Source organism: Perognathus longimembris, chromosome 7 (assembly GCF_023159225.1).
Source record: "Perognathus longimembris pacificus isolate PPM17 chromosome 7, ASM2315922v1, whole genome shotgun sequence".
In the NCBI taxonomy this organism is placed as follows: Eukaryota; Metazoa; Chordata; class Mammalia; order Rodentia; family Heteromyidae; genus Perognathus; species Perognathus longimembris.
In genome coordinates, this window is record NC_063167.1 from 68,522,475 (window position 1) to 68,594,092 (window position 71,618).

Genomic DNA, 71,618 nt, shown 5'->3' on the forward strand with positions numbered 1-71,618 from the left:
TTTTGGTGTCAGTTCTTGGGCTTGAACTCAGGGCCTAAGCACTGAGCTTTTGTGTTTAATACTAGCACTCTACTACTTGAGCTACAACTAGCTCCACTTTCAGCTTTTTGGTGGTTAGTTGGAGATGAGTCTCATAGACTTTCCTGGATCAAACCTTGATCCTCAGATCTCAACCTCCAGAGTAGCTAGGCTTACAGGTGTGAGACACCGGTGCCCAGCTCTTCTGTTAAATCTGCCCAAAGCTATACCAGCAGATTGTCAGTAATTCCATGGAAGACCTGCTCACCAGCTACTTTAATTAAGGGAGGATATTTTTCCTCTGAGATGAATGTGTGCTAAAAATATCAAATATTAATCACTGGCAACATTAATTTATAATAACGTGCTTGTCTCTTTCTCAACTTCCAAGCCGATATTTGCTGTGACTGCTTTGAAACTAACACTCGCTCCATGGCATGAATTATAAATAGACAAGTTAAAAATCCTCACCTTGAACTCACCAGATGATTCTCTAGGGTGGTTTATGGAATTGAGAGAACTTCAGTGTATGCTAGTAAAGGCCAGAGGGGAGAGGATCTATTTAGGGGTAGAGGTTAAAACTTCTTTTTCATGTTTTTTTAACTTCATGTAGTAGTACAAGGGGTTTCAATTCAATATATCAACTTATGAGTACAACACATCTTAATCAGTGTCACCTCTGCCATTGGTCTCCCCATCTTTCCCCCCACCCCCGCCCCATCATCTGGTTCTATTTTCACATATGTACATGGAACAGAATGGCTATATATGCACCCACCCTTCCTTCTCCATTCATCTGCTCCCCACTCAGCACTCCCCCACTCCTGATAAAATAAGTTCCAGCTTCCTGGTATTCATTTTGTTCAATTGAAAGTTAGTTGTTCAAAGAAATTACACCACTGCAATCTTCCCTGGGTGTATCATACTTTAGCTAATATGTTTAATAAGATTTATGTGTGTGTGTATATATATATATTATTATATGTGTTTATAATTTTGACCTAACCTCCACATGTGGGAGGAAACTTGCATCTTTTGTCTCTCTGAGCCTAAAGTACTTCCCCTAAGATAATTTTTTTCAGGTTTATCCATTTGTCTGTAAATGATATACTATTCTTCCTGATGAATGGGTCAATAAAATGTGATATATATATAAAACATATATTATTATATATACTATATCATCATATATAATATACATCAGACGTGTTATATATCATATATAAAACAATACACAATAAATAGTATATATACACATATATGTAATATATAATGTTATATATGTCATATTTTCTTGGAAAAGAATTTTTTTTGTAAGTCATAGGGCTTGAACTCATGGCTTGGGGACTGTCCCTGAGCTTTTTCACTCAAGGCTAGTGCTCTAACACTTTGAGCCACAGTGCAACTTCTGGTTTTCTGATGATTAATTGGAGATGAATCTCACAGACTTTCCTATTTAGGCTGACTTTGAACTATGATCCTCAGGTCTCAGTCTCCTAAGTAGCTAGGATTACAGGCGTGAGCCACTGGTGCCTGGCTATATCATTTTCTTGACTCTTTCATTGACTGAAGGGTATCTGGGCTGCTTCCATAACTTGGCTCTAGTGAATAATATAGTGAATAATGACTTGTAATGTTCTGGATAATACTCTACAGTGGTATTGCTGGATCATATAATAGTTCAATGTAAAACTAATGTTTTTTTTAAGGAAAGAAAAAAAAACAGGCTACAATCCTGGAGCAGGGAAAAGGCTGAGGCAAGAGGGCTGTGACCACTTCCCTGCTCCCATCCAGCCATTCCACAATGGGTCAGTGGTGAAGGGAACACAGGCTGCTCGGCGCACTGAAGCTCTGGTACTACACTTGCCCTTTGGGGATTGGTTTATGCAGAAACTGATGTTCATCACGGGGAGGGCAAAATCTACTTCCTGTGAACCCAAGGAGATGTCGATTGACCCACAACCCATTCCTCTCCATGTACTCATCTCACATGTGGAGTTCACACTTCCTGTCATTCACAATGGCTTACCCACCTCCCACTACCCTCACAACAGCCTTTGTAGTAGTTCTAGTAGGAGCCCATGTTTCAGATGAGGAAACCTAGGTTAGTGAAGAAGGAAATTGAGGGTTGTAGGTTTAGCACAGGTGGGCCCAGGCAGGATTCACACAGTCATGATCATTGATCTCATCCCCCTGTTCTAAGACAACTGAGACTCCAATTCCCAGACCACAAACTGACAGCAGTGGCCCTGAACTGAGACAACCAGCCCTCCCAGGCAACGCTAACCTGCAGGGCAGGCTGCAGGCACCTCTTCGAATGCCGAGCAGCAAGCAGGGATTATGATTCCTGTCTTCCATATATGGATGTTTTCTGTTTGTTTGTCTGTCTGTTTGGGGTTTTTGTTTGTTTCTTTCTTTTCTGCTGGTTTTTGTGCAGATATTAGAGCTTGAACTAAGAGCCTGGGCACTGTCCCCTAGCTTTATTTACTCAAGGCTCTAACCACATGAGCCACCGCTCTACATCTGGCTTATTTTTGTGGCTAGTGGGAGATAAGAATCACTCAAAAGTGGCACTGTGGCTCAAAGTGGTAGGATGCTAACCTTGGGCAAAAGAGCTCAAGAACAGAGCCCAGATCCTGTGTTCAAGCCCCACAACCAACAAAAAAAAATCATACATTTGGGCTGGTGGCATGGCTCAAGGGGTAGAGTACCTTGTCTTTCAAGAGGAAGGTCCTGAGTTCAATCCCTAGCACCAAATAAATCAAAGAATTAAAAAAAAAAAAAAAGAAGCGCTCAGACTTTCATGCACCAGCAGGCTTCAAACCACGATCCTCAAATTTCTGCCTCCTGAGTAACTGAGTTGACTCACTGGCACCCAGCTTCAGATGTAGAAACTCTTAGAGCTGCTACTGCCTCAGGGAGCTGAGCTCAGAACTTTTGGTCACAGGACACCCAGACCACAGCCTTGGAGGACAGATGGGAAGAGAGATCAAGAAGAGAAGGCATGGGGCTGGGAATATGGCCTAGTGGCAAGAGTGCTTGCCTCCTACACATGAAGCTCTCAGTTCGATTCCCCAGCACCACATATATGGAAAACGGCCAGAATGAGCGGGAAGAAGCCAGGGACGTTGCTCAGGCCCTGAGTCCAAGGCCCAGGACTGGCCAAAAAAAAAAGAAGGCACATCATGGAAATGAAGGCAGGTGGGGAGGCAGAATAAGTGTGAGAAAGAGTGTGGAAGAGGCTGGGAGCCACACACTGCCTCATCTCAGAAGGTTCCCAGCTCCCCCAGGGCTCCAGGCATCCCTGAGACAACCCAATGTACCCTCTCCCCGCCATATGCTTTGCAGACCACCTCTCTCAGAGGTCCCAGGGATCTGGTCTCCTGGGAGGTGTAGGCTGCCCACTGATGGGCCCATGGGGAATATTTCTGTGAACAGAGGATCACAGGTCCCAAGGAGAGAAAGGAAAAAAACAAATTTCCTCACCTCACAGCTGCCCCCTGGCCATTAGAGCCCCAGAGCCTATACTGTCCAAACAAGATTACAGCAGGGTGCCCTGAAGGTGGGGGAAACCTTCTGTCCACATTCCTCCCCAAAGGCTTCCAAGTGCTTCTTCTTCCCCTGAGACTCCTCAGGGGCTCCCTCCTCTGCCCTTGCCCCCCTGGGCCTGCCCCACGCCTCTTCTCCAGGCCCCTTCCCAGGATAATGTGAGCAGGTTGGCCAACAACACAGCAGATCTCTCCCTTAACACTTGCCTTCTCCTGGGAGCATGTGGAGGAAGGCCTTTGACTGGGGGCGGGGATGAGGGTGTGGGTGCTCAGCAGGCCCCAAGGGAAAGGTTGCCTTTGAGAGAGTGGTGTGGTCCCAGCCTCTACTCCTCTGACTTCCTGACACCTCTCTGCATTAGGTCACTAAGGTACACAGCAGAGCCTCAGATGGGTAGAGGGGGCAGGTTGTGGGTGTAGAAAGCATTTGAGGCAAATGCCTTGAGGACAACCAGCACAGCCTCTACCTCTGTCCAGCCTCCAGCCTTCCAGTGGGCAGAAATCCCTGGTCCTTTCAGGGGCAGCCTCTCTCTCCTTCAGAGCCACACTCTGAGTCTCTTCCCAGTGCCATCGTGATCAAAGACTTCCCAGGGGCAGCAGCACCCCCCTTTGAAGCCAACTTTGAATGGACATAGTCCTGGCACACACTCCACTCTTCTGGCCTTCTCTGCTGGTCCCTTTTTTTAACTTGAAAACCAAACTGTAATTGGGCTGGAGCTTTCCTAAAGGTAACAAGCTTCTCTGTCCTTTGGAAAGCAAATAATTGGTTTTCTCCAAGGCTCAGGGAGGATGACCTGTGGGGACCGAGTTTCGATGAGATAGAAGAATCTTAACTGGAGAGATACATGAAAAACCTCTATGAGTCTGAGTCCTGATGGCAACCCAAGGATCTGCCCTCCAAAATCTCTCTCTCTCTCTTTCTCTCTCTCTCTGTCTCTTGGTCTGTCTCTCTCTGTCTCTGTCTTTCTCTGTCTCTGTCTTTCTCTGTCTCTCTGTCTCTCTCTGTCTGTCTCTCTCTGTCTCTCTCTGTCTCTGTCTCTCTCTGTCTCTGTCTCTCTCTCTCTCTCTCTCTCTCTTACCAGGGAACACCAGAAAGTTGGGAACTGCAGTCTAGGGGCTGAGTGACATTTCCTAAAGGCCTACCCAAAACAAGGCCTTTCAGGGAACAGATGTCCTCGGGTAGGTTTGAGTTGAACCTAATCTTAGAAGAGCCAGGAGAGAATTCCAAACCCACTTCCTTATGAATAACATGCCATTAAGATCAAACCCCATATTGAGCAAACACACCAGCTGGAAACAATAACCCACATATTTAACAAGGTATTAAGAAGTAGTTAGAGGCCAGGTGCTGGTAGCTCAAGGCTGTAATCCTAGCTACTCAGAAGACCGAGATCTGAGGATTCCAGTTGGAAGCCAGCCCAGGGCAGAAAACTCCAAGGGACTCTTATCTCCAATTAACCACCAAAAAGCTAAAGTGGAGGTGGAGCTCAACTGATAGAGAGCTGGCCAAGCTAGAGAGAAGGAAAGCTAGAACTCAAGGTCCTGAGCTCAAATCCCAGTACTAGGGGTGGGGGGTGGGGGACCAACAAAGCACTTAGATCTCTGTTCCCAATCAGATTTATTATTGGGTTCTGCTAAGATAAACCTGGGTTTCTGAACTTCATCATAATGACAGAAGACGATCAGAATGCATTGTGATTTCTTCCCACTGTGTTCAGAGTCTAGGGCATCAAAGCACAACTAGAGCATCACAGTTCTTTTCTGTTTGATTAGTTTACCCCACTAAGGAGAAGTCTCCAGGTATCTCTGACTTAGGGAACTGGTCACAAGAGCCCCATCCACTGTGCCCAGGAGCTTGGAACTGATACCCAAGGTGTCTAAAGGCTAGTGGCCATCCCCATAGGGCATTTTCATATCAGGCCTTGCTCTTGATATGTCATCCCCACAGCATTCCCAAAGACATGCTTGTTATTACAGTTAACCTCTGGGAAAACTGAGGCACACAGAATTTAGCAACCTAACCAAAGTCCCGAGCTAGTAACTGAAGCAGTAGTGGCTCTAAGTTGGGGAGGCAGAGCCATCAACCACTGTGTTACCTGGCCTTTCAGGAAAAGTGAACTGTTGATAATTCAATGAGCAAGGCCCAGGAGCACAATGCAGAATGACAAGGAAATGTCAAGCTGCCATTATGATATACTTGTTTACTTAATTTTAGGGGTTGAGATCTGTGAATTTCCCAGATGTTTGTCTTACTTGTCTCTATCTGAAACATGTCTCTTTCTATCCGTGGATGATTCTCTGCCCACTCATCAACATTGGTCTTCCCAAAGGCCCAGCAGATGCTCACTGACCTTCTGCCCCCAAGAAAAGGCCCCTCTGTCTTTGAAGGGCCCAGAGTAGCCCCACCACCACTACCCTTTCCCTGAACAAGGTGAGGCCCTGCAGAACTCTTTTTTTTTTTCTTATCACTGATGAGGCTTAAATTTGGGGCCTTGTGCTCTCGACTGGGCTTTTTGTGGCTCAAGGCTGGTGTTCTTCCACTTGAGCCACATCTCCAATTCTGGCTTTTTGGTGGTAAATTAGAGATAACAGTTTCATGAACTTTTGTGCCCAGGCTAGTGTGGAACCATGATCCTCAAATTTCATCCTCTTAAGTAGCTAGGTTTACAGGCATAAGACACCAAGTGTCTGGCCTAGAGTTCTTTAAAGAACCATGTTGGTGGTTCTGCCACCTGTAGCCAGCTGAGACTTTAAGTAGTTGAGAGACTGAGCCAGAGAAAAAAGTCCCCTGGGGATACAGGCCACAAATCCTATCTCTCCTTGACTGGGCTAAGATGGGACAATAAAGGCCCAGAGCTATGGGAGGTGCTGAGGGTTTGGCCAAAAACCCAGGGGTGAGTTGTTGAATGAAAAGGAGCAGACTCATAGTCACAGAGTTCCCACCTCACTGATTCCGTGTCTTCAGGCTTGTGAGGCTAGAAACAGCCTCAACCAGGACGAGAACAGGAGGTGAGGTCACGTATTACAGCCCCGTTCCTGCCCATAATTGGTAGGGCCCAGTTCTGAAGAGGACACAAACATTCCTAGAACACACAGAAGACTCATTGCCCAGTGCCCCCTGACCCATTAACTTTACCCAGCACAAAAGCTTTTCTAGGCCTGCCAAGGTAGGCAGGACACCCTGTGGGAAAGCAAAGCAAAAAACATTCCTCATACTTCAAAATACAATCATACCCACACAAGGATATAATTACAATACTGAATCTGAAATTGAAGAGTATATGATACAGTGCTTTCATGCTGTTCATGAGGGATTTTTTTGTCCTGTCAGTCATGGGGCTTGAACTCTGGGCCTGGGTGCTGTCCCTGAGCTCTTCAGCTCAAGACTAGTGCTCTACCACTTTGAGCCACAGCACCACTTCCAGTTTTCTGGTGGTTAATTGGGGATAAGAGTCTCATGGACTTTCCTGCCTGGGCTTGCTTTGAACCATGATTCTCAGATCACAACCTTCTGAGCAGCTAGGATTACAAGCATGAGCCACCAGCACCCAGCCAGGGATTTCTTTTATCAGCTAAAGTGTCAACAGCTCAGTATGCCATTCCATATATTGTCCAGCAGGGCTAGGCACAATGGATCATGTCTATAATGCTAGCTACTCCAGTGGTAGAGACTGGAAGAATCACAGTTCAAGACTAACTGGGCAAAAAGTTCTTGAGATTCACTCTCAGCCAATAAGGCAGGCATCTTGACAGTTCCAGCTATACCAGAGGCAGGCATAGTAGGAGGATTGCAATCTGAGGCAGGCCTTGAACGCAGTCCTCCTTTTTGTGCTTCCACACATTGCTAGGATGACAAGTGCAGCTGCCAGTCCTAGATATAAAGATGCAGTCAAGATAGAGTCTTGACAGTTTTTTTTCTTTTTCTTTTTTTTTTTAGCCAGGGCTATTCCCACATTGCAATTCATTGATCTACATCTCCCAAGAAGCTAGTTTTAAAGGTTTGCATTATTATATCTTGCCTGATTCCCCATGTTTTGGTTGCTATTCTGTCCTACAATCTTCATCAGCTACTATTATAATTTCTATCTCTACCAATTTACTATCATGGGCATTTCGTATAAATACAATCATATAAGATATGGTTATTTGTGACTAGCTTCCTTAAATTAACTCAGCATGATATTCATAGTCATCTATATTACAGCATCTATCAGTACTTCTTCCCTTTATAGGACTGAATCGTACTTCAGGCTTGGGCTAGAGAGATGTGGCTCAAGCAATAGAGCGACTGCTTAGCAAGCACAAGGTTCTAAGTTCAAATCCCAATACTGCCAAAAAATATTCCAAGCTTAAGTGCCACATTTTACTGTTGTACTCATAAGGAGTGGGGGCACTGTTGTTTGTTTGAAGACAGCTCTTTGCTTGTCTTCCCAATTTCTGATTAGATAAGGTGTCCCGGAACACAAATAGACAAAGAGCAAGTCCCAAGCCACTGTGGGCTTTCCTCCCTACCTGGAGGTATGGCTTTTTTTCTAATATGCTCCAAACAAATTTTCCACATTGACTCTTGGGGCTAGTCTGAATAGTAGTTTCTGGAACTCTGGTTTCTTCTGCCCTCCTTTGTCCTACCTTTGGTCCATCTCAGCTCTTCTTGCTATCCCCACTTTAGCCATCAGAGGGAGCCAGATACCAGCAGTTGAGGATGAAAGACTGGGGCCAATTAGGCCAGTACTGAAGTGGGGGGAATCTCTAATGTGGTTTTCACCTGATCTTATTTCCTAGCATATATCTGTCTTGGGGATATATTGTTCTAATAAGCAGATTCTTTTTATAGCTAGATTTATAAACAGCATATTTCTAAATATAAAGAACATTCACAAATATTTTTTTTAGCCTCCTACTCCCTTTTGTATGCCCTTCAGTCTTCGGCAACAGCAGCAGGAATCTAGGGCAGAGACCAATTATGCAGTCCTCACATTTAAAATATGAAAAAAAAAGATTCATTTGGTGGTTCCGCATGTCAATGAGTCTGCAGTTGACTGCTCCTGGATTGGGGGCGGGGGCAGCTTGGCAGTATGCCAGGAGGCTCAAACATCCTGATACCTCCTCCCAAGGCATGAACTCAGTTACCCACTCAGGTGGCTTTGTTCTCATGGAAGGGCATACTTTAGAAATAACCCCCGCCCCTCCCCCCCAAAAAAAATCAAGACCCAATGGCACACAGCAGTATCTTGAGATCCAAAGGGCAAGGGGAGTCACATTAGAACCCTGAACTCAAGGTCCCACTGGAGCCACACCTCCAGTTCCGGCTTTGGCTGGTTAACCAAAAATAAGCGTTTCACTGAACTTAAGTTCAGGGTTCTAATTTAGAAAGTTACAATACCCAGGGTCTGAGCCTGAGGCCAGGAGGGAAAGAGATATATGTGCTGCAGGAAGAAGAGCTGCCCCAGTCAGCACAGCCATGACCATGTCATAATCTCCTGAGAAGTAAGATGGGGTGGGATATAACATCATTTTCTAGAATAAAATTTGAGGTGGGAAAGAGGCAGCAGGACCAACATCTTACATGCAGGGGATGCTCTGTGGCCTGCTGGGCTCAACCAATTTGCCATAAAGTCTCCAGAAGTGAATTTTAGAAGTGATCGTTGTAACCAGACCCCCAAAACACCCTCCTCACTCTCTGAGTCACCTCTGGCTCCTCATTCAAAGACTCACTGAAGTCCACTTGTCCTACACACTTCCCTGGCTAGCAGGGGAGCCACTCATCACTTCTCTCCCGTGCCTGGTCTCACACAGTCTGGTCTTACACAGGCAGGGACTCCCTGCTACAAGCAGAAGTGGACACAGCATAGCCACACACCTGGGTTTGGTTGCTCATTTTATTCTGAAGCCGAGGGAGAAAGCATAGATGTGTGTGTGTGTGTGTGTGTGTGTGTGTGTGTGTGTGTGTGTGTGTGTGTGTGTTACAGTGTCTTCCTAGCCTGGCATCAAGCTCTGCCCCACTTTTTCTTCAGTCTTCAGCCTGGCAGAGGAGGGCCCACGTCCAGTGGCAGACCTGCTCCCCGGGGTTGGTCCTTACAAACTTTCTAATTATCCTCTAAAATATCAGTGCAGTAGGGTGGGAACTGAAGACACCACTGGCAAAGGAGTCAGGGTGTTGAATGAGCTTTAGAGACATTGGAATGCCAGCCTAGTGGGCAGGCTGAAGGTCACAGGTCATAGGTCATAGGTCGCAGGCTAGCTAGGACCTGAACACAGGAGACTGGCTGAGCTCTCCAGCTCCCCACACCTGACTTCTGTCCCCTGTGGAGAGCTGACTGGACCCTGTTCTTTTCAAGTCAATCAATCAAAGAAAGTGAACCACCCTGATGTTGATCCTTCCAACTGTCTGAGCACAGCACCCCAAAGCTGGTGCTCCAGAATGTCTAGTTCAGGAAGAAGGGCACGTGCAGGACAGGGGCAGGTCACCTGGGGGTGGGAGGAGCCATGCCCTTCCCTCCTTCACAAGGTCTCAGTCCTCCTGAGCAAGGAAAAGCCAGGCTGGCCACCTCTCATAGTCACAGCTTCAAGCTGAACCCCCTCCCTCAGGCGTGGTGGGCCATGCCACAGAGGTTTGTCCACCTGGATGTCCATGTAAGCACTGGACAGGACAACATCAGGGGAGCAGTGTAAGATTTGGGCAAGTTGGGAGGACTGAACTGCATGGTAGAAATAAAAATCTAGCAGAGACCACTCCAGACTACTCAGGAAGAGACCCGATGAGCTGTCTGGAGCCCAGAAGGTTCCTAAAAGTTGATGTTCTTCAAATCCACGGAGCAGCGATACTTGCCATCCAGGAACCTCAGACAAAGCAGGCTGGGCAGGCAGGGGCAGGTGTGATGCTGGCGTTTCCTGAAGAAAGGGATCTGAGGAGAGAAGAGAAGCACCATCCCTGCTCACCAAAAGAAGAGAACTTCCCACAGGAGCCTCGGTCCCCCCACCCTCCTCACCCAACACAGCAACGATGACAATGACAGACAGGTAAAGCCAGGGAGCGTGGTGACAGCCACATGCCAAGAGCACACAGCACATCGAGAGGAGCTGGGATTTGGACTCGGGCAGCCTGGTTCTCCAGAGCCTGCACACCTGCATCCACAAACTCACACATGCCAGTTTCCTTTCTTTCAGGGACTCACACTTTTGCTACTTAGGGACTGGCACTTCTGCTTGGCTTTTTCACTCAAAGTCCCTTCAGGAGCCATACCTCTACCTCCGGCTTTGGCTGGTTAATTAAAGATAATAGTTTCACAGATTTTTTTTTCTTCCTGGGCTGGCTTTGAACTTTGATCCTCAGATCGCAACCTCCTGAGTAGCTAAGATGACAAGCATGAGCCACCAGTGCCCAGCTCATACACATTTCTCTTGGGTGAACATCAACTGCTCTCCCCTTTGTGCTCAGCTCTGTGGTGGGTGCCCCTGGTATAACTGTAAAGTGACAGGCACCATGCCTGTCCTCCAACCCACATGGCAGAGGAACGCCAAGCTTCTGGGGCTTGAACAGAAGCAGGAACATAGGTCTAGCACCACACTGCCTGGCCTGATGCTTCTGACAGTTCCTAGCTGGATGACAATTGATTATTTGTCAATTGACTAGTTGCTGTGTCTCAACTTTACTGTCTGCAAAATGGATTAATTGTAGCTACCATGCTACCATACATGACTGCTAAAAAGTCTATATATGTACAAAAAGCCTAGGGCTAGGTGTTGGTAGCTCACACCTATATCCTACCTAGCTACTCTGGAGGATGAGATCTGAGGATTGTAATTTGAAGCCAGCCCAGGTGGGAAAGTCTGTGAGAGTCTTATCTCCAATAAACTGCCAAAAAGCTGGTGGTAGAGTGCTAGCCTTGAGTGGTAGAAAGCTAGCCTTGAGCTAGCCTTGACATTGGTAGTTCAGGGATAGCAGTTAGGCTCTGAGTTCAAGCTCTGAGTTCAAGGACTGGCACCCAAAAAATGCTTAGTATGAAAAGTAGAGAAGAAAACACTATGAATTTAAATTTATTTTTTATCACTACTGAGGTCCTCGTGGTGACACAAAGGCTGACCAGGAGGCTTCCTCGGCCTCCTCAGCTCCAGAGGGAAGTGAGAAGGAGGCCATGATTAGAAGGGAGACTGATAGAGGATCCTCTGAACATAAATGAGCACAGGAGCCTGTCAAGGAAAATCACCAACAGCAAATAAGACACCTGAGCCTAGGCTGAAAGCATCTGGTAAGCCTGAGTGAAGGCAGGCCCTGTCCCCTGCAGGCTCTACCCTCTGCTGCTATCCCCTACTTAAGCATTTGAAGTGGGGGGGGCGGGTGCTGGGGGGTGACTAGCAGGGCCTTGAATTTGCTAGGCAGGTACTCTACTACTGGAGCCACATTCCCACCCCTGGGCCTTCCCTGACTGTTTAATAGTAAAGACCCCTTAATTTTACTGAGCTCTGTAAGCTGTGAACTGACAGGGTCCAGAAACAGAACTGGAGTTAGAATGTTTACAATTCATAGGAATAGGGCCTTCTCTTTTTTCTTCTTTTCTTAAAAACTGTTGTTATAAAGGTGATATATACAGGGGTTACAGTTATGTAAGTCAGGTAATGAGTATATTTCTTTTTGGACAGTGTCACCCCTCCCCTTGCTCTCTTCCAATTGTTCCCTCCCTTCTCTGCCCACAAATCATATAGTTCATTTTCAACATGGTGTCTACTGAATACCACTGCTGCATTTGTCCACCCTTTGTGTAAGTGGATTTTTAAAGCATCCATTTGTCTCACTCTGTCCCAGCCTTATATAGAAAAGCCATTTTGTGGGCACCAAAGAACAAAGGGGCTGGGCGCCAGTGGCTTACACTTGTCATCCTAGCTACTCAGGAGGCTAAGATCTAAGGATCATGGTTTGAAGCTAGTCTGGGCAAGAAAGCCTGTGAGACTCTTATCTCCAATTAACCACCAGAAAATCAGAAGTGGTGCTATGGCCCAAAGTGGTAGAATGCTAGCCTTGAGCAAAAGAGTTCAGGGGCAGCTTAGGCCCTGAGTTCAAGCCCCATGACTGCAAAAAAAATAAAAAAAGGAAGGAAGGAAGGAAGGAAGGAAGGAAGGAAGGAAGGAAGGAAGGAAGGAAGGAAGGAAGGAAGGAAAGAAGGAAAAGAAGGACAGGAAGGAGGGAAGGGGATCCTTTCAAAATATAAATTTGAGCTGGGTGCCCCTGGATTACTCCTGTAATCCTAGCTGAAATGTGAGAATGGAGGTTCGAAGCCAGACAAATACAAGATACTTTTATCTCCAATTAACCAGCAAGGTGTCAGAAATAGAGGTGGTAGAAGTGGTAGAGTACAAATCTTGAGCAAAAACCTAAGCAATAGTGTGAGGTCCTGAGTTCAAGCCCCAGTACTGACATGCAAGCGCGCGCGCACGCGCGCGCACACACACACACACACACACACACACACACATCTCAATTTGTCTGATAGATAAGACACTTTAGACTAAGAGATCTGCTCCCTTCAATGTATACATGAGGCTCAGAGCTAAGATAATTGTCCAAGACTACACAGCAAATAAAAGCTTCAGGATATCCAGTCACCTGGTATAAGAGTTTGTGTGACTGGTACTACAAGAAGAGTGTGTCCAACATCAATGAGCTACAATTAGAGTTGACATCAGATATCTGTAGATCCAGAAAGCTAGTTGTGGTAGCATACACTGGTAATCTAGGACTTGGGAGGCTGAGGCAGCAGAGTCTCAAGTTCCAGGCCAGCCTGGGCTACCTAGCAAGACCCTGTCTCAAGCAAAACAAAACACAATTTTAAAAAAGAAATCTGCAGTTCCAATCCCACTGTCTCACTGGCTATACCTCGGTTTTCCCACCACGACTCAGGACATCTGAAGGGATCAAGATAAGTGCATGATTCTCCAGCCTGTCTAGAAGGCTAAGTAAGGAGAGGCCTACTGGGGGCAGACAGCAGCACTCATGGCTACCTGCTCCCCCTCTGACAGTCAGGGGTTGGATCTGAGCTGCCCTCTCTCACACTGGCCTCGGGACCCTCTGTAGTCTTGGCTGAAGCCAGGCTCCAGGACCCCCTGGCTGGCCCACACGTGCTACACAATACCTTGTGGCTGCCTGGGTGGCACTCCTCTCCTTCTCGTCCCAATGGGGTGCACATCCTCAGCCCCCGAAGCCACAGGCTGATGGCGCAGCACGTGCCAGTGCCACACTGTACATCCCGCTCACAGGCCTGCAGGAGTCAGAGAGAGAAAGGACGGTCCATTAGTGCCACCCTGATGGACTCTAAAAGGCCTTGTCAGGATCAAAAAGAAGTGGCTGAGTGACTCAGCCTAACCCGGACACCTTGGGCTATGCTTCACTGCCTCCTGGGCAGAGTACTGAGGACTCAGTGCAGCATCTGTCACCATCTGTGCCCCAACACCAGAGTGGGTACCTCTTCCATTTAGCACCCAACCCCCAGAAGCCCAGTGACCAGGTATCTTTTCCCAGCACTTCTCTGTTAGCATCCAGAGACAGACTCCCCTAGACTGGCATTCCATAATAAGCCATGTGGCTTTGCCTGGTTTCAGGAAAGTATCATTTGTTGAGAAGGCCACACAAGGCCACTGTACACAAAAGCCAAGGTTAGGAACACAGACAGAGACCCTTCCAAGTTGTCTCTGCCCGAAAGCAGCCATGTGTCCCGACTGAGGTAAAATCCAAAGCTGGGTTCTGATTTGCTCTTCTCCAAGAAGTCTAAAGCATGGAATAGTTTCAGGCTGCCTCTGGTTCCTGCCATGACAGGAACTAGGAGCTTTCTAGGTTCTCAGTCCATGGGGGGAAGAGGATGCCAAGTCTTTTCATCATGACAAGGAGACATAAGTGATAAGCACAGCTCCCCATCTCCAGTCCAGTGAGGGCCCAGCTCCCACCCCAGCTGCAGCTAAGAGCCAAAAGCTGGGGGGAAGCAGGCGCTGTTTGACTCTTCCTCTCTGGCAGGTGTGAGATGGAGTGACACCCCCACACACACACCCCAGACAGAAGGGACATAAGCCTGGAAACCACCATCCAGGAGTCAGGAGTGTGGAAGGTGTGGAATCTGGTCTCTTTCTGAGACAGATGTGAGACAGCTGCAGAGAGGGGCAGAGGGCCGTGGCTGGGCTCTCTTGCTCCCATCCCACCCAGCCAGGTATCCATGACTTCGCACTTGTTGTTTTTCTTTTTTTATTTTCAGGCCATACAACCAGAGGCCATCCGCCGAGGTTCGTGCTCATTATATGTAATTCTGCCTTCACCCTGTTACTCTAGGGACCCCAAACTTAATACTTGTTCTTTTGAACTCCAGCTCTTTCCTTTGAAAAGGAGAATGAAGTTGTCTTTTCTATGAGCATTAAAACTAATCTGATTTCAGGAATTGTCATTACTTACTCCACATTTTCCTTCATGATGCCATAAAGCAGAAGGAAGTTGAAATAAAAGCTAATTCTCTCTCTGTCTCTCTGTCTCTCTGTCTCTGTCTCTCTCTCTCTCTCTCTTCTCTTTTTTTCTGGACTCTTATCTAGGAAACTCTCAGGTGAAGCATTGCTGTTGGTTTAATAAAGGTATCCCTGTCGCCATAACACAACCTATGCCCATCCACGCAAGAGGGGTGCAAAGCACAGCCAGAAATCTGAGAAGACACCATCACACCAAGTGTTGGGACACTGAAATATGCTGTGAGGACTGCCTTTTTGCCCCTGTATTGTTAGGATGTACTCAGCTAGTTTTGGCCTCCCCCATGCTCCTGCAGAACTCACTGAACAGGAAATGAAGGAGGTGTTTTGAGCATCTCTGGGAAGCAGCAGAGACAAAATGATGTAAAAGCAGCCAGTGAGCCCACGGCCTTTGGCCAACCCAAGAGCCATGTGGACCAGGCAGCAGAAGATGCACACAAAAGATAAATTAGAAACTGGATGCTGGTGGCTCATGCAGGATAATTCTAACTTCACAGGAGGCAGAGATGTGAGGCTTCTGGATGGAAGCCAGCCTGAATAGCAAATATCCCAATTAACCAGCAAAAATCTGGAGTAGCTCTGTAGTTCAAGTGGTTGAGCACAAGCCTTGAGCAAAACCTTGGGGTGAGAATTCTAGGCCCCAGCACTGGCACAAAGAGAAAGTCGGGGATACTAATCCACTTTGTAAAGGAATTCCCTGTTAGAAAACAGGAATCTTGCTGGGGGCTGGGGGCTGGGGGCTCATGCCTGTAATCCTGGCTACTCTGGAGGCTGAGATCTGAGGATCACGGTTTGAAGCCAGCTTGGGCAGGAAAGCCAGTGAGACTTTTATCTCCAATAAACTACAAAGAGTTGAAAATGGAACTGTAGCTCAAGTATTAAGCACCAAAACTCAGGGACAGCTCTCAGGCCCCAGAGTTCAAACCCCAGGACCAACAGGGAAAGAGAAAGAGAGAGAATGAAAAAGAAAGAAAAAGGAAGGAAGGAAGGAAGGAAGGAAGGAAGGAAGGAAGGAAGGAAGGAAGGAAGGAAGGAAGGAAGGAAGGAAGGAAAGAAGGAAGGAGGAAAAGAAAATGAATCTTCATTTTACCAAAAGACTGAACTTCAGAGTTCTCAGTACTCTCCTAATGCATTTTGAATGATTTTTTAAAATTCACAGCTTCTCCCAAACCATCCCTATTCACCAATGGGATCCAGGTGGTCTGAAGATCATGCACAGCCCCACTCTAAGAGAGAAAGTATCTGACGGCTACCCCTGTCCCCCACATACATACATACACCTTCCTCTGCCCTTCTCTCCACTCTCCTCCTTTTGCTCTGTCGGTTCCCGGGCTCATGTCCCATGCAGACCCTGACATTGTCCTGAAACCCAAGCATAGAGAATGCTAGAGACTTACCCCTGTGATCACAGCACAATCAGACCCAGTGACTAAGAGGAGAATGACCACAACTTGCATGACACCCTTCATGGCCAGTGGAGGTAAGTGAAAGCCAATACTGCCCGATTTGATGCCTTTGTGCCTGGCAAGCTGGAAGGCCAGGTTCTTGTGCCTTTCTTCCTCCCGGATTTATATGGCTAGCTTCAGGACTGTCTGGCGATACCTCATCTCTGTTCTTCCCTCCCTTTACCCACGTTATTCAGATGATCTCAGAGTGAAGATGAGACCAGAATCACTAACGATATCACATCACCATCAGAACTAATAAAAATGGACACACTGCGGACTTTGACAGTTGCTCTAACTCCTCCAGGAACGCTGCGCTTCACACAGAGGTGTACATTTTGCCTCTCACTCTTGTCTGCCTCAACATCTTTCCTAGGCTGCTCAGGACAGAAAGAGGACTTTGGTAATGAATTAAGGGATTTGCAATATCACCATTTATCCTTCCCTGCATGAGACCGTGAAACATGTGGGATTGCTGATTGGATCACCCTCAAGCCAGGAAGCATGCACCAGGTGTTTACATGGACTCAGCACAGAGACAGAGAGCAGAGGAGACAAAGGGTTAGATGGTGTCTCTGGTCCTCTGAAGGTGACAGTTCCCATGAAGAAATGTTGGACAGTGGGAAAACAAGTCCTGCTTGCAGTGGTGACACTCCTGGGAGCTCAGGAGCATCTTCTCTCTCACAGGCTTGATATAAACACCAGCAAGTATCACTTAATACAGGAGCCACCGCAGATGATCAGCAAGCTTGAACTGGGCTACAGCTAAGGGTCCCAGAAGCCACACAATTCTGGCCTTCCTGTCACATGCAGTGAATGTGAGACTGGCCTTACCTCAAAGCAAATAAACACTGGAGCTTCCAACTGCCATCTGGTAGGAAGGTGGCTCTGCCTTTCTCTTCTTGCTGGGGGCAGTTATGGGGAGTCCTAGTTCCAGCCCTGTGCACTCCAGACAACCCAGAGAGAAGGCCTGTGTTCCTTATCAGGCAATCCAACTTCTCTTTACAATAAGAAAAGCTAATATTTTTCCATGGCATCTTTTTGCACACTGTTAACACAAACTGAGCTCTCCTAATCCAAAACTCCAAAGTGTAAAACTCTGTGTGTGTGTGTGTGTGTGTGTGTGTGTGTGTGTGTGTGTGTGTGTGCATGCCAGTCCTGGAGCTTGATCAGGACCTGGATGTTACCTTTGAGCTTTTTTGTTTTGCACAAGATAGGTGCTCTACCACTTGAGCCACACCTCTTCTTCCAGCTTTTTGGTGGTTAATTGAAGATAAGAGTCTCACAGGGGCTGGGAATGTGTCTTCGCAATAGAGTGCTTGCCTAGCATGCATGAAGCCCTAAGTTTGATTCCTCAGCACCACCTACACAGAAAAAGTCAGAAGTGGCACTGTGGCTCAAGTGGTAGAGTGTTAGTCTTGAGCAAAAGGAAGCCAGGAACAGTGCTCAGGCCCTGAGTTCAAACTCCAAGACTGACAAAACAAAACCAGGAGTCTCACATCCTTTCCTGCCTGGGCTGGCTTCAGACCACAATCCTCAGATCTCGGCCTCCTAAATAGCTAAGATTACAGGCCTGAGCCACCAACACCCAGCTATGCAAAAGTTTTTTTGACATAATGTCACACATGGAAAATTCCATAGCATGAAACTTTGTTGAATTTACAAAACTATTTAAAATATTGTACAAAACTACCTATGTGTACAAGATGTATACGAAACAAAAGAAATTGTGTTTAGACTGAGGTCTCATCCTCCAAGGTATCTCACATATACAAATATTCCAGAATTTAAGAACCCTTGAAATCTTAAATTCTTCAGATCCAAAGGATTGAGGATCCTTATCCTCTTAATTTGTAGATGTTTTGTGCACACACACACACACACACACACACACACACACACACTAAAAGATTTTTATACTCAAGGATTTGGAGAATATTGACTTACACATATTTAACGAGCTGCTTTCTGCAGGACTTTTCAGGGTCTTTTATCTGTATTAACATACAAAATGTCAAATGGAAAATGTAACTGTTAATAGGGGCCTAACAGATTATTCACAAAGCTCTTTTTTCCTTGAAGTATCTGGGAAAAGGGGGGGAGTCCCCACAAAGAAACCGTTATGGACATTTATAAGTAGGGAAAGGTCCCAATGGATCTGGACACAGCTGGAAACTCAAGCCCCCACATGCAAACACATTGACTTCTGACTCAGATATATTCATGGACTTCACCACTTGGAAATATTGCTAATGCTCCAATGCCCAGTTTTCTAAAAAGCCTCTCATTCTCACCCCTTCCCTCCTCAGTTCCTCCCAGGACATGCAAAATCTAATTGTCTCACACAATTACAATGAAGAAATTGTGGTGAGAAAAGACAGTTGCAAAACAAAAGCTGGAACCTTTTCTTTCTTTTTGAATGTTAAGTGCTTGAGGAAAAGCCTGCTTAATTAGAGAGAGGGAGGGAGGGCTAGGGACTCCTAGGGGAGGCCCTGGGAGCTGTAGGAAAAAGCAGCTCTCTGTCTTTACACATAACTGAATTATACAAGCCTCCTCTGAAAGCTTTCCATGCATGGATGTTATGGCAGTCCTGTGCTGGAATTTCTCTCTATATAACCTGGGCATGGATTTCTGTATACAAGGGGATGTCAACTTGTGTCTCTGGACACAAGTAGGGTTAAAGGTGTGTGAGTGAGTGTGTGTGTGTGTGTGTGTGTGTGTGTGTGTGTGTGTGTTTATTATAGTTGCTAGGACTTAAACTCAGGGCCTGGGCACTGTCCCTTAGTTTTTCACTCAAAGTTGGCACTCTGTCACTTGAGCCACAGCTTTACTTCTGGCTTTTTGCTTCTTAATTGGAAATGAGAATCCCACGCATTTTCATACCCAAGCTGGGTTTGAACTGGGATTCTTAGACTCAGCCTTCTGAATAGCTGCAGTGAAGAAAAGAGAGGACTAAGCAGGCAGGAACTCTAGGAGGTAAAGGCAAGAAATCAGAGGTAAAGTGAACTGAGAAGTGAGTAGTGGAAAGTGCAGGAAAGAATGGGGCAAAAAGTGCTGGAAAGGGCTAGGAATGTGGCTTAGCGGTAGAGTGCTTGCCTAGCATGCATGAAGCCCTGGGTTTGTTTCCTCAGCACCCCATAAACGGAAAAGCCGGAAGTGGTGCTGTGGCTCAAATGGTAGAGTGCTAGCCTTGAGTAAAACAAAGCAAGGGACAGTGCTCAGGCCCTGAGTTCAAGCCCCAGGACTGGCAAATAAATAAATAAATAAATAAATAAATAAATAAATAAATAAATAAATAAATAAAAGTGCTGGAAAAATGTTCTCAGTTCACTTGAGAGAAGAAAGCTAGTGGAACAAGTATCATGGGCAAACCTTTTCCAGGCTTCTGAATACCTAAGAAAAAACAAGGGTAGGTAGGCAGGCAGGTGGCAGGCAGCATGCAGTTGAGCATTTGTTACAGTTACTAGGCCACTCTCACTACTAAATTGTATCACTTCAGGCATTCATAAAGAAGCATATACAACTCTCCATCCTGAGACAAAGATGAACCTTTCTCTCATTTCACTTTAGGAGGGATGTATCCACCCAGACAAGATGCTAAGCTCTGTTTTTCATAAGATCATTTTACCTTTGAAAACAAGGGAAACAGACTAGAATAGAGTCAAAATGACGGTTTCAAATGTCTGTACACACCAACAGGGAGCCATTCCTTTACAGAGATTCATATCTTTGACAGGGGCAAACATGAAGTAAAGAAGGTGGGAATATTACACAGAGATGGGTGGCATGTGGCTGTAAGCAGGGCTGGGGTTAAAGCAGACCATGTCTATGTAGTTTCTACTAACTTTCATTTTCTTCTTGTCAGGATCATGTACCACAGCATGCCAGATGAGACTTTACTACAATGAAGGAAAAAGAAAAACACAATTTAAAAAACCTCAACATGTGGTATTTGTTAACATGAAAATGCAATAAATTGTCAGCCTTCAAAAAAGTAAAAATAAACAAAGAAGCATATAACCTGGCACTGGTGGCTCACACCTGTAATCTTAATACTCAGGAGGCTAAGATCTGATGATCACAGTTCAAAGCCAGCTATGAGACTCATATCTCCAACTAACCAGCAAAAAGCCAGAAGAAAAAGCAATCTCAAGAGGCTGAGATCTGAGGACCATAGTTCAAAGCAGCTCAGGCAGGAAGGCCATTGAGATTCTTATCTCCAATTAACCACCAAATATCTGAAAGTGGAGCTGTGGCTCAAGTAGTAGAGCACTAGGCCTTGAACAACAACAACAACAACAACAAATAGGGATAGCACTCAGGCCCTGATTTTAAGCCCCAGAACCAGCAACAAACAAACAAGTCAGGCACCAGTGGCTCATGTCTGTAATCCTATCTATTCAGAAGTCTGAGATCTGAGGATCATGATTCAAAGTCAGCCTGGGCAAGAAAATCTGTGAGACTGTTATCGCCAATCAGCTACAAAAAGAGCCAGAAGTGGAGCTGTGGCTCAAATGGAAGAGTGCTAGCCTTGAGTAAAAAAGCTCAAGGACAGTTGTTCAGGCCCAGAGTTCAAGCTGGGGCAGATAAAAAAAAGGCTAGAAGTAGAACTGGTGCCTCAAGTTGTAGAGCACTGGCCTTGAGCAAAACAGGCAAGTATGAGCATGAAGTCTGAGTTCAAGCCCCAGTACTGTCAATAAATAAATTAATACATACATAAATGTATATATTGCCATGTCACAAATATTCCTTAACATATGTTTTTGACAATTGCATTTTATATAATTGATTTCCTTCAAAATCTTATTGATTTTCTTTTATTTGTTTAAAAACATCATTCTGAGAAGGAACTGTGTTCTTCAAAGGGTTTATTTACAAGAATAGTCAAGAACTCCTGAGGTAGGCTGTGAAAGCTGAGAAAGAAGAAACACTTGATTTAGTATAGTGCAAGAACATAAATTCTGCCAAGCCAAAATGCTGAAACTAGACAAATCTGAGAAGCAATTGGCAAGAAGAGATAAAGAGGAGGAGGGAAAATAAAGAGAAAAGAAGAGGAAATTAGACCAAGAAGTTGAGTCTAGACCAGGTGTTGGTCATCCCCTTAATCAACCCTAGATACTCAGGAGGCTGAGATCTTGAGAATCCAAGTTTGAAGCCATCCTGGCAGACAAATATATGATACTCTTATCTCCAATTAACCGGAAAAAAGATGGAAGTAGAGATGTAGCTAAGGTGAAAGAGGTCAGCTTTGAGAGAAAAAGCCAAGCAAAAGTACATGAGCTCAAGCACCCCAGTACAGTGTGGGGGGTGTGTGTGGAGTTTGTTCTAATCTCTAGTAATCAGACAGATTAATAGGGGCTCAGAATAGAGGAGTATCAGAGTCTATCTAGTCCAGCTACTGTAACCTTAGGCTGAGTATTTATAAACAATAAAATTTTATTTCCCCACTCATGGAGGCTGTGAAGTTCAAGAACAGGGTGCCAGCGCATCTGGTATGTGGTGAGGATCCTCTCTATTTCACAGATGGTGTCTTCTTGAATCTTCAAATGGCACAGGAGGCAAATGAATTCCCTCGGCCATCTTTATAAGGTACCAAGCCCAAGTCTGAGGGTTCCACCCTCCTGACAAGATCACCTCCCCGAAGTCCTCGCTTAATGCCATCATATGAATTTTGAGGGAACACAAGCATGCAGACCAAAGCAATGGGGTGGGGGGAGACTGTGCCTACATGGAGGGAGTCTACGTCCACATGGAAGGGTCATGGAAAAATTGGCTCCTAACTTGGGTCCAATGTTATGCCAGATTTCCGGTCCCCAAAGACCACCAAGGAGCCGATACTGATGCAAACGTACAAGAATCTTTATTGCAAGCTCTAGCCTGGACTCTCAACCGTCACCAACACAGCAGATCTGGATTGAGAGCCCCGATGTTGTGCCAAGTTGCAAGACCACCCCCAAGAAGACCACCGAGATTCAGACACTCCGAAATGCAAAAGCAAGGCAAGGGTTTATTTAACGAGCTGCCAACTCGGGCCTCGTCCTACCCACCGACACAGCGGAGGTTAGGAGGAAGCCCCGAGCTGTGATTACACAGGGCTTATAAAGGCAAAGAACAAGGTTACAACAATCAGCTGTGCAAGCAAGATTAGAACACAGGTACAAATCTGATTGGCTCAGGGTTCGATTCTAAAATGGGGTTCACATGGTGGGGCCTGACTTCAAAGTCCGGCACCTCATTTCCCCCTTTTTCTTTTTGGTACCTTGGGAGCCAATCATGGCTCCATTCTGTCCATTTCAATGGCTTGCATGTCTAGGGGATGATATAGAGGTAAGGCATGGGCCAGTAGGGCCCAATGTAGTAACCAAAGGGCCTGTCACCATTTCTTAAAAGAATAGTCTCTGTACCTCTGTTTTGCATGCCTCTAGTTTATCCTGCCTCATCTTCCCAAAAACAACTCTGGTCCCTTGATTTTAAAGGGGGGCTGATGGGTGAAGATCATCTTCTGTAACTTCTTCAGGCTGACTCAGGGGCGTAGACCTTACCTAGCCAGGAACCTATAACCTTAGTCTCAGTCTAACTTTCTTTTCTTGAGGCGAAGGCAAAGCGGCTGAGTTGGGTGCTTGGAGACCTCCCATGTTCCATCACGGTAGTTGTCATCCAGGGCAAAGGGGTCAGCTGGCCTGGCGTGGAAGCAATGAACCCAAGTGGCGATGCCGTCTAGGGTTCCTTCCACCGTGGTTCTTAGGATTTCAGTCCCCTGGTCTGAATAAATGGGGGGTAGGGACAGAAGCAGAATCATATCTTTTAGAGTCCAATTCATTTTCTCTACCTGTCCTGCACTCTGGGGTCTATAAGCACAATGCAATTTCCAATCCGTCCCCAGTGCTGCAGCTATTCCCTGACTTACTTTTGAGACGAAAGCCTGCCTGTTGTCTGACCCAGTGGTGGATGGGAAGCCATACCTGGGTAGGATTTCTTCCAGGATCTTCTGAGCCACTACATTCGCAGTCTCATGCTTTGTTGGATAGGCTTCAACCCATCCTGAAAAGGTGTCTACAAAAACTAGCAAATATTTGTAATTTCTGTGAAATCTACTTCCCAATACACACCTGGCCTATTCCCACAGAGGCGAGCTCCTTTAGTAATCTGTTGACTGGGGGCATTGGCAAGCTGACAGGTCTTGCAATTTTTAACAATATACCTTTGCAGGCCTTTAACAGATCTCAATAAGGACACAATCTCAGGTCTACAAGCTTTCTTTACTAAACAGATGTATGAGCTTAAAATTCTCACTGCCAGTCAGGGCTTTGAGTAAATGCGGGGGGTGAGATTTTAATCTATCCTCTCATTTGACAAACTTACCCTTACTAACCACTATCACAGATGACTGGCAAATTCCTGCCCAGTAGACAGACATGGGCATTGGAAAGGCATGCTTATGAACTATTCTTCTAGGACTTCCCGGCTTTAACTTTTGAAAGGCCAACAGTAGTGACTCTAGGATCTGACACCATCTCTGCCATCCAAGCAGTGGCTTACTGCCTCTGGATGCTCCATCACTTTTGTCCCAGGAGGAGTGACTTTCGACTTGGACTCAGGGCCTGAGTGCTGTCCCTCAGCTCTCCAGCTCAAGACTAGCACCGTACCACTTTTGAGCTCCACACCACTCCGTTCCCAGCACTCTGCTGGCTGATTAGAGACAAGTCTCTCACAGGGACCTTTCTTTTCCCGGGCTGGCTTCGAACCGCAGATTCAGATCAATGAGTCTTATAAGGGGCCACTTTACTCCAATTATAAGCAACAAGGTGGTCCACACAGAAGTAGTTTTTAAGCATGCTCTCTTACCTGGAACTTATTAAGGGTCAGTATTAGATCTTGAAAACTTGTAGGAATCACCTGTGCTTCTCTGTGGGCCTGCTGGAAACTGTTACAAAAAAAACCTACAAAGAAGCTGGAATGGCAATTAAACATTTTGGTAGCCATAATTCTCCTTTTCTCACTTTGCAATAATTATTTAGGACAATTTTACTTCCAAATTTCTTCCAAAAGGCTACAAAAACAAAACAATTAATACAAAAGGAGGAAAACACACAGGCCTAAGAAAAGTTACAAGTTGGAGATCTCCCAAGCTGGCCCACAGAAGGAATGGACCCGAGTTGGCCCACAACCTCCTGTAAGAAGGAGTGGACCCGAGTTGGCCCACAACCTCCTGCAAGGGTGCAGAAGGAGTGGACCCGAGTTACGAGTTGGAGATCTCCCAAGTTGGCCCACAACCTCCTGCCAGGGTACATGAGGAGTGGACCCAAGTTGGCCCACAACCTCCTGCCAGATAAGCAGAAGGAGCAGACCCAAGTACAAGGTGGGCGGGTTGAGTCTCGTTTAGGAGGCCCTCCTGGTCAGTTCCGGCCAAAAACCAAACTGACTCGCGCCCTACAAGTAAGCAAAAGCAAAACAGACAGACAAATTACAGGACAAGACAAATGCTACAAGAAACAAACAATACAAAAGGAGGAAAACACACAGGCCTAAGAAAAGCTACGAGTTGGAGATCTCCCAAGCTAGCCCACAACCTCCTACAAGGGTGCAGAAGGAATGGACCCGAGTTGGCCCACAACCTCCTGCAAGAAGGAGTGGACCCGAGTTGGCCCACAACCTCCTGCAAGAAGGAGTGGACCCGAGTTGGCCCACAACCTCCTGCAAGGGTGCAGAAGGAGTGGACCCGAGTTACGAGTTGGAGATCTCCCAAGTTGGCCCACAACCTCCTGCCAGGGTACAGGAGGAGTAGACCCAAGTTGGCCCACAACCTCCTGCCAGGGTACAGGAGGAGTAGACCCAAGCAAAAGCAAAACAAACAGACAAATTACAGGACAAGACAAATGAACAGCGCTGTTTTCTTACCTTCGGAGTCTGGGATCTCGGGGTCTCTGGGGCTATCCCGGACGAAACCCCAAATGTTGTGCCAAGTTGCAAGACCACCCCCAAGAAGACCACCGAGATTCAGACACTCCGAAATGCAAAAGCAAGGCAAGGGTTTATTTAACGAGCTGCCAACTCGGGCCTCGTCCTACCCACCGACACAGCGGAGGTTAGGAGGAAGCCCCGAGCTGTGATTACACAGGGCTTATAAAGGCAAAGAACAAGGTTACAACAATCAGCTGTGCAAGCAAGATTAGAACACAGGTACAAATCTGATTGGCTCAGGGTTCGATTCTAAAATGGGGTTCACATGGTGGGGCCTGACTTCAAAGTCCGGCACCTCACCGACCCTCAGATAGATAGGGTTTTTATTGTTGATTACAACAGGGGCAGGGTATTTCCAACTTGGCAGATGCTTGATTGGATGATTTAGCAAGCAAGTTTTATCCTATTACTATTGGCTCTCTACCCTTTCAGTTATCTATTTTGGCCTTGATATCGGGAACTGGCCTCGATATCAGGAATTGACAACAGGTGGTCATGTAGCACTGATGCAGGGGGTTAGTGCAGGGGGTAAAGCAAGTCACAAATGGGTTAAGCAAGCCATTTACAGAAGCAGAATATTGCGGTCAGGCTGACCTAGTACCAACTTTATTTTAACAATTGCGACCATGTTTCCCCATTACCACTAAGCAAGCTTGAGCGGGCTAAAACAATCCAGTACTCAATCATAAGTAAACCAACCTAACAGTCACCATGGCATTTCTACTACTATTATGGTTATTTCTATAGTCTATGACTATTATCATTTTTTACTGTCTGTTACCATGGTTGCTACCCAGGTACAGAGGTGAACAAGTGCTCCCCACATTTTTAAATGTCAAACTATAAGAAACTAGTCCCACGGGTGGGGATGCAGCCCTCTATCATGGAGTCATCACCAGAGTTTAGAAGCTGTTATAATTTTAACACTAAAACTTATATTTAGTTACTCCAGTTTTCAGGTCAGCCCTATCACCAGGTCCCTGAGTTTCCCAAGCCTATAATACAACTTACAACCCCAGACTCACTCCGCTTCAGAACTTTTTGGGTTTGTTTGAAGAATCTCAAGGACTTTTCTAGGGTGCCTTTGAACCCTGATCCTCAGATTACAAGCGTGAGCCACTGGCACTGGGCAGAATGACTCTTTGGATTTTAAAAGAACAAAAAACCAAGTTCCTTTTAGCTCTTCAAACAAGTCTCTACCCAAGTAGCTTAATCTCACCATTCTAACTGAGTTTCAAATGGTTGAAAGACGTGTTTACTCTAAAACCATAAGACAGAATATAATAGATCAGAGACTGTCAAGTACCTAGAAATAAACAACTTAACAGCCTAGACTGTCACTTAACTATCTTGGGGGAGTCGACAGCAGAGTCTCAGCCTCACATAGCCCTTCCTGTGAGCATGGCCAGGCTTCTGTCCTCTAGCTTCCATCTCTAGAGGTCTCTACTTTCTCTTCTTTGTCTCTCTTCCACCCAGGCCAACCAGTTCTCATGGCTTAGTAAAGTGCCTCTGTCACCTCTGGCCCTCTAAATGCTGAGAGCAAAGTATCATCTTTAGTCTTCCTCTTCCAAGCCCGGAGGTGAGGCACAGATAACTCCTCAAATGTCTCTTCCTTTCATGACATCATTTCCTCTAGCCCCTCCTGTTCCCATAGTGCCCTCCAAAGTCTACCTGCATCTTGTTTTCTCTCATTCTTTCATTTTCTTTCTTCCTTTACGATAAGGTCTTCTTATGTACCCAGTTGGACCTTGATGTTTCATTCCTCCTGCCTCAGCCTCCCTAATGCTAGGATCACAGGATTGCAAAGTTGCATTTCCTTTGTCCTGAACAAATTTCACAGCCATCTAAATGTTAAGATCCAAGTCTGTGCTCAGCCCACATGACCCATGGATGTCACGGCACTGGTAGCCCACTGGCACCTCACAACAATGCACCCTTATTCCCTGGTGCCCTTTTCTACCCTCATCATTAAGCCCATTTTTTATAGATCAGGCTTCTTAGTTGTAAATAACAGAGTACAGCCTGGCTGGCTTAAATGGAAAGGGAATTAAATGAAGAGAATTAAGTAGTTCATTGAATTGTTGGGTGTCTTGAGAAATAGGATGGGGCTCAGTGTCCAAGAACAATGCCCAGAAGCACAGCACAGAATTGCCTAATGAAGAAAGCACCTCACAAAGCCCACTCTGCCCACATGCAGCTCCCTCCACCCCACCCCAAAGTGCCTGAGTAGCTCAGGATTGCATAGCCAGGCTTGCTCTCTCTCCTGCCTTCTGCAAGGGTAGACTCATCATGGTCTACAGGGAAAGTGCTCAAAGCTGCAAATCACATTCTCCTACTTGTCCTCCCAGAACCCATAAGCCACTTGATCCCACCTAGACCTCCCGCGAACTCCAGGTGGCCCTCCCCTTCCATCTTCACCATTGCTCTCTGTTCCAGCTTCATGGCTGGCCTCCCTCTCCCAGCTAACTCTTGCTAATTCTTGCTTCAGGTAGCTCAGAAATCTTCTCTTCACCTTTTGGAAATCAAAAGGCTCCAAGGTCTCCTCATTGCTCTTAGGATTAAACCCAAATTCATAAGCTCAGTCCAAGATCTTGAAGAATCTGGCTCTCCTTTCAACTTCCTCTCCCATCCACCTTCCAACAAGACAAAACTTCCCCCAGTTCCTCTATGGGACAGTATTGCATCCTTCTTACCTTTCCACATGCTGGTACTCTCCCCTCTTGTCTGGGTGTCCAACCATCTACTGATGTTGTAAATGTGACAAGTGATCTCACGTCTCTGAGGCTTAGATGTATCTTCCGAAAAAATGGAGTCCTTAACATAGAAGTAGAGGATGCCACTCTGCAGAGTGTTTAGCCACTAGTGGCTGGCTCTTGGCTCCCAAGAAGATATGTATCTGTCTCATTCCAATCTGAATATGCCCTTATGTGGGAAAAAGAGTTCTTTGTATGTGGATACCATTAAGTTACGGATGCAGATTACCGGAATGTATCCTAAATCCAATGGCAAATATGGCTGGGGATATGGCCTAGTGGCAAGAGTGCTTGCCTCCTATACCTGAGGCCCTGGGTTCAATTCCCCAGCACTACATATACAGAAAACGGCCAGAGGAGGCACTGTGGCTCAAGTGGCAGAGTGCTAGCCTTGAGCAAAAAGAAGCCAGGGACAGTGCTCAGGCCCTGAGTCCAAGCCCCAGGACTGGCCAAAAAAAAAAAAAAAAAAAAAAAAATCCAATGGCAAATATGGGAGAAGAAAAGTCTATGGTGAAGACAGAGCAGAGATTAGTGATGCTGCCACAAGCCAAGGAGAGCTAGAAGCTAGGTAGAATAGAAGCCCAAACAGGCAAGAGACTCCAGAAGGCTTGTGGCTCACGTACCCAACTTCAGACTTCCAGATCTGTAAGAGTAAATTTCTGTTATTTAAGCCATCAAATGTGTAGCAATATGGCAGCCACTGGAAATTAGCACAGAGAATAAATTGATTTATGTCCTTCCCTCTTCCTCATCTCTTCCATCAGATTGCTGCTAACCCGAGGACCCAGAAAAACAGCAACAACATAGTTAAAACTGTTTCAGGTTTTGGGTTTTAGGTTTCTGTTTTGTTTTTTGTTTTGCACTACTCCTGGGACTTGAACTCAGGGCCTCCTGCTCTCACTTTTTCACTCAAGACTGACATACTACCACTTGAGCCACCCCTTCACTTCTGGTTTTTGGTGGTTAATTGGAAATGAGTATCTGGGCTTTTTCTGCCAAGACTGGCTTCAAACCAGAATCCTCAGATCTCAGGTTCCTGAATAGCTAGGCTTACAGGCTTGAAACACTAGTGCCCTGGGCAAACCCTGTTTCCTTTACAAGCAGTCTCTAAGATGAAGGCCTCTCTGAAGAATGGAGTTTGCATACAGACATTTCCTGCCTTCCCCAGAGAGTTTGTCTTCCAGATGTTATAGACCAAGTAAACCCAGGTTTCAGGTTCTCTAATTACACTGCTCAAGGGAAGATCCAGGTAATTACTAATTGGCTTGCATTTATCTTAGCTTCTTGAAGACACACTGGGAATTTAACTGCTTGTGTGTGTTTGCTGTTTGTTTGGGGTTTTTTTGTTTGTCAATCTGTTGTAAGAAATACTATGACTGATTTCCCTGTGACACTTGGTTATTTTAGCTGAGCCTCTGTCCTTATGTTAATTCCTAAGGCGTCCACATAGGGAGTTAAAAATCTTGCAGGCCTGGTCTGGCTGAGATAGGCTGGGAAGAAGCTGGCCTTTCTTCCCACAGCCTCCAATGCTCACTGCCTGGGTACACTCAGTGTTTCTACCCCAAGATTTAGTCCCAAGACACCCTGATCTGTGTGTACTCCTTCATGGCACAGTGAAAAGCCAGTGCCCAGAAAGACCCAAAACTAGAACTATGGCAGAGTACAAACTCTACCCAGCTAGGGCAGGAAAATGAAGCATGCAGAGAAGCAGTCTAGTTTTAAATCCCAGCTCTGCCACATAAGTCAGCCAGGATTCCTTTATTCCCTTTGGTCTGGGGCTGGTGTCTGTTTTTACCTCAGTGTTTTTTAAGGGAACAAAGGAGAGAAAGAGCAGGCTGACATGTTTGGTAAACCATGACTCCTCTGCCTGCTTCTGTGGCTAGACTGCTGAGACAGATTGGAGTAAACTTGCACACACACACACTATTTCACAGGGTAAAAGTACAATTAAAAGGTAGAAGTTACAGGGGAGAAGACTTTGTTCCCGTATAAGGAAGAATATTCCAGAAAATTGTAGATTTGCTGCCATACTTGGTGTGTTTGAAAGAGGTCATCTCTGAGTGCTGGTGGCTCATACCAGTAAGCCTAGCTACTCAGGAAAATGAGATTTGAGAGTTAAGATTTGAAGCCAGCCAGGGCAGGTAAGTCCACGAAACTCTCATCTTCAATTAACCAGCAAAAAATTCAGAAGTGGAGGTGAGTAGCTCAAGAGGTAGAGCATTAGCCTTGAGCCAAAAAGCTAAGGGAAGGAGCCCTGAATCCACACCCCAGTATACACACACACATACACATACACACACACACACACACACACACATACACACACACACACACACACAGAGAGGCAGTAAGGATACCATCACCAGCAAGGTTGTACCCAGAGCAGGTTTCAAGATCCTTAAAGACTGAAGGACAATGGCCAGTCATATTTAAAAATAGACTCTTGATATATACTTTGCAGCAACTGGCCAGCAAACCAATCTACAATAAAAACACAGGAAGCCAGCCTGCTGCACTACACTTCAGGAAAACAGACTGCTTCCATTCACAACAATCCAGGAAGCAAAATAACCCATGTAAACAATCAACCCAAATGACTGGGACTTGTTACTGTATGTGTGTGTGTGTGAGAGAGAGAGAGAGAGAGTATATGTACTGGGACTTGAACTCAAGGCCTTGCATGATCAAGGTTTTTTTTTGCTCAAGGCTGTTGCTCTACCACTGGAAGCACCTCCACTTCTGGTTTTTGAAGTCTCAGAGATTTAACTGCCTGGGCTGACTTGGAACCCTGATCTTTAGATCTCAGCCCCATGAGTAGCTAAATTACAAGCATCTAGCTAGGTTCCCTAATTTTTGTCCCCACTTCATGTTTAAGATGAATCAAACTATGCACCCCAACCAATCAAGTTCATGACTTCCCTAGGTAACATCCTCCCCTTTTCTCTCTACAAAGCCTCTCTGCCTGCCCAGGAGATTCTGCCAAGACACAAGTGACAACACAAAGTGATGATGGCTGGCTAGCTATAGGCTTTGCTTTTCTCTCTTCATCTATTTCTACAGTCTTTCCAATGCTAATATTGAAAGGAATGTGTGTGTATGTGTGTGATATACATATGTATATGTCCACATATACAAGTATACACCACGTTATACCTACCTGTGGAGGCATGGGCTCCTCTCATTGACTTCCTGGCTGTGTGTAAGTCTCACAAAGGCTCCGCTGCTGGCAATCCTAGCTATATAGAAGGCTGAAGTTAGGAAGATCAAGGTCCAAGGTCATCCCTGGGCAAAACAAAAAGTTCCCAAGATTCCATGTCTAACAAAAACTGGGTGCAGTGGTTCAGTCCTAGCATTCCAGCTGTGTGGAAGGCTGAGATCAAGATGGTTCCAAGTCAGCTCAGGCAAAAAAAAAAAAAAAAGTTTGTGAGATCCTTGTCTCAATTCAGAAAATTGGGTACAGTGGTGTGTGCCTATTATACTAGCAATCAGGAAGTATAACAGGCCTAATCTAAGCCAGCCACACAAAAAGTGTCTCGAAAATAACTAGAGCAAAATTTGCTGGAGACATAAACCCACAGTAAAGCTACTGTCTAGCAAGTGTGAAGCCTTGGATTCAAATTTCAGTACCATTCCCACCACCACCACCACCACCCCCACACACAAAAAGTTCCATGTGAGTTCAGATTCACTTTACACTGACAGAATCTTCTACCGAGGGGAATCGATTCTTACCACTTGATTACCCAAAGCACAGCATCCAAGCACAGGATGAGTTCCCGCCAATGACCAGGGACCAATGGGGGACCAGCCACCAGGGGGACAGGAGCCAGAGGGGAAATGCTTCAACCTAGAAGTCCTTAGACTTCTCCTAAGACCCAAAAACAACCAAGCCTCCAACTACAGAACACAGTCTGTCTTGGCATTTCTTGCTTCCTTGCCTCCCTCTGCTTATTCCTTCCATGTTCTGGACTCACCTTCCAGAAAAACAAACACACACCAGAAGCTGTGCTGTTGCCTCCAGCTCTGCTTCCTGAAGAGCCCAATGTCATAGGATTTAATTCTTCATCTTCACAAAATAAGGGACTTTCTGCCTTGTGACTCAGGGGCCATCCTGAGCCCTAGTGAAGTCCAGGTTTCTCTGCCGACTTGGACTGTAGATTCAGAAGGAAGATTTGAGTCTCCCTGCTATTCCTACTCAGGTGCAGCCTCTTGTCTCAGGCTGGGGCCACTTCCCCAGGAATACATTCAAAACCTGTCTGGTCATAATTTCTCATCAGAATGAAGCATGACACTAATACATGCCCATGGCTGGATATTTCCAATAAATCCTGGACATTACTATCTGGGATGGATTGCTTCTTCTCATAAGAGGATTCTCCAGGCACCAAAACCCTCTTGGATTCATTACCTCTCTGGTTTCCCTATAAATGTCAAGGCCATCTCCTCTATGGAGCCCTGCAATGTCTTTGAAGTGACACTGGCCATAAACATCTCAGTTACTACCTCTCAACTGGCCAGGAAGTCTCTGAGACCAACAGAAAGCTTTGGCCTCCTGTACTCTGATGACTTCCAGCCTAGTGGGAAGATGCCCAGCCCTGAAGGGCAACTGCTAAAAGTCAAAGAGGCCCAGAAATAAGGAAAACTGTGCTGAGCGTGACTCCCTTCCCAGAAATAGTCAGCAGAGACTTCTCTCTCCTTGTCATAGTGGGCCAAGGAGAAGCCAGCAGTCCATACTTCTGGACAGTTCCCAGATAACTCAACTTCTTTCTAGCACAGCTGGAATTGAGCCAGAGAAAGCAAGAGAGCAGGAAGATGATGGGTAGCAAGATCCTGTGATAATCCTGTCTCTGGGCTCTGTGAGTGTGTGGTCCTGGTTTTTCCATCCATAGCAAGAATAAACACAGAATGTTGCCCTCAACAGAGGCTTAGAGGTCTGCTAAGTTTCTCAGCTTGATCAAGGTGAGAAACTCAACCATTTGTATTGTAATCATCTGTACCACAGCCCAGGACTCTGACTCTCACCAGTTGACCTCTGCCATCCTAGCAGTGAGCCTCTTGAGTCTAACTGTAGCTGGCCCTGCTTTCTCCTGCCAGGTTCCTGCTCATCCTTCACCTATCATCCACCCAACATGCCTAGGTCGTAACCCCAAAAATTTTTTTCATGGCCCATCTCTAGCATTCAGGTCATGTTCAACCCAAAGTCCAGAACTATCACAATTAGGCCTGTATAAGAGGCCATTCCTATGGCAAATGTGCTTGTTGTTTTCTCATTGTTGTTGAACAACTGTTTTTATAACCAGGAATTCAGGCCAGAGGTCTAACTCTAGGGATTCACACTTCTTGTGTTTCCACTGGCCCAAAAACACCAAGTAAAGAGAAAAGTAGTGACTTGAAAGCAGTGGTTCATGGGGCTGGGAATATGGCCTAGTGGCAAAGAGTGCTTGCCTCATACACATGAAGCCCTGGGTTCAATTCCCCAGCACCACATATACAGAAAATGGCCAGAAGTGGCTCTGTGGCTCAAGTGGCAGAGTGCTAGCCTTGAGCAAAAAGAAGCCAGGGACAGTGCTCAGGCCCTGAGTCCAAGGCCCAGGACTGGCAAAAAAAAAAAAACAAAACAGCAGTGGTTCACCATTATAATCCTAGCTACTCAGGAGGCTGAGGTCTAAGGACTGAGGTTCAAAGCCAACCCAGGCAAAAAGCCAGAAGTGGAAGCATTGCTCAAATGGTAGAGCTCCAGCTTTAAGTGAAAAACTGAACAAGAATACAAGGCAATGAGTTCAAGTTCCAGTACTGGTATACACACAAGACAGAGTGAGAGAGAGACAGAGAGACAGAGACAGAGAGAGATAAAGAGAAAGGAACAGGCACGCCATGGGAAAAGACAAAGTCAGCACTTCAGCCCCTCCTTCCTATTCAGACAGACATGTGCTTTGGTGTTTATAAGCAAAGACTGGAGTAGAGGATAGGAGTCTGTACAATTATCTAACAGTCACAGGCAGACTTTGTCCTGGTTGATCATTATTGAGGGATTCTGGAGAAGTTGCTATTTCTGTCATTTGAGGGAGACAATCTGGTCTCTGTAAGAAATTCACTGTTAGCTGAGCACAGTGGCTCATACCTGTAATCCTAGTTACTCAGGGGGCTGAGATCTGAGGATCATCATTATAAAGCCAGACCTGGCCACATTCCAAAAAGCCAGAAATGAAGTTGTGACTCAAGTGGTAGAGATCAAATCTTGAGCGAAAAAGCTAAGGGATAGGACCCTGAATAAAAGACCCAGTACTAACTGAACAACTGGGGGGGGGGAGGGAAAGGGGGGGAGGGAGGGGGGCATGAGGGACAAGGCAACAAACAGTACAAGAAATGTATCCAATGCCCAACGTATGATACTGTAACCTCTCTGTACGTCAGTTTGATAATAAAAATTTGAGAAAAAAAAAAAGAAAAAAATAAAAATAAAATAAAAGACCCAGTACTGGCACATGTGCACGTTTGTGGCCTACACACACACACACACACACACACACACACACACACACACTATCATTATTGTCTGTCAGGTGGTCTGTCCTACCCAAGATCTACTGCTCCTTTCTTTGGGGGAAGTTTCTTGTGTCTCACCTGATAAAGATGTTACTAGTCAATCCTGTCCTTCCTGGATTCTGTAGCCACTGCAGGGAAGAAACTCAGAGTAAAGGAGACAGATGTAAAATGGAGGCAGGAATGCCAAACTTTTCTCTTGCCTGTAGTTCCCCTTTGACCATTTTCAGACCCCAGTGGGGAGTCAGTGCTTTTCAACAAAAGCTGTTTCTAATTTCCTGTTATACTTTGTGACCAGGACCTATTGCAGTAAATTATAACAATCACCTACAAGCATGAACATGAGTTTACAGAAAATTGCTAGAAAGCATTCATGAAATAATATTCAACACTGCATGCAATGTGCTCGGATATTTCCAATCCTACTTCAACTTTTAATGCTGGTAGCAACCAACATCCCAGGAAATGGCAAGCTTTTTCTGTAAAGGGCCAGACAATAACCATTTTAGGCTTTGAGAGACATAGGATCTCTGCTATGCCTAACCAACTCTGCCATTGTAGTGGGAAACTGCCATAGGTAGCAGGAAACTCATGGATGTGGCTAGGTTCCAATAAAACTTTATGTACAAAGAACAAGGCTGAATTTGGCCTGAGAATCACAATCTAAACTAATTTCAGAGCCCACTTTCAGATCTCAAGCCATAACTTGAAAAACACTACTATGTGAGGCCTGTTCTCTACATCTTTCCTCCAAACAAAAATCAATTTTTTTCTAGTTAGACCTCTTTACAAGGTTATGTTCATTATATTGTAAATGGAAAGGCTGTGAATTTTGGAGTTAAGTGGATAGATAAGACAAATGGGTTATAATGTCAAAAATAGTAAAGTATGTTACTCTACAGAGTATAATATGAACTCTGTAAATATATATCCTGGTATAGAAAAATTTACAAAAATATATCTCAAGAAGCTGAACACTATGTATAGTACTCATCCAAGCATGTATTGTTTAAATATATAATTGTTAAACGCAGCATAATTAGAAAGAATACATCACACGAAACAAAGAACCTCAGAGAAGTTGCCTCAGAGTGTGAACCAGAAAGAGAGAGAGGAAGAAATGAATTAGGAAGGAAGGTAAGGGAGAAAAAATAGGGAATGAGTACAGTTTGAGGCAGGAGAACTGTGTACACGTTGGTGCCATTTGCCATGTTAAAGAAAAATGCATCCCTTGTGGTCCTATGAAAACAGGCCCTCATGGGAACAGAATCAAATTAGGGTAATGTATGGAGAATTTATTCACAAGGATGTGGGACTGTATCGAAAAAATGAAAGTGAAATTTCCCTTTTTTCTACTCCTCCCTCTTGGGAGGGCTACCACTAGCCAAACCCAACCAGAGGGTATCCAGCATGGATCCCTTGCTACCAAGTTCCAAGGAAGGTGGAGAGCATCAGAGAAGTAGATGGACACTGGAGACAAAGAGTAGATTTGGAGATATGCAGCATGATGCCAGAGAAAGCCCATCTCTGTTGATCCTGTTACAAATGGCCGAGGGTCTTTTTGTTCTATTTGGATGGAAACTGTGAATAGGCAAGGAGCAACTTCTCTTAGTGTTTGTTAGCAGCCTTTTGAATTCCAGAGGCTTGTCACTGGCCTCCCAAACCCAGAGGATCATAGCTCCAAATCTAGAATCAGAGACATTCAAAGCCAAAGACTTATGGCTCTGGGCCTTGAGAACTAGGGACTGTGGCTCTCAGCTTTTAAGGTCAGAGACTTATGGCACTAGATGTTCCACTCAGAAGCTGGTTGATTGGTGTTAGTAGCCAGCACCCAGAAGCTAATACTGCAGCTCTTAACCCTAATTGAGTAGCTCTCTGTAACTTCCAGAGACAATCACAAAGTCTCCTGCCTTATCTACACTCACCTTCTCAGCACTTTGACTGTCTGTATTCTCTGCAGAGACTGATTGGGGCTGCTGAGTGAGCAAAGGACTTACACAGCCCATCCCAGGCATTCTGGAGTCTTAAAGCCTCAGGAGTTATTCTTCAGTTGCCTTCCAGCTGTCTGGGCCTGGAATTTTGCCTGTTCTTCCTAAAACCAATTCAGCTACTCTACCCATAATGAGGACTACAAGTAGATAGTAAAAGACTATTCAGAGCCAACTACAAGTGGCTGAGGACCAAGGTTCAAAACCAGCTCAGGAAGGAAAGTTCATGAGACTTTTGTCTCAAATTAAGCATTAAAAAAAACCTGGCAGTGGAGATGGCTCAAGTGGTAGAGTCCAGCCTTGAGTGAAAGGTTCAGGGACAATGCAAAATCCCTGAATTCAAGTCCCAGGATTGGGCGGGGGGTGGGGGGGACTATTCAGTCCAGACTTTTGGAGCTCCATGGTGCAACACAAAGGGAGATGGTACACAAGAAGAAAGCCTTGTGACTGACCAAAGGAGATTGGGAAGGGGGCTACTTACATAGCCAGAAAAGGCATAGGATATGTTTGTAAACAGATTCTAGTTCCACCAACCACAAGCTTCACCTATACACAGCCTCCAGTCCACCAATCACAGTCCACCAATCCAGGAGGGGTGTCTGGAGGCGCTGCAGGTAAGATCCTTTGAAGGTCACCAAAGTTGGGACGTAGACAAAGCAAAATCTCCAAGAGCTGGTGCATGTTGTCTAGAGCAGCTATAACTGAAGCAAGGCCTCATAGAGCAGAAATCAGCTTCCAGAGCAGACAGTAATTACTTCAATGGGAGTGGAGCTTCCTCAGAGCACCCATTAAGTGTTCAAAGCAGCCAGGTCACTATGATGACAATTGCCAGGAAATTCCCAAAGAAAGTACTGCTCAGTTGACAGCCCACCTCCCCAGGCAGCTAAGTGTGAGGGGAGGGTTTGACAGCTGTCAATCAAGTGAATGAGCATCCTGTTCCCAACAACTTAGCTTATTTGAAGAAAATAAACATTGAGTTGCTTAAATAAAGACTTATTATGACATTACTTTTATGACACTAGCAGCACTTAATAGTGTTTAACACGTAGCCTAAAACCTTTAGAGAGGGTCAAGTGTAACTGTCTCACTTCTACCTATGAGGCCCTAGCCAAACCAGCTTCTCTGGCCCTCAGAAGAAGGCTGTAACTGAATACTCAGGAGTCCCTGGTGAAAGTGGAGGCCATGGGTGTGGCTGAAATTTCTGGAGAATGTGTAACAAGGCAGAGAGAGCTTGTGGGAAGGCTTGGAAAGGCAGAAGATGGAGAACCAGTAAAGAAGACCAGGAAGGAGTCACCAGATATAGTTAGTGGGTTCCACTTCTGGGGCTGTATTTTCCCTTCAATGTCTCTCCAAAGCCTGTAGAGATTGTTGTCACTATTGCCCATGTACTTCCCATCAAAGCACAAAGAACTTGTTCCTGACTTCACCTAGGCTGGCACTTGGTATGCCTTGTTGGTGGAGCCAATGAGTGTGCCCCTAGGGACTGTGGCATTGGCTAACAGAAGACTAAAGACAGCATGGAGGAGAGGATCAAGGAGAAGTAGGACAAGACTTTAAGACTATTTGAAGGGCATTCTCTTGGGGCTACCATATGAGAGGCTTCACTCAGGACTAGAGGCTAGAGAGTAGGGTAAGATTTAGTCTCTGGGCTCCAGGATGACCCCCTGAACAGAGCACAACATTTGTGCCACCACAGATCATTGTGAGGAGGTGGGGAAAGGTTAGGTAGGCTGGAAGGTGTGCTGAGAATGAGCAAGGACTGACTTGGAGAGGCCTTGGGGGGCAGGGGCGGGGGAGGATGTGCAAGAATGAACCCAGTTCAATGTTTAGGGGAAAAGTAGAATGCTAGGAGTGATGAGACAAGGATGAAAACCTAAGCAGACAGGAACCTATGGGAGGTCCCAATGCCCAGATTTGGACTTTAAACCTCTAGGCAGTGGGATCCCTAAAGCATTTTGCAAAAAGCACAGCACAGTGAAGTGGGCTTTTGATGCAGACTACTGGAAGATACACAGTATGCAGCACCCAGATGGGTGTTATAATAATTACCAGGCCAAATGTGTTTGACGTTTGTACTTGCTAATAAAAACAAGGTTCCAAATCATTAAGCAAAGTCACTAGCCCAGGTCCCTGGTGAGGCCATGACTCACCCAACGTGCTAAACCTCAAAAGGGTAACCTAGCCCCTTATCTACCACACAACACACAGCTGGCTCTCCAACTCCTATGATGATCTGTTCATCTGGAAAAGCTGATAGATGTGCCAAGGCCTGACACAGCCTTTCTATGCTCTGCTACCACAAACCCAAAAGGTTTACTAGGCATCATGGATCCAGAGTTAATATAAGGAAGCAAAATAATTTGCCAAACCCTGAAAAAAGAGCCATAGAACTACTGAGCTTGATCATCCTTTGCCCAGGCTGAGCTCTATAAACACTTAGGGGAGAAAACCCAAGATGGCCTGAACATAACACAGATGGAGTATCTGAACAAACAGCAGCCTCCCCACCCTCCTCTTGGGACCAAGAGCTGAGTCTCACCCTGAACCCCTTCCTCCTAGTGTTGATTGAGTATAGCAATAAGCAAAAGGTGCTATGGGAATGCTGAGAACTGAAGCTTTATAATGGGTGATAAATCTGTGCTGGACAATTTTCTACCACCATTAGTTAGCTATGTGCTCTTAGAAAGCTCCTGAGCCTTTGGGCTGCTTCAGGGGCTACATCACTCTCTTCCTCTCACTACAGAATAAGCTTAAAATTTTTAAGCAGCAAAGACAGTACATGGGTGATTCTTCAAAAGATTATTCTCTAGCCCAGACTTATATTCTCTTCTATGCCTTTAAAATGTTTCATTAAAATAAATAAAAGCAACTAAAGTAAAACAACTCTTGGCTGGACACAGGTGGCTCACTCAAGAGGCTGAAATCTGAGGATCCCAATTCAAAGCCAGCCCAGGCAAGAGTGTGCATGAGACTCTTATCTCCAACTAATCAGCAAAAATCTGGAAGTGGAAGTGTGTGGCTAAAGTGGTAGAATGCCAGCCTTGAGCATAAAAGCCAACCAAAACCTGGAAGCTGGTGGCTCACTCCTGTAATCCTAACTACTCAGCAGGCTGGGATCTGAGGATCGCATTTGAAGCCAGGTCTGGCAGGAAAGCCCCTGAGACTTACCTCCAATTAATCACTAGAAAATTGAAAGTGGAGCTGTGACTCAAAGTGATAGAGCACTAGCCTTTAGTAAAAAAGCTCAGGAACAGTGCCCAGGCCCTGAGTCCAAGCTCCATGACCAACCCAAAAAAAAAAAGAAAGAAAACAGCTTGAACCACAGCTCCACTTTCAGTTTTTTAGGTGGTTCATTGGAGATAAGTGTCTTGGCCTATCCTGCCTGAGCTATCTTTAAACTATGATCCTCAGATCTCAGCCTTCTGAGTAGTTAGGATTATAGATGGGAGCCACTAGCACCTGGCTTGGACATGCTTTTTCTTAAGCAGTGAGGTCAGTGAGTCCCCTCCACACTGTGTGGCTACCTGCATGGGGCCAGTGACCAGGCTTTGCCCTCACTGGCTGCCAGGGAGAAGGCACCTAGCCCCTGCTTCAAGCTGCCCTTCCTGGAGGTGGGGAGAGTTCTGGGGAGGAATGAGACAGATAAATCTCATCTTAAATAAGAAAATGGCAGGACCAGGAAAAGAATCTTTGACTCTCTTTAACTTGGCTTCCTCCATCTGCTCCATCCCTCCCAGAACCTCTCACCCTCATTCTTCAGAGGAAACGAAGCTAAGGTGGTGAATTAACAATAGCTGAGTGGAGTTTGAGTCTGAGGCCACCCTTTGGTTCAGTGGGAATGATGCCAATGTCTACTACTGAGGTCTCCCAGAACTGCAGAATGGGGCAGTGTTGACACATATGCATGTATTTTCTAAGGGAAATTTCAAAGAAAGAATCAATTTATGCTGAAGAATATTAGTAAGATAACAACCAAAGGCCCCAAGATCAAAGGAATTTCAGGTCCTGGTACGAGTCCCCAGGTATGTTAGTACCTCTACTCACAGAAATTAACTCTAGCCATTCATTTGCCCTCTGAATTAAAATCTATCATTGGAAGCCCAGTTCTTCCTTTGGGAACTGTGGATGAGTGATGTTGGGAATGGAGTTGTGACTCTTCAACCCTTTCCATTCCTAATAGGTCGCAGATAAACTGCTTTTTACCAGGCTTAGGGTTAAATGCCTGAAATCCCAGCATTCAGAAAGTTGAGGCAGGAGGATCACAAGTTCCAGGCCAGCTTGAGCTACATAATAAGACCCTGTCTTGTCAGGTGCCAATAGCTCCTATAATCCTACCTATTCAGGTTGAGATCTGAGGATCATGGCTCAAAGCCAATCCCAGGCAGGAAAGTCCATGAGACTCTTATCTCCAAGTAACCACCAGAAAACCAGAAGTAGCATTGTGGCTCAAAGTGGTAGAATGCTAGCCTTGGGGGGATAAAAAGCTCAAGGACAGTGTCTAGGCCCTGAGTTCAAGCCCCCAGATGAAAAAAAAAGCACCCTCCCCCACAAAACCCACCCTGTCTCAAAAGAAATAAACACACATATACACACACACAAACACACACACACACACACACACACACACGTATACACTGGGTTTTTTAAGCCTTTTGTTTAAGAAAAGCTAACCCATGAAAAGACTGCCTAATCTCTCCACCTTCTGAGATACTGGTCCATTCTAGAAAGATCATCTGACCCTGGTTGTCTTGGGCACAGGCCCTGTAACATAGACACAAGAGCCAATGTGAATCCGTTAGGCTCAGAGGAGTTCCCACAAACAATTAAGCACTCTTAGTTTTTTCCTCAGGTAGTGTTTATCCTCTCAAAGTAACTCTTTTTTTTAGCTCTGAGCAAAATAAAGTATAATACCTTCAAGTTTCTGTCAATGGTTCCATCAAGCCCATGGAAGTTTACTTGAAGAATGACTTCCCAGAAGATATTGCCTGATTCCTTTCAAAAAGAGCTGAAGTAGGGGCTGGGGATATGGCCTAGTGGCAAGAGAGCTTGCCTCCTCTACATGAGGCCCTGGGTTCAATTCCCCAGCACCACATATACAGAAAATGGCCAGAGGGGGCGCTGTGGCTCAAGTGGCAGAGTGCTAGCCTTGAGCGGGAAGAAGCCAGGGACAGTGCTCAGGCCCTGAGTCCAAGCCCCAGGACTGGCCAAAAAAAAAAAAAAAGAGCTGAAGTAGCACTGAAGTGGCAGCCTTCTAACAGAGAGGTGCACCCCTCCACTAGTTCTAATTCAACTGTGGAGTTCAAGAAGGTCACACTGGCTATGGAATATACTTTGGGGAAGAGCACTCTAGTTATATCACTTTCTCTGTGTCTCTGTCTCTGTCTCTGTCTCTCTCTCTTACACACACACCACCACCACCACCACCACCACTACCTGCAATAGGACTGTCCTTTGTATGATTGGACTTGTGGACTCAGGAAGAGCAGTGAAGTTGGACCGAACCTGCCATGGAGGCTGACAAGGATGGAATTGAAGATCATTTATTGATTTTGAAAGCATTTAATATGCCACTATGTATGCATGTGCATGCATGCATGTGTGGGTCAGTCACAAAGAGATTGGAAAGAAAGAAGAACATGTTCATGCTAATGACCTTGGGTTGTTTTGTTCTGTCTCCATACAATTCTACATCTTCTCAGTTTTCTGACTGAGCACATAGTCCTTTTGTAATAGAAAACCAATTAAATGTTACTTTAAAGTAATTATAAAAGGGAAGAAAAGGGAAATGTGAAAAGGAAATAAAAAAGGACATTAGGATTTGATTCATTTGGAACTGAGCTCAGACCCTCATTCTTCTGTCCTTATTAACTTGTGCCCTTAGACAAATTATTTTTCTCTGTTTCATCCTTAAATTGCCTAAATGGTGCATGTTTAGAACAAAAGGAAGACCCACAGATTTAATGGTCGTTTTGTTTTCAAAGTAAAGGTGCAAGCAGCCAGCAGATGATGGATGTGGTACTAGGAAGAGATTCTTAGTTTCCTCTGCAGAATGAGGCAGTCTTGGGGAAGCAAGGCAATGGGCCAATTGAGCATTTTCCCTCACCCCACGCTTCCTTATCATGATCCAGCCTATGCATGAGGAGGAGAGAATAAACATCAGAGACCTTTGAGCCCAGCAGCAAGATTCCAGCCCTGCTTATGGCCATAACTAATGTGTATTAACATGCAGGAATCTGGGACTTGCTTCCACAGGTAGACAAGAGACATACTCTTTGAGGACTCCCTGTGAGTGCTGGCCATTGGGTGACCACAGTGCTGGGAAGGGGAGTCAGTGATTGGATATGCCTAGAGGCCGGTGAAGCCTATGAACAAATGAAGCATCTGGACCTCCTAGGCTGTGCACAAGAGTCATGGTGGGGGAGGGGACACGCCAGGATGGGGCAGCACATGGCTCTAAAGGCCTTTTAAGGACATTACCCATCATGATAAGAAAAGAGGTGGCAACATCCATAGCAGTGACACAGCGGCACCTGGCAAAGAAACAGCTCCCACTCCACGCTGCTGAGTAAATCTCACTCCAAAGCACTCAAATTAATTTCAGCAAGAGCTCCCCAGAGCTCTCAACTGGATCGCCCAGGCTCCCCCTGTCCTTAAGAAAAACAACAAGAGGATGGGCCAGAATTTGTCAAGAAATTAATTGGAAACAGCAGTGAGAGTTTCATGAATTTGTAATGACAGTAATTTGCTTTCTCAAGGGCAAGCTTAGAGGCTGGCTTTGTTCTCTCTGGGGCCTGTTGAGTCAGGGCCTCCAGCTTCAGAAAGGAGTAAGTAGGGCCACCAGCAAACAGCTGCTTCTGGCATAGCAAAGCTCCAGACCCACAGGCCCTACCAGCTTTCTAGCCCAGCAGCCAGGACTGCAGGCTTTATGAGGTGTCTCAGGTGCCTTTTCCAAGAAAAGCAAGAAGAAATGCCTCTGGGTATTGCAGGTATCTGAAATGGGCTCTTTATTCATTATGTTTTTGTGTTTGCATTGAGCAACTCCTTTCTTGTGCTTGTGAAGCACTGTAAATCTGGAAGGAACTCAGAGATTAGACCTCAGGGCCCCGCATGTGGTGCCCAAGATTGAGATGTGAACTTGCTGTTTGATGAGGGACAATAGCAGAGAAGATTATAAAACTGGTCTGCTGCTCTGGACTCCCTCTGCCATTTTGTTCCTTCTTTGGTTTTATTTAATGAACTGGAGTACATAGTGAAGAGCCAGAAATGAATGAGACAGTTTCTGTCCTCAAGAGACTAGTAGAAAAAGCAAAGACATAAATGACTGTAATGTTAAAAAAATAGTAATAATCTAAACACTAAAAATGAGGCCAAGAGAGTACTGGATGTCCTGCCAACCTCAATGGGGCATTATTTCACAAGTCTGCACACAGATTGCTTAACTACCTCAAGGGCTGTATCTCACTAGGGTTTAGATATGTTATTGATTAAAAACGCAGACTCTGTAAAGTTCCACATTGACTTGTGGATTTTTGTCTACTGAAATTACAAAGAAGTCTATCTAATAGAAAAATAATACAAGTAGTATAATTTTCTGAACTACTAGGCCTTCTCCTTCTTGGAGCCATGCCCTAAGTTATTTTAGCTTGTGTTATTTTTCAAATAGGGTCTCACTTTTTTATCCAGGCTGACTTGGACCTCTACCTGCCTATTTATTGTATTTCCTACATAACTAGGATGACAGGCATACACCACCACATTCAACATTTTATTGGTTGAGATGGTGGGAGGGGTCACAAAATCTTTTTCCTGGCCTGAGCTTGAACTAAAATTTCCCCACTCCCAGCCTCCCAAGTAGCTAGGATTACAGGCAAGAGCCACCATACCATACCCAGCAGGTTATAATTTTTTAATTGCCATTTGTTTCATTTTTTTTAACTATGGCAAAGAACACATAACATAAAAGTTACCATCTGGGCTGGGAATGTGGCTAAGTAGTAGAGTGCTTACCTAGCATGCATGAAGCCCTGGGTTCAATTCCTCTGTACCACATAAAAAAGCCAGATGTGGCACTGTGGCTCAAGTGGTTGAGTGCTGGCCTTCAGCAAAAGCAGCTCAGGGACAGTACTCAGGGCCTGAGTTCAATCCCAGGACTGGCAAAAAAAAAAAGTTACCATCTTAACCACTTTTCCCTTGGAATCATGTACATTCACAGTGTGCCACCATCACCACCACCTGCAACTAAAACTCACTATATATTAACCAATAAATCCAATCCATGACCCAATGCATTCCATTCCTCTCCACCAGCAGCTTCTAGCAACCACCATTCTACATTCTGCCTTTATGAATTTGATATTGACTATTCTCAAGCTAGATTTCCAGGTTAGAGCTTTTGTATTTCTGACTGAGCAGACAGAGCTCTGATATTGCCCTATCTCTAGTCCACCATCTTAGATCTAATATATGTCAGTTTTGTTTCTTCATTCATCAATTAACAGAAATTTGAGTTGCCTCCCCTTTTTGGCTATCATGAATAAATGATAGTTTGAACTTGGGTGAAAAAAACACCTGTATAAGACTCTGCTTTCAATTCCCTTAAGTCCACACCCAGAAGGCAATTGCTGAATCACACAATAATATTCTTTGTTTAAGCTTAGAAGCATTATACTGTTTTCCACAATGATGAAACCATTTTACATTCCCATTCACAGAAACTAAGGGTTCTAGCTTCTCTACATGTCATCAACATTTATTCCCTGATTTTGTTGATAATTCTGTGATGATCCTAGTAGGTGTGTGATGATATCTCATTTTAGCTTTGAGAGTTGCATTTTCCTAATGATTAGTGAGATTGTGTGTATTTTTGTGTGTTTTGGAGGCATTTGTTTATCATCTCTGTTGGGGATTCATCTTGGCCTTAAGGGGGGAAGGACGAGGAGAGCGCTCCCGAGACGCCGCCCTTCCCCCAGCCCTGGGGCAGTGTGGAAGTGAGCCACACCTATCTCCTTCTGGGTCCAGAACCAGAAGGGGTAGCTTTGAGACCATCCCCCACCTTGCGCCAGCGAGCACGTGTGCTCCCTTTTTGCGAGGGCTTTGCCCACAGGGCAGTACTATGGGAAGTGACATTAGCCCATGAGGGAGGTCCTTGGGAGCTGCTCTTGGATGGACAAGCTCGCCAGCCTATCGCCAGCTCATGCTCAATCCTCGTCATCACTACTATATTACTGTGAATCCCTCCCGATTAAATTAGATTGCTCTCCGAAGCGTCTCCGAGATCCTTCTGTGCCTGGCTTCCTTGGTGGGTAAGGAGGGAGGAAAAGGGGATCTCATTCGGCCACGTGAACCTTAGGCTAGCCCGTGTCCCTCGCTCCACCTTGGCCACCTGCTGGTCAGGTGCCCAGGGGAGAGGGTGAAAAGGGGAGCACTGATAAGGGAGTAAGCTTAGCATCCCCGCCCCGGGGGAGGTAAATCTAGCCCAGCAATCTCTATAGAACTCTATTCAAGTTCTTTGTTTTCTGTGATCCTCCTTTACCTGAATGACCTTCTCTTTTTCAACACTGAGGATGTTTTCCGCTATTATTTTATTGACTAGCTTATCTGTGCCTTTAGTTTCTATCTCTTCTCTTCCTTTTGTACCCATCATTTGTATGTTTGGCCTTTTGACGGTGTCCCAGAAGCCTTAAAAGTTTCATTTATATTTTTCTTGATTTGTTTTCAATATCTTTGACTGATCTAATTCCTCTGCATTATCTTCAATCCCTCTTATCTTGTTTTCAATGTGTTCTGTTCTATTAGTGAGGCCTTCAGAACTTTCAGTTAGCAATAATGGCACCCCGGTTAAACCTCACAGACTACTGTACTGCCACTAAACAAGGTTCAATTGAGTTTTTTATTTGGGCTATTAAGCTCTTCATTTCCAAGATTTCAATTTGATTTCTTTTTTGAACTTTCTATATCTTTATTGAGTTCCTCTTCTATATATTCAGCTGTTTATTTGAAATCTCTTTGTGCTCAGTTACTCGTGTCCTCTTTGAATCATCCAGCTGTTCATGTATTTTCCTCTTTAACTTTTTGTTTTTGTTTTTGCCAGTCCTAGGGCTTGGGACTCAGAGACTAAGCACTGTCCCTGGCTTCTTTTTGCTCAAGGCTAGCACTCTACCTCTTGAGCCACAGTGCCACTTCCAGCTTTTCCTGTTTATGTGGTGCTGAGGAATTGAACCCAGAATACATGCTAGGCAAGCAATCTACCACTGAACCACATTCTCCCAGCCCTTCCTCTACAGTTTTATCAGTCATTCTTTTCATTTGTTTTTTCATTCATTGCTTGAATTATTTCCTCTTCACTATCACTTATTATGGAGTGGAGTTGGCTTTTTTCATTCATTTTGTGATTTTTCCCCCAGTAGTGTTTACACATTTGGAGCCTAGATTTTAGGTAGAAGTTTCAATTTCCTGTGTCCTTACAGTTGGTGATTACTCAGAGATTATTTAACAATGGGTAATGTCTCAGTTGTGGTATATTTTCCTGTTACTAGACTGTCTCAGTAGTCAAATTTTTAATTTCAATATTCAAACCCCATGACAGACATCTTCTTCATTCAGAGTGAGAAAGCTTGTCTGCAAAAGCTATCATAGTTGGTAAACACTAACCTGTTGTTTAAGGCAATCCCTGATGAAGACCAGTCACCACTACTGCTCCAGATGTATAGTGCTATAGATGAATATAGAAGCAAAAACGTTATCTTTAGTGAGACCCCGGTGGCTCATGCCTGTAATCCTAGCTACTCCAGGGTCTGAGACCTAAGGATTATGGTTCAAAGCCAGCCTGGGCAGGAAAGTCCATAAGACTCTTATCCCTAATGAATCACAGAAAAAGCCAGAAGTGGTGCTGTGGCTCAAAGTGGTAGAGTACAGTCTTGAGAGAAAAATCTTAGGGACAGTGTTCAGGCCCTGAGTTCAAGCCCCATGCCTAACTACTACTACTACTAATAATAATAATAATTTATCCATGTACTCTTATAGTGGGGTTTTCGGCCTCCCTTCTCCCAGGAAGTGAGGGATGAGCCTGGAATTCCTTGCTGCTTTCCTTCTGCTGGTTTTATTTCTCTGTGGTCTTTTGCCTTCTTGCCATCTCTTCAGAGGCTCCTAATTCTCTTCCTCTCTTTATCTTTTCAAAATCTAGTTTCTTCTGTCCTCTTTCAATTTTTCAAATTCAAGTCACTGTTGAATTACATTCTTTACTTCGACACTACCCTTTTTTAGATGTGTGATTTTCAAATGCTTTCTCTTATTCCATAGGTTGACTCTTTCACTATTAACATGTCTTTTAATACACCAATTTTTCACTATCATGTAGTTCAGTTTATTTTTTTCTTTTGTTGCTTATGCTTTGGTGTCATATCTAAGCAATCATTGTAAAATCCAGTGCCATGAAGCTTTTACTTCTAAGAAGCTTAAAATTTTAACACTTGTGCTTACATTTTACCCATTTAGAGTTAGTCTTTTGTATGTTGTGCTTATATTTTACCCACTTAGAGTTAATCTTTTGTATGAAACATATGGTATGATCTGGGCACCAGTGGTTCCTCCATGTAATCCTAGCCTGTAATCTCAAGAGGCTGAGGTCTGAGGATTGCAGCTCAAAGTCAGCCCAGGCAGGAAAATCTGTGAGATTCTTATCTCCAATTAACCAACAAGAAGCCAACAGCGGAGCTGTGGTTTAAGTGGTAGAGCTCCAGCTTTGAGCAAAAAGAGCTCAAGGACAGCACCCAGGCACTAAGTCCAGCCCCAGGACAGGAAGAAAGGAACAAAGGAAGGGAGGGAGATAAATATAAGATATGGGTCCAAGTATCTTCTTTTGTACACAGATATTCTATTTGTTGAAGACTATCTCCACCCCCCTCCTACCCCCCATCCTCCTGATTGAGGTTGGCTAGCCTGGGTCTGATTTCACTCTGTACTAGCTGAGTAACCTTGGGTAAGTAGATCTCCTTAAGCCTCACTTTCCCACGTCCATCAAATGATGTTAATAACAACACATGCCCCACTTAATCCTTAAGACTCCTGGAATAAATGTGAACATGTTTTACTCAATGACAGGATCATGGATGCTAAGGGAGCAAAAACATCCACCACTAGTGATGTCATCGCTGTGTTGATGTCTTAGCACATTAGTGTAAACCACTTACTGTGCTACCAGTACAAAAAGCTCAATACATACAGCTATGTATACTGCCCAATACTCAGTGATGGTGACCGATGACTCTGTTATGCTTTACGTGCTTGCTAGACTGCACTTTTGATCCTTGTTTGTTTATGCAGTATTGAGGTATGAACTCAGGTCCAGGTACTTTCTAGACAAGTACTCTACCACTTGAGCCATACTTCCAGTCCTTTGCTTTCAGTTTGTTTTTTCAAACATGGTCCCACATTTTTACTGGTGTGAGCCTTGAACCATGACCCTTCTATCTCTGCCTACTGAGTAACTGGGACAACAGATATGTATTACATGTCCTGCTTGTTGTTGCTGCTGCTCTTTTTTTAAATCTAGCTTTAAAAATTGGATATAAAGCTGTGGCTGGTGGCTTAATCCTAGTCACTCAGAAGGCTGAGATCTGGAGGATCATGGTTTGAAACCAGCCTAGGCAGGAAAGTCCATGAGACTCTTATCCACAACTAACCACAAAAAGCCAGAAGTGAAACTGACTCAAGTGTTGAGTAGCTAGAATTATAGATGTGAGCCACCAGCATCCTGCTTCTTTTGAAGATAGGTTGTTACTAACACTTTTACTAAGCTGGACTGGATCTGTAATCTTCCAGTCTTCATCTCCAGAGTAGATGGATTATAGCCTTGTACCACTCTAACCCTCAATTTAGAATGTGCACCTGCTGGGTGTTTGTGGCTCCTGCCTGTAATCCTAGCTACTCAGAAGGCTAAGATCTGAAGATCATGGTTCAAAGCCAGCCCAACAGTAAAGTCCATGAGACTCTTGTCTCCAATTAATGACCAAAAAGATGGAAGTGGAGCTGTGGCTCAAGTAGTAGAGCACTAGCCTTGAGTGCAAAAGCTCAGAGACAGTGCCTAGGACTGACTCTCTCTCTCTCTCTCTCTCTCTCTCTCTCTCTCTCTCTCACACACACACACACACACACACACACATACACACAATAAATGAGCAAAAGAGAGAGAAGAAAAAAGAAAGAGAAAGAAAAGAGAGACAGGAAGAAAAAAGAAAAGAGGAAAGGAGGAAGAAAGAAAGAAAGAAAAAGAGAAAGGAGGAAGGAAGGAAGGAAGGAAAGAAGGAAAAAAGAAAGGGAAGCAAGAAGGAAAAGGAAGGAAAAGGGGAGAGAAAAAAAGGGAAAGAAAAAGAAAGGAAAGATGAAAGAAAGAGGAAGAAAGAAAAGGACTCTCTTCTTTCTTATAAATAGCATTCAGTAGAGCAGTCTGCTTTACTAAAACAGCAGCCTCTAACATCTAGTGTTTGTCTCACTCCTGATCATACTGCTTCCTCGGGTGCTTGATTTCATCACATGTTCTTTGGTTCATCATGGTGTTCATATATACAAAGACATAATGAATATGATCAATAAGAGACCATGTTGGAACTGACCTAGAAATGAAAGTATAAGAGATCCATGACAAGAAGCACCATTATTCCATGCCACATGTCTCCATGTTCGTGTCCTATGTCCTGTCTCCTGTCTCTTGGCTTGTCTCCCGTTACCATGGCATCCCAAGTCAGCTCTCCATTGGAGCTGAATTGGCTTGTTGGTATTGTTTTTGTTCTTTCTTTCCTCTTTGGCCTGTTCCCTAACAGTGTTAACGGTATCTGCAGGCTGCAGGCCTTTGTAACAACTGGCTGCCTGCAGACTGCTAATGCTCTAATAAAAACTCCAAGATTCGATCCTTAAAAAAAGAGAGAGAGAGATCCAGGATAGTAAGGTAGGACACCAGTGGTGGTCACAGCTCACCAGTCAGTCATGTCCAGTGTCACCTAAGCTATGGTCTTGAAGAACAAGAACAAAGTGACAGAGCTGTGGAGCACCTGCCTCACTGAAGACGAGATGAACCCAAATTCTAGATAGGCTCATGCCAGATATGGAGGAACTGCTAATGGCCCAGGTTGAAGAGCTGACAGTCAAGTGCACTCCTCTGGGCACCATGATGGTCAGGGTCAAGGCAGGGTCTTGTTGCCATGTTAACAGGAAAGGTGGGGCCTAACCATGCTGGGGAGTTTACTGCTGGCACTGCTGGTGAACACAGTTCTGGAATCGTTACGCATTGTTATACATCATGTGGAAGGAACCATGAAGGCACCTGGAGAATTTCTGGAAGCTCTAGAGAAGCTGATTGAGGGGAGGAGTAAATCTACAACATGGATAAAACCTCCTTATTCGGGAGAGGGATACCTGAAGGACTTCATCCATAAAGAGCTTCAAGGCTTTAAAGGGCACGTTGAAGTCTGGCTTAGGACTACAAAATGAAACCTTGGTGACCAGCCACAGGGCCACCAGGCACATCACTAAGCACATGGCCTGCCTGTGTCCCACAGGAGCCGTAAGAGGTTAGGGATGGTGGCTCTTCTTCCACAACACCTCCTGAATGCTGCAACGTCCAGAGTCACTGACAGCTACTGCTTGAGAAACAGGTGTTTAGACTTCATGCTCAAAGTCCAGGAGTCCAACTTAGTCCTAACTTCAGGCCTAGCCACACACCCTATTTGGAAAAAAAAAAGTGATGGGCAGAGAGAGGAGATTTATTGCATGGCAGCCATGGGAAGACACTTCAGGACATCTTCAGCCATCTTCAGGGTAGCAAGCATTGGCTTCAGGTTAAATGGAGAGACTTGATTGGGATGGTGAGGGGGAAGGTTAAAAGAGTTAAAATCGTTCCAAGTCACAGATGTGGCTGGTTGACCATTAGAACTCAGTCTCTGACTCAGGAAGAATTCTGCAGAGACTGTTTTAACTTTATTATTGGAAAAGGAACCAGGTGGTCTCCTGATCTAGGAGCTGTTTGCTTTAAGGCAAGACACTGCCTGTGTGAGGTAAATGTGGTGTTCACACCAATGGTTATCTGAATCTCCTGAAAGGAAGGTGCTTGCAAAAGGAAGGCAATGGAGAATAGCTCAGATCAAAGGGCACAGAGACAAAGTTGGGGGACTTTTAATTCATTTACAGGACTCGGAAAAAGCACCTTTTAAGTTACCTCTGAGACTTGGAGAATAGCAGCACTTTGGGAACTGTGCTTTCTAAGTTTGTGCACATGTATGTCCAACTATGCACTTCTCAGTCAGTGTCTCTTCATGAAGCACGTGGCTGGATAAGCGAGCGCCATGCCTGGCAATAATCAATAAGTCTGTACTATTTCTCGAGGGTCAGGGAGTGAGTTTTGTAGTCATTGTGTGGGTATAAGAAGCATAACATTCATTGTGGGGACAGGCAATTGAAGAAAGGGCCAAAAGAGCCCAACCCAGGGGACTCGTGCCTATAATTCTAGCTACTCAAGAGACCAAGAGACTGAGATCAGAGGATTTTGGTACAAAGCCAGCCCAGGCAGAAAAGTCTGTGAGATTCTAATTAACCACCAAAAGGCCAGAAGTAGAGGTGTGACTTAATTGGCAGAGTCAGCCATGAGTGAAAACAGAAAAAGTCCAAAAGAGCACATGTCCCTAGATATTGTGTCAGCGAAGTAATTCTTTCACCAACTCATAAGGGAGATTGGCTGTCAGTTCATAGTCTCTTGTCCAGAGAGCAATAAACTGTTCTCTCCTTAAAGTGATACATGCTGTATTCAGATCAGCCCTTCTCTACCTTGATAGATGAGTTCATATTCATCTCACTTCTCCTCTGGCAATTGAAAATATCCATGAGGCATTTATCTCCTTGCCTCTAACTTTATCCTGAGGGAAATTGGCCCTGGCTAGAACTAATGAGTGATTTACTGTGTTGTCTTCAGTTTCAAGACCAGTCATCTAGTTGCTGGGAGGGAAAATGGATTAAGAGCAGCCCTGGGCCCCTTTACAGGACTGGTCACAGGGCTGTGTTATCTAAACTAGTTGAACTAGGCACCATTGGCTTGGGTCTATAATCCTAGCTACTCAGGAGTCTGAGAAATAGAGGACCATGGTCTCCTGCCAGCCTAGACAGAAAAGTCCTTAAGACTATCTACAAAATAAGCCCGGAAATACCATACTGGAAGTATGGCTCATGTAAGACAGTAACAGCCATGAGTGAAAATAGCACACACGAGGCACTGAGTTTAAACCCAATACTGACTAATAATAACAATAATGATAAATAAACTACTTGAGGTGCCATGATTGAACCAAGCCTCGGAGTTCCAAGGCCATGGACGCTTATAAGCTCTATGGCCCATGGTAAGTCAGTTGTCCTCACCAAACCCCTACAACATGAGGACAGAGATGTGTGTGTGTATGTGTGTGTGTGTGTGTGTGTGTGTGTGTGTGTGTATGCTTTGTCAATGTTGACCTTTCGTCTTTAAATATAAGAGTATAGGCCAAGTTTACAAATATTAAAACTGAGGCCTGAGCCAGATGCCTGTGGCTCATGCTTGTAATCTCAGCTACTCAAGAGGCTGAGATCTGAGGATCTGGGCTGGTTTGAAGCCATCTCAGGCAGAAAAATCTGTGAAACCACAAAAAGGGGGAGTGGAGCTATGGCTCAAGCTTAGGAACAGCACCCGTACCCAGAGTTCAAGCCTCAGGACTACCAAAAAGAAAAGAAACGTGAGTCCTGGAGAGGTGAAATCAGTAGCAGTCAAGTGTTTCAAAGAAAGCGTCTCCTCCCCTGTTGCTATGTTTACCCTGTGGCTTGCTGCCATGTTCTCTGGGTTTCCGGGGAGCTTGATGCAGGGCTGAAGACTCCATCCCCAATGAGAGGATTCTTTCAAGAACAACGGCGGGGGGGCTGGAGATATAGCCTAGTGGCAAGAGTGCCTGCCTCGGATACACGAGGCCCTAGGTTCCATTCCCCAGCACCACATATACAGAAAATGGCCAGAAGCGGCGCTGTGGCTCAAGTGGCAGAGTGCTAGCCTTGAGCGGGAAGAAGCCAGGGACAGTGCTCAGGCCCTGAGTCCAAGGCCCAGGACTGGCAAAAAAAAAAAAGAAGAACAATGGCGGGGGCGGGGAGGGGGGGGGAGTGGACACCAAGCCCCTTCCATGAGCCAGCTTTTGGGTGCAGCACTGTGGAGGCAAAAAGAAAAAAACAACTCAGGTTCAGAAAAGGCCTCAGCCCTGAAGGGTTCTGCTCTTTTTCTTCTCCTTCCTGTCCCTCTTGTCTCCCTTCCAGAATCAGCTTCCTCTCCTCAAAAAACCCTATGCTAGCTGAGGCTTGTGGCAGGGCCAAAAAGTTCAGCCTGTTATTTTTTTAATAATATCTGGAAAGCATCTACCCAAAATACAACTTGAGATTTCTGCATCATGAGCTCCAGGTTAGTTATACTGACTAGAACACAAATTGTTTCAGTGTAGAAGCCTTGCTTGCCTTCTTGTTACTTCCAGTACTAGGATTTAGCCAACTATGGGTAAGGGATCCATCAAGAAGGAGGAAGAAGGAAGGAAGGAAGGGAGGGAGGGAGGGAGGGAGGGAGGGAGGGAGGGAGGGAGGGAGGAAGGAAGGAAGGAAGGAAGGAAGGAAGGAAGGAAGGAAGGAAGGAAGGAAGGAAGGAAGGAAGGAAGGAAGGAAGGAAGGAAGGGACAATGCCCAGGCCTTGAGCTTAAGCCCCAGGATCAATACATGTGCAAACCAAAAAAAAGTTGTGCCAAGAATTTCCTCCCCAGCCTCCTTTGCAACTAAACCCAGGTATGTGATCCAGGCTTCGCACTCAAGTTACCAACACAGCTCCAGCTCAGAGGCTCTGGGAAAATTCCACTTTCTTGGCAAGGGCTGCAACAGAGGTAGATGTCTAGCTTCAGGGCCAGAGCAGAGGTTATGAAATGATTATGTTCTTGCTCCAGAAATGGCCCATGCCAAGGGCAGGTGTAAGCACCACCATTCCTGGGAAGAAACAGCAGGAACATTTTCCTCATGTGTGGTTTGGAGCATTGGTGAGGGAACTTAGAATGGGCCCTGTAGTCCTCCCAATAATTACATTAGCTACTTGATGTCATTTTAATAGCTTCCTTTCTTTTTCTTTTTCTTTTTTTTTTTTTTTTGTGTGCCAGTACTAGGGCTTGAACTCAGGTCTTGAGCAATGTCCCTGAGCTCTTTTGCTGAAGGCTACTGAGCCACAGTTCCACTTCTGGTTTTTTGTGGCTAATTGGAGATAAGATTCTCACAGACTTTTCCTACTTGGGCTAGCTTCAAACTGCAATCTTCAGATCTAAACCTCTTGGGTAAGCTAGGATTTCAGTCATGAGCTACCAGTGCCCAGCCCACAATTCCCTTATTCCATAAGCCAGAGTCAGCTCTTACTGCTTGCAACTAAGACCCTTGAGTGCCAGACTCATTGAATTCAATGAGTCTCAGTCATCATTTCTTTTTTTTTTTTTTTTTTTTGGCCAGTCCTGGGCCTTGGACTCAGGGCCTGAGCACTGTCCCTGGCTTCTTCCCGCTCAAGGCTAGCACTCTGCCACTTGAGCCACAGCGCCACTTCTGGCCGTTTTCTGTATATGTGGTGCTGGGGAATGGAACCTAGGGCCTCGTGTATCCGAGGCAGGCACTCTTGCCACTAGGCTATATCCCCAGCCCACAGTCATCATTTCTTGAGCTTCTAACGACACAAACAACTATTATTTATTCAGTGCTTGCAATCATTCCTGAGACTATGCTAAGGCTTTTGTATACATTGTCTCTTGAACATAATACTTCCCTTTAGAGTGGAAAGCATGAGGTAACAAAGCATCAGGGGGAAAAATTGCAAAAATCTCACAAGATGATAACTGAGACCAGGCATTGGTGGCTTACTTGAAATTCTAGGTATTCAGGAGGCTGAGATCTGAGGATCACAATTTCAAAGCCAGCCTGGGCAAGAAGTCCAAGAGACATTTACCTCCAATTAAGTATCAAAAACTGCTGAAAGTGGAGCTATGGCTCAAGTGGTAGAATGCTAACCTTAAGTGAAAAAGCTAAGGCCCTGAGTTCAAGCTCCAGTACACACACACACACACACACACACACACACACACACACACACACACAGAGATGATGATGATGATGATGATGATGATGATGATGGCAATAATAATAATGGGAAAAGATGATAACTAAACATTTTGATAGTAGATCAGGTCGTGAAACTATCCGTGGATTCTAAGGTAGACAGTGGCAAGTCAGGGAAAAAGCGGGTGCCCTGCTCCATGGTGGGTGGGCAGATCAGCAGGTCATTTTCTCTCTACATTTTCTCTGAGGTAAGAAGCAATGACAGGGGTTGGCAATATGGCCTAGTGGCAAGAGTGCTTGCCTCATATACATGAAGCCCTGGGTTCGATTCCCCAGTACCACATATAAAGAAAATAGCCAGAAGTGGCCCTGCGGCTCAAGTGGCAGAGTGCTAGCCTTGAGCAAAAAGAAGCCAGGGACAGTGCTCAGGCCCTGAGTCCAAGCTCCAGGATTGGCCAAAAAAATAAAAAAAAGAAGCAATGACATCTTGCTAAGCTGCTGACTACAAATGTAAATAAGCTGGACACCAATGGCTCATGACTGTAATCCTAGTTACTCAATAGGCTGAGATCTGAGGATGGAAGCTCAAAGCCAGCCCAGGCAGAGAAGTTTGTGAGAATCATACCTACAATTAACTAGCAGAAAGATGAAAGTGGATGTGTGTATCAAGTGGTAGAGCTCCCGCCTTGAGTGAAAAAGCTAAGGAACTGCACTCAGGCTCTGAGTTCAAGCCTTGCTACTGGCACATTATTTAAAAAAAAAAATAGATGCACAGATATTTCACTGCCAAAGCACGACTTTTCCAGACCAATAGCAGGGCTAACTGACAGTGGGCCTGGTGTAGACATAAGCAGGGTTTCTGAAACCCACTCAGTCTCAGGGAAAGTCTGTCCGGTAGAGGGCTGCATAGTCAAAGCACCTGCAAGCTCGCATTTGATTACAAGCAGATGCACCACAAATACATTTAACACAGGTAATTTCTCTTCCATTTATTTTCAAGCACTTCCATCATTTAGCCAATTCAAAAGGTAATAAATCATGGCATTATGGCTGTTTTGATGGGCGATGCAGACAGTTTAATTAAAGTAAGGGTATTTTATCAGCTCCTCTAACTTCCCTCCCGCCTCTGGTCTGTGATTTTTTTATGTGGGGTTGATCTTTTTTTTATTCATAAGGGTTTTATTCCCATCTGTCATGGCTGCATTAGCTGGGCATCTAATGAAGCCTTGGATATGGAAGTCTGCATCTCATTTATCCCCAGTAGCAAAATTAATAAAGCAGCAGGGAAAATAGCTTCCTGGACTGGAACTTTTTTTTTTAACCCAGCCTGAGTCATCTAAAGTATACTTCACAGAATTTAGGCCTCAGCTCTAAACTTCAGAAGACAAGGCCGGCTTCACCTTCTACCCGCTGACAGTGGCCCCTATTGCCTGCCCAACCCACACCCTAGAGAGGCTTGGATTAGAGAATCCATGAGCCACTCTTTGCCTCTGCATACATTTTCTGGAGCACCTTCCATAGCAAATTTAGAGATAGAAACAGATCCATGGTCAGCACCACTATAATGCCTATAATCCTAGCTACTCAGGAGGCTGAGATATGAGGATCCTATTTCAAAGCCAGTCCAAATAGAAAAGCCCATGAGGCTCTCATTTCCAATTAACCACCAAAAAGTTGGAAGTGGAGCTCTGGCTCAAGAATGCCAGCCTTGATCGAAAAAGCCAATCAAGAGTATGAGATCCTAAAAAAAAAAAGAGTGTGAGATCCTGAGTTCAAGTCCCAGTACACACACACACACACACACACACACACACACACACACACACCACATTCAAAAAGGGCCAAAATCAAATGGGTCATGCCACCACTACTGCAGGCCAATGTCCAGTGCAAGAAAAATGATTTGGGTTTTTTGGGGGGTAGGGTTGTTGGTTTGGGGATTTGTTCTGTACCAGTACTAGGGCTTGAACTCAGGGCCTGGATGCTGTCCCTGAGCTTTTTTTCCTCAAGGTAAATGCCCTACCACTTAAGCCACAACTCCACTTCTGGTTTTTGGTAGTAATTGAAGAGGAGTCACAGAGACTCTTGCTCAGGCTAGCTTTGAACCACAATTCTCAGACCACAGCCTCTTGAGTAGTTAGGATTACAGGCAGGAGCCACCAGCACCAATCTCACAAGAAAATCTGTTTTAGCTGGCCAAAAAGCAAGATGGGATGCAAACTGCTAAATTCATCTGCTCCTCTGACACCTCTAGTCTTTTTATTAATGAGATTGCCAATGGCTATATCTTTGATTTGCATATTGGTTTCCTAGGAACTCCCAGAGTCCTCTAACATGACTAGGTGACTTAACCCCAGGGCTACAGAGCGGACATCCAAAATCAAGCTCTGACCAAGAACGGATTCCTTCTGAGAGCTGTAGGAGGAAAAGATTGATTGTAAGCCTCTCTCCCCTTGACTCACAGCTGGCTGATTCCTGCTTCTCACTCACTGACCTCCTTCTGTATATGTCTCAGTGTCCAATCTTTCACTTTATATATGAATACTGGTCATATGAATTCAAGCCTACCCTACAAAATAACCTGATTGCCTCTGTGAGTATTCCATCTTCATGAGCAAGATGCTGGTGGCTCATGCCAATGAACCTAACTGCTCAGGAGGCTGAGATCTGACGATCAAGATTGGAAGCCACCCTGAGTAGAAAGGTCTATGAGATGCTTATCTCCAATTAATCAGCAGAAAGCCAAAGGTAGAGGTGTGGCTCAAGTGGTATAGTGGTCAGCCTTGAATAAAAAAGCCAAGTAAGAGAACTTGAGGGCTCAAGTTCAAATCTCAATACAATCACACACACACACACACACACACACACACACACACACACACACACACACACACACCAGACTATCTTCAAACGGGGCCACATTCTGAGGTACCAAGAGTCAGGATTCCAACATATAAGTTTTGCGGAGACCCAAAACTCCTAACAATGAGTCTCTCTGAGACAAGTTTAGCTAAAGCTCTGAGACAGTGTCTGGTAGTATGATATAGTTGGAACAATGGAAAGTTAAGAATTCAAAGTTACTAGGCACTTCCCACTCTTCTTTTGCATAACAAGAAGTCTGGACTGAGTCCTCAGTTCTAGGATTGTGTTTGTGTGGAAGGACAAGGGGAGTCAGAAGTGGGAAGGCTGAGGGGAGTTAATGCTTCAGCTCCACCACTTATAAGCAGGACAATGGCGGGAGCATATTGGTCTGAGCCTTGGGATGTTGACCCTTAAAAAGGGAATAGCTGGGGCTGGGGATATGGCCTAGTAGCAAGAGAGCTTGCCTCGTATACATGAGGCCCTGTGATTCCCCAGCACCACATATACAGAAAACGGCCAGAAGTGGCGCTGTGGCTCAAGTGGTAGAGTGCTAGCCTTGAGCAAAAAGAAGCCAGGGACAGTGCTCAGGCCCTGAGTCCAAGGCCCAGGACTGGCCGAAAAAAAAAAAAAAAAAAAGGGAATAGCTGGGTGCTGCTGTTTCAAACCTTGTAATCCTAGCTAATCAGGAGGTTGTGATATGAGGACCCTGGTTCCAAGACAACAACACAGAAAATCTCTTAACTCCAATGAAACAGCAAAAAGCCAAAAGTGAAGGTAGAGCTCAAATGGTAGAGCCCCAGCCTTAAGTGAAAGTGCTAAGGGATAGCATGGGGGCCTGAGTTCAAGATCCAATACCTTCACACACACACACACACACACACACACACACACACGAGAGGGATAGTAATATTAGCTACTTTGTTAAAGGTTGTGGGAACTAAGGAAGCCTGCGACCTGCCTGCACACAGTTGTCACACCCTGAATATGAAACAAGAATAGCATGAATACTGCCATCAGTAGCCTGGCTTTTTATCTAGGATTGATGTCTCAGGGATGGTCATTGTTCAAAGGCAGATGGCCCCACTGTACCTTACCATGTCTCTTCACTGTAGTGAGGTCCTTTAACTAGTAAGACTTTGGGGGTCCCCCCTTCACCTTCCCCAAACCCTACCCCATTTTGTTCCTTCCCATCTTATTTCCTCCCCATTCTTGTCAGTGAGTCTTTTTTCCTTCCCATTCTCATATTTCAGGTTAGAACTGAGATTCCAAGCAATTTTTCTTTTCCCCTTGGTGTATTTTACAAGTTTTAATCAGAAAATGGGTAACTTTATCTTTTAAGTCTAATAAAAATATTTAACTGTCTAATAATACACAGGTCTAGGGTGCGTGCGTGTGTGCGTGCATGCATGCACACACATGCATATGCTGGTACTAGAGCTTGAATTTAGGGCTTGGGTGCTGTCCCTTAGCTTTTTTCTCAATGATAGAGCTCTATCACCCGAGCCATACCTCCACTTCCAGCTTTTTGCTTATAATTGGAGACACGAGTTTCACAGAGTTTCCTGCCTGAACTGGTTTTGAACCTGAATCCTCAGATCTCAGCTTTCTGAGCATCTAGGATTACAGGTGTGAGCCACTGGTGCCCAACTAAAATGTAACACAGCTTTTAAAGGCATTATGTAAATCCAGCCTCTTCCACGTACATGAGACCATATGCATCCATACCTATCATTCAGCTCTTCCTGTTGCTGAACTGTCATTTTCCCTTGAACATTTTCTCATCTGGATTAAAAGCAGCTTGCAGAAACAAGGCTTCCTTTCTGAGATTGATTCCCGCCATATGCCAGCCCCTCATTCATTATCTCATGTACCTCTTCCACATGCTGATTGGGCATGATGGTCCCCTCAGATCATAGAGGCACCCTGATCATGCAGCCAGCCAGCAACCAAGCCAGGATTCAAACCTACTGTCTATCTGACTTCAAGGACATCCACCTCTTGGGCCATGAGCAGCCACCAGCTCAAGAGACTCCCTTCACCTTAGCCCCTCCACCATAGCATGGTTTTCCATGGCATTGGTGCCCCCTGGTGGCTCAGGAGAGTTCATTCTCCTGAAGGCCTGGGACCCTGAGCATTTGATTAACTCAACCCAGTGCAGAGGTTCTGGGGCAGCTGAGCCCTCTACATCTACCCCCTGAGAAGAGCTGGAGCTACTACCAGAACTGCTCTTCCTCTTCCTTTTTTTACTGCATATTTTTGTGCCAGTCCTGGGGCTTGAACTCAGAGCCTGGGCACTATCCCTGAGCTTTTTTTCTCAAGGTTGGTGGTCTAGCACTTGAGCCACAGTTCCATTCTGGCCTTTTTGGTGGTTAATTGGAGATCAGAGTCTCACAGACTCCCTTGCCAGGGCTGGCTTTGAACTGTGATCATCAGAGCTCAGCCTCCTAAGTAGCTAGATTACAGGCATGATCTACCACCACTCAGCTAGACCTTCACTTCCAAAATGGGTTCCTCCAAATGTGGTAGTACAAGGTTTGAGGTCCTCTTGCACCTCCTCTCCCACATCCAGTCAGGACACACATATGTGGCCATTTGCTGCTAGGCAATGTGGGTTTCACTATCCAGGAGCTTGTCTATGGCCAAGGGGAGAAAGAAGAGGATAGAAACACTTGAAGTTGAAGGATTTGAATGTTCTTTATGACACACACAATCTCTGCTCCAAAAGATGTCCTCAAGACTCATCAGAAAGTGTTGAGTGAGTTCCCTTGGCTCCATGGTCCACTGGATGCAAAAAACAGAGAAGGTGTTCTTCCTGTTTCTGAGAAGCATGTGTCAGAAGATTACAATGCAGTTGAGTGCCAGTGGCTTATGTCTTGTAATCCTAGCTATTCAGGAGGCTGAGATCTGAGGATTGCAATATGAGGCCAGTCTTGGGTAGGAAAATCCATGTAATAGAGTACCAGCCTTAAGCAAAAGAGCTAAAGGACACAGCACTGAGGCCCTAAAAATAAGTTCAAGCCCCAGTACTGGCATGAAAGAGAGGAAAGAAACAAAGAGAGAGACACGGAAGGGAAGGGAAGGGAAGGGAAGGGAAGGGAAGGGAAGGGAAGGGAAGGGAAGGGAAGGGAAGGGAAGGGGGAAGGGGAAGGGGAAGGGGAAGGGAGGGAGGGAGGGAGGGAAGGAAGGAAGGAAGGAAGGAAGGAAGGAAGGAAGGAAGGAAGGAAGGAAGGAAGGAAGGAAGGAAGGAAGGAAAGAAGGAAGGAAGGAAGGGAGGGAAGGAAGGAAGGACTACAACGAGACAAATGCTCTGATGTAGGTATTGTGAACCTTTCCTATCACCTCCAAACCAAACATCACAATCTAAAGAAAGTAGAAAACAGTAAAAGGTCAGATGCCTCCTGCAATACCAGCCCAGCTCCCAGTGCTTGCTCAGCTTGTGACTGACCTTCCTTCCTTCCTTCCTTCCTTCCTTCCTTCCTTCCTTCCTTCCTTCCTTCCTTCCTTCCTTCCTACCTTCTTCCTTCCTTCCTTCTTCCTTCCTGGGGGAATAAGGGCAACAGGGTAGAGAAAAGGATATATGCACCAAACTGCCCTCCCACTTCACTTCTGGTGTGGCAAGATGGTGGGACCAGTTGCCATCTTCTTCCTGTTCTCCTTTACCTTCAAAGGCCTTCCTTATAGCTTAAAAAGGAATTATCAGCCATTCTGTGAAGACTTTCTTCACTGATCTGGTTTTGAGATAATGTGATATAACCTGAAGTGACACTAAGCATTCACCTATGAGCAGTAAACTGTTGAAATGTGCCTAGTCTGAAATACAAAATATACATTGGATTTAAAAGCATTCATGTGGAGAAAAATATAAAACAGCTTAATTTGTCATAAATATGGAGCTATGTCTTATATACTTTTTGATAAATAAGTTCATTTTCGTTTGTTTGGTCATGAGACTTGAACTCATGGCATGAGTTCTGTCTCTGAGTTCTTTTGTTCAAGGCTAGTACTCTATCACTCTGAGCCATAGCTCAACATCCAGTTTTCAGGTGGTTAATTGGAGATAAAAGTCTCATGAACTTTCCTGCCTGGGCTGGCTTTAAGCCACAATCCTCAGATCTCAGCCTCCCGAGTAGCTAGGATTACAGGTGTGAGCCACCAGCTCCCAGTTTATAAATAAGATTATTTCGAACTATACAACTTGTGGAGTGGGAGGGGGGTAAGAAAGAAAAAAAACTGGGAGAAAGCAAGGGCATTGTTTAAAAAAAAAAAAAAAGGACTCATTACCTGACTTGCGTAACTGTAATCCCTCTGAACATCGCCTTTACAATAACAAAAAATAAGTAATCAGGTTATCTTCTTTTTTACTTTTTTAATATGGCTACAAGGCCACTTAAACAAATATAACTCATTGTTTTCTGTTTGGATAGTGCTGTAGTGGTTTACAAACTAGAGCAGGCCAGGCACTGGTGACTCTAGCTACACTGGTAATTCTAGCTACTCAGGAGGTTGAGATCTGAGGATCAGAGTTCAAAGCCAGCCTGGGCAGGGTAGTCCACAAGACTCTTCTCTCCAATTAACCCCCACAAAACTGGAAGTGGTGCTGTGGCTCAAAGAGGAAGAGCACTAACCCTGAGCAAAAAGAGCTCAGGGACAGCACCCAGACCAGGAGTTCAAACCCCAAGATGGGGGAAGCGGTGGAAAGCAGCCTAGTAAAGCTTAACTGTGTGGAACCACATGGGGCAGTACTGAGACACCAATTTCCTCTGGTATCACCTCTTGAGAAGCAGGCTGAATTTTAGTAGGCAATTGGAGCACTTTATTACAAGTCAGCAGTTACTTGTATTTTCTGATGCTGTTTTGTTGTTGTTGTGTTTTGACATTTTGCCTGTTTAGGTAGCCCAGGCTGGTCCAGGACTGCTCAATCCTCCTGCTTCAGCTTCCCAAGTACTAGGATGATAGGCCTGCCCCACCGCTCTCCACTCTAATGAAGTTTGAAACTGTTTTTCTAAGATTTGTATGGCCCATATTGTATTCTCTCCTAACTTAACATAATTATTGCTCTAGATCAGGAATACAACACCCCTGAATTACAACATGCAAAATGGAATTTAAGGAAGTTAAAATTCTTCAAACTTCCTTATGACCAGTTGGTTATCAAGATGAACTCTGAATTGAAGCACTGAAATGCCTTGGAATTAGGCCTTGGGTCACAAGACAGACACACATTCACCAAACCACTATAATCAACCTAACTAGACATTAATAAGGGGTGGTTTAAATCAATTAAGGTATAGCTAGGATATTGTATAGAATAAGGTACAGTTAGAATATCATTGGACAGTTCAACTATGAGTGGTTTTATTTTTAATTTTTTTAAACTTCAGTTCCTTATGAGAAACCACTGTGGCTCACATCTATAGTCCTAGCTACTCAGGAGGCTGAGACCTGAGGATCACAATTTGAAGCTAGCACAGACAGGAAAGTCTATGAGACTATCTCCAATTAATCACAGAAGAGGGCCAGAAGTAGAGCTGTGACTTAAGGGTAGAGTATTAGCCTTGAGCTCTGGGGCAGTGCCTAGAGATCAGGCCTCAGGACTGGCAAAAAAAAAAATCAGTGCCTCAGTCTTGCTAAAACTCTACCATTTGAGCCACACCTCCAGCCCTGCTTTTTGTTGGTTATTTTGGACACGGAGTCTCATGGACTTTCCTGTCCAGACTGGCTTCAAACTGTGAGTCTCTGCATCTCAGATTACAGGTGTGTGCTTTTAGTGCCTGCCATTTAAAAATTATATTTAGGTAGTCCTACTCATTGAGAATGTAAATACCTGTCATCCCCCAAACTTTCTCAACTCCTATCATAAAAAAATATCAATGCAGGCCACGCATGATGGATCACATCTGTAACCTCACCACTGAGAAGCTGAGGCAAGAGGATTATGAGTTCCAGGCAGCCTGAGCTACACAGCAAAATCCTATCTCAAAAATAAAATAAGATAAAATCAAGGACTACAAGTACTGGAAAGTCTGTGCTGTCAGGGGAATCAACCTGTTTCTCCATGTAAGTAAAGCCTAAAGAAACTGAGTGTCTCGGTACTGCCCCCTTGTGGTTCTATGCCATAAAACTGCTGAGCTGGGGATCACAAGCTCTGACAAAAGACTGATAAGAAAAATACATGAAGAATACAGAAGAATGTTAAACAATAAAATAAATCAATAAATGGGCAAATGAACAAGTGGTACAGATGGCTAATAAATACATGAAAAAATGTTTAACATCCTTAGCCACAAAAGAAAACATAACTCAAAAAGGTATTGAGATCCCAGTCAGAATGGTTATTATCCATGACAACTGGTGGCTCACCTCTGTAATCCTAACTACTCAGGACACAGATCTGAGCATGGAGGTGCAAAGTTAGAACAGGCAGGCAATTCTGTGAGACTCTCATCTCCAATTAACCAGAAAAAATGAAAATGGAGCTAGGGCTCAAGGCTGGTAGAGCACCATCCTTGAGCAACAAAGCCAAGCGGAGTTTAAGACCCAAACTAGCATGCGTCACGCGCGCACACACACACACACACACACCCCTCAGCCCATAAGAAATGTATTCTATCTCCTGGGAGCAGAGTCCTCTTCAGGTTTGTCCGGAATACACCTGCTTTGACTGTTGAGTTCGCCTGTGCCCTCCTTTTGCCTCTTTACCTTTCTTTTCCTAACAAATATGACTAAAATACGTAATATGCCAGGCTGAAAATGTCACAGAGTCCTGCCATCCAATACTACTAATAGTAATAGTGTGTGTGTGTGTATGTGTGCGCGCGCCAGTCCTGGAACTTCAACTCAAGGCCCGGGGCGCTGTCCGAGCTGTTTTGTTCAAGGCTGGAGCTCTACCACTTGGGCCACAGAGCCATTTCCCGTTTTGGGGGAGTGCTAAACTGGATGGAGATCAGCCTCAGGGGCTTTGCTGCCTGGGCTGGCCTCGAAGTGCAATCTTCAGATCCCTCCGGAGTGGTTGGGATTACAGGCGTAAACCCGAGGGCCCGGACTGTAGTAGTCATTGCTAAGAGCACCGACGTGTGGGTAGGCTTCCGACCCGTTCCGGAGGGGGCCTGCCCGGCGTGTACCTCTGCGAGCCAGAGTCCGGGGTCCTCCCGCCCTCGCCCGCCGGATTACTGGAAAACCCTGCTTTAAGCTTTACAGGATCTGGACCAAGTAGGGGTTCAAATCCAAAGGTTAAAAATTGCCAAGACGAAGTGCCGGGCCAGGAACCGGGGTGTGGAGGCCCGGCCACGCCGGCAGGGTCAGGTTCCGCGGGCGGCGGGCCGGGACGAGCTGGGACCGTCGAGACGAGCCAGGAGCGGCGACGTCTTCCGGCACGGAACGCGGACGCGGCAGCGCGCTGCTTTTGGTCCCTCTAGAGACGCCGTCCGGCTGGGCGCCGCGCCGGCGTCACGTGACCGCGGCCTCGGAGCGGAAGGACGCGCAGCACCGCGGGGGTCTCGCGCCGCGGTGGGCCGCCGGCGGGATGGAAGCCACCCTGGAGCAGCACCTGGAGGACACGTGAGTGGCGCCGGCGGAGCGGGGACTTGAGATGGACGCGTGACACGAGGCGCGAATTACTGCTGGGCGGCTTGAGGAAGCCGGCGCCCCCGAGGACCCGAGGCGTTGGGGCCTCCCGCCAGGGCGGCCGTGGAGGCCGGGCGGACCCGGCGGTCGGGGATCGGAGCCCCGCGGGCTGCAAGCTAAGCCCCAGAGCCCCGGGCTGGAGACCACGCCCGAGGACGAGTAGTCGAAACCGGCTGTACATCGGAGTGACCGTTCCAAGTATTTGGATGTTCTGGCACCTCCCCTCACGGGCCGAATTACTTGGAGCTTAAGGAAGGCATCACTTAGTTTTTCGAGTACCTTTGTACAATTCAACATCGGAAAGTAAAGCAGATTAGGAGACACTTCCCACCTGCTGTGTACCTGGGCCTCTCCTTCCCTCCTTCCTGTCACCCGACCCCAGAGAAAAATTATAATTGGGTGATAATGCAGAAAGGCTGGGAAACACTCATTTAAAGTACCTAATGCTTGGGATATAGCCTATATGTGCCATAATTATTTATTTCTAAACATCATTTGATTCCTCTCTCTCCCTCTCTCCTCTCGTTTTGGAATTAGAATGAAGAATCCATCCATTGTTGGAGTCTTGTGCACAGATTCACAAGGACTTAATCTTGGCTGTAAGTGTCATAACTTTGAAGTTGTGTTGGAGCCTATTCATTCCATTTCCTGGTACCTTCCTATTTTCAGGATACTTTTGTGAAAGTAGAGATTATCTGCAATTGAGATTAGAAAAACTGATTTTTTAAATTTATTTTTGCCAGCCCTGGGGCTTGAACTCAGGGCCTGAGTACTGTCGCTGGCTTTTTTTTTTTTGCTCAAGGCTAGCACTCTACCACTTGAGCCACAGTGCCACTTCTGGCTTTTGCTGTGTATGTGGTGCTGAGGAATCGAACCCGGGGCTTCCTGCATGCTAGGCAAGCACTCTATCACTAGGCCACATTCCCAGCCCCTGAAATTCTTTTAAGTGGTATTTAAAAGTGAAGTAATTCCTTACAGTTGTCATAAAATCTTCTGTATTAAAGTTGTATTTGATTCATTTTAAATTGAGTTTAGAAACGGTAGCATTAACATTTTATTGGCTGCATTCCTATATAGGGACTGTCAAGCTTTATATGTTATCTCCAATTGTCGCAATAACTGTCAAATGGATATTGCTATTTTTTAGTCTAGCTATGACAATAAATTAGTTGGCAGTAACATTGAGGTTCTAGAATGGGACACCTGTAAGTTCAACTCTGTCTATAATCTCATTTACTAGTAATATGAGCTTGGACCAAAAAGAACCTTTCAAAGACTCAGTTTCTTTACTGAATGATTTAATAATGATAATAATTATAGAATTACATTTATTGATCTCTTACTTGCCCTGGCAAGTACCAACATATGTATTCCTGAAAATAACCCTGTGTGATAGATAAATAGACACACAAAGCAGGATGTGGGAGCACAAGCCTGTAATGCTGGCTTCTCTACTTGGGAGATGGAGGCAGAGGCAGGAAGTTCTTGAGTCCAAGGCTGGCACAGGCAAAGTCTCACAAAATACAAAGGGCTGGGGACATGAGTACTTCCCTAATGTCTGAAGCCCCTGTACCGTCAGTAGACAGACAGAAAATAGCTTAAATAGCTCTGTGTTAAGCTAAAATAAAGACAGCTACTAAATGATTGAGGCAGGATTTGTGTTAAAGAAAAAAAAAAAACCTAGCACAGAACCAGACATAATAATGTTCCTTAGCAATCACAGCTAAGGGAATAAGTCTAGAGAGGTAAGTAAGTACATAGTTAATTAATGTCAGAAATGGTAAAATCTAAGACTTCTAATGCAGGAATTCTTAAGTTTTGCTGGAAGGTAATTAGAAAAGGTAATCTGTAACTCAGTTGCAAATCAGTAATTTGGGGTGAAAAAAACTGATATTTTGGGTAAAAGACTGAAATTCAGGTGTGGACATGTAAAACTGAATGAATTTCTTAAGAAACCTTCAAGGTCTTTATGGTATCTGGCCAGTGAGTGTTTTATATTACAGTACTGAATCCATTTGTTCTGCTATGGTGGAGTATCTATTATCTGACTTAGTTTCAGGCACAAATAAGCTGGTATTGAGTTTTCTTATAGGTATTATGAACTTAGTAACTACTTGTGTTGTACCTGAGACAACAGTTTATACAAACTAAAATACTTTATACAGACTAGACAATTCTCCTGACACTTGAAAGTAGCCAACTATCTATCATAAGCAATAATTCACAGATTATAGCATATTCACATGCACTGTTAAGGTGATCTTACACAGCTGAGCTGAACTCGAGTAAATATTTAGTCCTTGAGCTCAGTAAAGGGAAATCAGATTTCCCTTAAGGAATTAGTTCAAGTCCCTTGCTCCTACTGACTGCTTTTTGTTAATCTCACCTCTGAATTTTTTTGTTTCAGTAAGGATCCTATAACATGAATTTATGAGACCCAGAACTGAAACTTCTGAATAGTCTAGTGGGATATACCACTATTACTCGCTGCTCACTTTTGGACAATGAGATGACATGGTATCATCTCTCTTTTCCAGGCCGGGGTACTCTGTCAGATGAACATGCTGGAGTGATATCTGTTCTTGCCCAGCAAGCAGCTAAGCTAACCTCTGACCCCACTGATATTCCTGTGGTATGTCTAGAATCAGATAATGGGTAAGTAGATGTCAGCAGATCCTTTTCTTTTTGTCCAGAAAAGGTTTTGATTGGGATCTTCCCTATGTTCATAATTGATTCCTTGGTCAGCCTTACCCCACAGGAGTAATATGACTCCAGGTCACATGACATTTAGGTGAAGAGTAATAATTGTCATGAGCCATCAGTCTGTTTAGAAAAAGTAATGGCACAAAAGAATACTGATCAGAAACTTCTTGATAGAAATAGAAACTTAATAGAAACTTCTTAATAGAAATTGTAAAGATATTCCAAATAAGGGTCTTTATAATAATACTAGGTGAAAAAGATTAGGATACAAAAACTGCAGAATGTGATCACAATTTTGAGAGACAGAAATAGAGAAACAAGAGGGAGAGGTGAGTATAGTATATGATTTAACCTGTGTTTTCCAAATATGTGGTTCTCAAGTCTTAATGTAGGAAAGTGTTGATACTTTGTACTTTAAGCGAAACAACATCTTCAATTTTGCACTGAAATTTTGCTTAAAGTTTTACTGAATATTTTCTTCTTTGTCTTTCAGGAACATTATGATCCAGAAACATGATGGCATAACAGTGGCAGTGCACAAAATGGCCTCTTGACATCTCATGTCAGTTTTATAGAAGCCTGTCATACGGATTCAACCTACCAATGCTAATTAAAACTTGTAAAACTATTGAATTATGCTTGTAACACTATTGAATGCTTAGCACTTACTGTACATTGGGCACTTTTCTATTTATATAAGTGCTTTTAAACTAGCCTCTCAAGATGTGAATAAGCATTTTTCATACTCAAGTCTAGTGCTGTACCACTTGAGCCACAGCTTCACTTCCGGCTTCTTGATGATAGTTGATTGAAAATAAGAATCTCGTGGACTTTCCTGCTCAGGCTGGTTTCAGACTACAATCCTCAGATCATGGCCTCCTGAGTAGCTAGGAGTAATGAGCCACTAGAATGCCACTAGAAGAGCCACAGGAATGAGCCACTAGTTACCTAGCTAAGAAAGGATCACATTTTGAAGCATGTTTCTTTGTATCCAAAGATAATATGGATACAGTGAGGAATAGGGATTTTCAGCAGGAGGAAATGGCTATGACAGGACAAAACAAAATGGGTATTTATGTAATAGCAAGTGATCTAGTTTGATTGGGTGGGCAAGAAGTGAATGGAGTCCAGGTCACCTTTATCTATAGAATTTTCTATATACAATAAATAGTTTGGAAGAAATCTTGTAGCTTTTCTGAATTGTCTTTTTTTTTTTTTGGCCAGTCCCAGGGCTTGAACTCAGGGCCTGAGCACTGTCCCTGGTTTCTTTTTGCTCAAGGCTAGCACCCTGCCACTTGAGCCACAGTGCCACTTCTGGCTTTTTCTGTGTATTTGGTGCTGAGAAATCGAACCTAAGGCCTCATGTATGAGGTAAGCACTCTACCACTAGGCCATATTCCTAGCCCTCTTTTCTGAATTTGTTAAACTCTTACCATATGTTCTTTTTATCCCAGTTACTAGTGGTGGGGAGGGGAAAGTTTTCTAAGATCTCTGTCCCAAACTACTTGCTTCTCTTTCCGAAACTCATAGAAACAATGTGTTCTCCCAGCAGTGTTCATGGATCAAACGCATTCATTATCACAGTAACATAACTAATACTATATAGCCAATATTATTAAATCATTACTATATGCCAGGAACTTTTTCATGACACAGTAGGTACTCTTGTTTGCTCTATTTTATGCTTATGTAACCAAGGCTAAGGGATTAGAAGTTGCCATTTGGAGTAAACAACTTGGAGCCTGCACTCAATTCACATATAGGTCAAGGTCTTCAGCCTTTATAGTTCTCAAGAACAGAATAGGGTCTGGGAATATGGCCTAGTGGTAAAGTGCTCGTCTCGTATACATGAAGCCCTGAGTTTGATTCCTCAGCACCACATATATAGAAAAAGCCAGACGTGGTGCTGTGGCTCAAGTGACAAGAGTGCTAACCTTAAGCAAAAAGAAGCCAGGGACAGTGCTCAGGCCCTGAGTTCAAGCCCCAGGATTGGCAACAAAACCAAAAAAGAAAAAAAAAACCAGAATGTACAAGCAGACACAACCTAAATTTGTTCAATTTGAATAAAGTTCTGTTGTACCTTATTAATCCAAGATTTCACAATATAAAATATGTCTAGAATACTAGTATAAGATGCTATTTCGAGGGTAAGTCATGGCTCCAATCCTTGGGCTCATACTTCTAATAGAATATGTACGTATGTCATATTTCAGACATACATCTTTACTATGTCTCGACTTGTGTACATATATTTGAGGGTATGAGCTTTGTCCTTTTTTTTTCTTCTGCTTATCCTGGGGTTTGATTCAGTACCTGGGTACTTTCCCTAAGCCTCTTTGTGTCCAAGGTTAGCACTCTACCACTGGAACCACAGTGCCACTTCTGGCTTTTTCTGTGTATGTAGTGCTGAGGAATTGAACCCAGGGCTTTCATGTATGCCAAGCAAGCACTCTTTCACCAAGCCACATTCCTAGCCTAGTTTTTTTTTTTTTTATTGTTACAAAGATGATGTTCAGAGGGGTTTCATAAATCAGGTAATAAGTACATTTCTTTTTG

General features: G+C 44.9%; 2 protein-coding genes across 2 annotated transcripts; one reads left to right on the plus strand and one right to left on the minus strand.

The window, feature by feature from the left end:
• Positions 1–9,442: 9,442 nt before the first annotated feature.
• Positions 9,443–54,911, minus strand: Prok1 (prokineticin 1). Its single transcript, XM_048351777.1, has 4 exons — positions 54,607–54,911; positions 20,350–20,403; positions 13,691–13,816; positions 9,443–10,468 (listed from the first exon to the last, which is right to left on the minus strand). The coding sequence occupies exons 2-4, from the start codon at positions 20,353–20,355 to the stop codon at positions 10,349–10,351; spliced, it is 252 nt and encodes an 83-aa protein (XP_048207734.1). The 5' UTR covers positions 20,356–20,403; positions 54,607–54,911; the 3' UTR covers positions 9,443–10,348.
• Positions 54,912–66,139: 11,228 nt separating this feature from the next.
• Lamtor5 (late endosomal/lysosomal adaptor, MAPK and MTOR activator 5) lies at positions 66,140–70,249 on the plus strand. The gene is made up of 4 exons (XM_048351778.1): positions 66,140–66,293; positions 66,897–66,958; positions 68,897–69,014; positions 69,556–70,249. The coding sequence occupies exons 1-4, from the start codon at positions 66,259–66,261 to the stop codon at positions 69,614–69,616; spliced, it is 276 nt and encodes a 91-aa protein (XP_048207735.1). The 5' UTR covers positions 66,140–66,258; the 3' UTR covers positions 69,617–70,249.
• Positions 70,250–71,618: the final 1,369 nt, after the last annotated feature.

Bases quoted from the DNA above. Each gene is read 5' to 3' on its own strand.
- Prok1 (XM_048351777.1), bottom strand. The intron at 10,469-13,690 runs GTATTGTGTAGC...TTCTCTCCTCAG, and splicing joins GCCACCCAGGCAGCCACAAG to ATCCCTTTCTTCAGGAAACG.
- Lamtor5 (XM_048351778.1), top strand. From the start codon at position 66,259: ATGGAAGCCACCCTGGAGCAGCACCTGGAGGACAC. The intron at 66,294-66,896 runs GTGAGTGGCGCC...TTTTGGAATTAG, and splicing joins GAGCAGCACCTGGAGGACAC to AATGAAGAATCCATCCATTG. The intron at 66,959-68,896 runs GTAAGTGTCATA...TCTCTTTTCCAG, and splicing joins ACAAGGACTTAATCTTGGCT to GCCGGGGTACTCTGTCAGAT.